General features: G+C 43.8%; 1 protein-coding gene across 1 annotated transcript; it reads right to left on the bottom strand.

Annotated features, from left to right (window-relative positions):
* Positions 1 to 32739: 32739 nt before the first annotated feature.
* On the bottom strand, positions 32740 to 52529 carry pmp22b (peripheral myelin protein 22b). Its single transcript, XM_080746974.1, has 5 exons — positions 52390 to 52529; positions 51444 to 51534; positions 49498 to 49591; positions 36849 to 36989; positions 32740 to 34726 (listed from the first exon to the last, which is right to left on the bottom strand). Exons 2-5 carry the CDS (start codon positions 51519 to 51521, stop codon positions 34566 to 34568), a joined length of 474 nt encoding a protein of 157 aa, XP_080603100.1. The 5' UTR covers positions 51522 to 51534; positions 52390 to 52529; the 3' UTR covers positions 32740 to 34565.
* Positions 52530 to 65000: the final 12471 nt, after the last annotated feature.

The raw sequence follows: 65000 nt of genomic DNA, 5'->3' as shown, positions 1-65000 counted from the left end.
CATTGGCCATTTGAAGCGCCCTAACGTCTCTCCTAGACGGCCCCCACAATACACTTTTGTTTCTGGATATGGTTGGCACCTCGAGAGCCCGCCACTCGTGGCTGCGCATGAGTCAGCGCGTTATGCATTGGTTGTCATTTGGAGTCAATGCTGCTCGCACTTTAAAGGAAAGTGGCAGATGTTTTTTAAGAGAAACAAGGTGTTGGGCCCATATATCTAGATAGATGATGTATTCACCATGCTTGTCATCTTTCCCCACGAAAGCCACAGACACAGACTTGACGTCAAGGAACCGCGCTTTGGAAATCACACCGAGTTTGAATGCTTTTAGAGCCCCATCAATCCTCGCTACGCCGTGCACAAACAAGTCTGTCAAAACACTGGAAACTTGGCACGGCCCACGACAAAAAAAATGCACGACCAATTTGCACTTATCAGAAATTAGAGGGCACGGCTATAAACGTCACAGAATGTCGGCACGGCTGCGGTTGACGGGGGCAGGGACGGGAACCAAATGAGCGTCATTAACTGGAAATAAAACTCCAGCATGCAGGTACACGCCGGCGACGTACAAAGGAAGCACTTCATTTGGGGCTTGTTCGACTGCCGTGCTGGCTCGAACCCTTAAAACGAGAGGCCAAGAGCACCCCAGAACGCACACTCTAGATGGGACTCTTGATGCATCGACTAGGGAGACCCTCAATTATTCTGTCTCAACTTTGCCCAAAACAGTCACCGGCGCGCACTAGTTGCCCTGTGTCAGTAATGATTTGTAGTTGCCAAATTAGGTCCCTATTAGAAGTAATGGGCCTTGCAGTGTAAAATTTATTGCCACGCGGATTTGATTAAGCACCCCGGGAGTTGGAGTGTGATTGTTATTTCTGAGGGCAAGCCTTGATGCCATTAATGGTCTCAAAGCTTTTCAGAGATGGAGCAGCACTTACTTCATAGGTCCTAATGAGATGAGGCATTGGAAATCATCGTGATTCTAATGAATACAAAAAGAAGAAAGCTAAGAAATAAATTTAATCCAAGCATGGTTTTGTTCTACCATTATGAGTTGTTCTATTCCAGGGGTGGGCAACCTTTTCAGGCCACATGGCAGGATCACCTATAGCTGTTTCCAAGACCAGCGTGATCAGAGTTGCCATGTCCGTGTCTTATAAGCCACTTTTGGCTTGTTTTTCTGTAAAGTTGCTGGTAAATATTGGTGGTTGTGGTTTCTTGGGACATCACAACACATTGTGAGCTTGTAGATCGTCTATTTTCAAATATCCGATGCTCATGTGGCCTATTGACTTCTTTTTGGCTTGTTTTCATAGACCTAGTTGTTTATTTCTCTTGCAAAATCTGGCAACACTGAGCACGATCACCCAGAGCCAGATACTGGAAAGTTTATCGGAGTACAAGCGTTTAACAATAAAACCTACTGAAGAATGAGTGGATAATTTAACATGACTAATAAAGGTGAGGTTTCTGACTGTCTGGGGAGAAATGTTTCATGCACATCAAACAATAATGGATAATGATGGTTCCAACTCAGTTGATCACCACAATTACAGCCCTATGTAATCACCTGGTAGATAAAATAGAGGTAGTTACCCTTTCCTGCTGTAACCGTTTAACCACAAAAGCGCTATTTCATACTTTGTCGCGCGGAGAAAATAACCAATCTACAAACTCACAACATTTCGCACTGTGGCCCGTTGTGACCCTTAAAGGAGACTTTTCAACCTATCTTCATATAATTGGTCCTCACTAAAAAATTGCTTTTTTTAGGGTTTAGGAGGGTTGTGGGCAGGTCAGAAACCCATTGTCTTGTGACATCATCGTTTCTAAGCTAATAGAAAATGCAGGCTTTCTACTCCTGAAAAGTTGCAGTGTTAAAGTGGAAGCCATTGTTCTCGCGATAATAAAAATCTAAATATTTGTTTTCAAAAATATTGATTATTATTTTATTTTTGGGGGGGAAATGATGATGTCACAAGACGATAGATTTCTGAACTTCCCACAGCTCTCCTAAGAGACTTGGACCGAGTAGAAAAAACTTGTTCTATTTTATTATTAACATTAGTGAGGACCTATTATATGAAGATGGGTTGAAAAGTGGCAAAGTCCTCCTTTAAGATAGGCCATGTTCACTATTTTGTTTTATAGAACTTTGACATTTTTTTTTAATACTTTTTACTTTTACTTTTAATACGACATGCCCAAAATAGAGACACCAGGTTGAACGTGGTATAAGGCTAAAAGACAATTAACGACATGCCCAAAAATAGGGACACTAGGTTGAAAGTGGTTATAATAAGACTAAAAAAGGCAGGACTCCCAAGTCCCAAATCAGTCTTACTCAACAATAGCTCCATTGATGTGAACTCTGGACCCCAAAAGTCTGTTGTTGAAGTCACCTTTTGTGCCTTAAAGCTTGCGGAAAGCTGCCGCTGACAGGCGGAGGGGACAGTAGTGGCACGGGGGTTAATGAATGAGCATGATGAAATGAGTTAACCCCTCGTGTTGAGGGCTGAATGGAGGCGGGACAGCATCCGCGTGATCCACTGTCAAAGAGTTCTGCCGGCGTTGCCAGGTGCGACAGAAATAAGCGACAACCAGGTCTAGCCCAAAATAAGCGACTTACTATAGGCCACATTAGCACTCTAAACCTATTTGAAAATAGCTGATCTACAAGAAGGATCTTGAATAATCAAAAAAGGGCAAAATGTGGAATATCTTTCAAACATTTTAACAACACAAAATATACATTTAGATGGGGGGTCTGTGGACAAATACATATTAGTTTGGGGTTCCATGACATGAAAATGAATGAGAATCACTGGGTTTTGAACAACCTCTACGAAGAAAGCCCAAATAAGCCTCTACACTATACATGTCCCCCAAAAAAACGCAGCCCGCAACTACCAATATTTACAAGCAACTTTGCAGAAAAACAAGCCCAAAGTCAATTGTAATAAGCTGACGTGGCGACACTGAGTTCTGCTGGGTTATCTGGGGTTAGTGATCGATGCCACGGTTTGGCACCCGTACCTTCTGTCCCCCCACGTCCCCCCCACCCGTCCCCTCCCACAGACACTCACTCTCTCTTTCTCCTGTTCATTGTCCCCCCCCCACCCCGCCCCTCAAAGAACACTATTAAAGAGGGGGCATTGAACAGACTTGCTGTGCCAATGCACCTCGGCGCACGTGAAAAGAAAAAACAAAAGCCCTCAATGCGGTCGCCTTCTTTCTTAAGAGGTAGAGCCGTGCAGCTTTGAGGTCCGCCATTGTTTCAGTGCACTCTCGCCACAAAGGCCACAATGAGAGCGCTCCACCATCTCCACCTTTTATGAAGCAGGGCTAGGGTTTAAAGGGGGCAGGGCAGCAGCTCCATTCAAGCCCACCGTTAACCTCTCAGCTTTTTTGGGCCCTTTGAGAGCCTAAAAGAATGGTGCGGTTCCACCGTATAGCAGCTCCCTGCCCCATACACACACCTCTACCACCACCACACTGCCCTACAGCGGGACAGCCCCCATCACCCTCCCCCCTTTTTGTGTCCTATTGTCCCTCGAGTGATGGATTCTGCATGGCGGAGTCCTCGAGGATACAAAAAGAAATAAGGGCCACCGAGACTTCCAGAGGCTTGATTGGCGACCTCAGCCCCCCGAAACCTGTCACGAGAGAGAGAGAGAGGGGGACGCATGAATAACAAGGGGTGTCCCCAAAATACGCTGTCCCAGCAAAGGGGGCAACGACGGGGGCAGAGCGCTGATACATAAACATAACGACGAAGAAAAGGAGAGAGGGTCCCGGTAGAGATGGGAGCGCTTATATGTCATAGTGCCGGGGCCTTGTCTCTGGTGGGTTAAACTTGATCTCCTGTGAATGCTGATGGAGGATGGCTTGTTAATACCTACCAGGCCCCCTGTGTGTGAGATCATGCAGATCTTTCCGGGGAGGGGTGGGAGGTACGGGGGGAGGGCTGATAGTTATTTTCGGAGACTTCCTTTTGAAGCACTGAGGAAGGGGTGCATTATAAATGCTAAATACCAAGCCCCAGACCCACAGCTGATGATCACCATAGCCTGCGGCGATCAATAAGTGAATGGAGACCAGGTGGTCACGGCGCCATTTAAAAAAAAAAAAAAGGAAAGGTGGGGGGGCTCTCACTTCGCCGAGAGGCAGTGGAAAATACTCACATTTCTTACTTGAGTAAAAGTATCAATACTGCAATGTAGAAATACTCTGTTACGTAAAAGTCCAGAATTTTAAAAAAAAAGTACAAAAGTATTGGCATCAAAATGTACTTGAAGTACCAAAAGTAAAAGTACGAAATGTTTGAAAATAGGAGATCTACAAGCTTGCAACGCGTCACGATGGAACACGTTGTGAGCTTGTAGATCGGCTATTTTCAAATAGCCAAGGTATAAAATAGGGCTAAAGTGGTTAATGTATGTTTTATAATTGTATAATTTATATCTGCAAAGTTACTGGTAACTAAAGTTTTCAAATAAATGTAGTGGAGTAAAAGTACAATATTTGGATCCAATATGTATAGTGGAGTAGAAGCAAAAGTATTGGAAATTGGAAATACTGAAGTAAAGTACAAATACCTCCAAATTGTACTTAAGTACAGTACTTAAGTAAATGTACTTAGTTACTTTACCCCACTGCCGAGAGGAGATGGACTGAATGCACAATGGAGGTTAACAGAGGGGGAGATCATAAAAACGATTGGACGCTCTCTCTCCCCACACCACACGGCGGCTAGCGAGGCTTTGATTAAGCGCGCTGCGCGCCGGGGCTGTGCAAGATCAATGGAGGCAGGGGAGGAGGATCTCAGTAGCACCCCGAGGGCGGACACATGTACACAGAGTAATACAACCTGGGAACCATGGGCTGCAGCGCTGATAGCATCAGTGTTCTCCTCCATAGAAAGGAGCTGGTTGTTGACCATGCAGCAGCGGCCCAAATCTCCCCATGTATCAGTGTGACAATGAGAGATACGCAGAGCCCCCCTCCCCACATACACACATTCTCTTATCTGTTTGGTCCTATAGTCCTTTCACTTGATGTTCCTGTTATCTTCTGCTTCCATTAGCCTGCGTTTTGCACACGTCTGTCTGTGTTCCCAATATGCACGGACACTGGCACAGGTCATGTTGCAGCTTTTGCATAAACACACGCACAAATACAATAGGTTTAGATGTGTTAGGAGTACAGGGAACTTGCACACAGTAACTTCAATTATGTTAAATGAAGACCCGAGACAGATTATACAAATGCCTTCTAAATCAGTAGTTCTCACACTTTCAAGATGTTTTGAAAATGTAGCCAACACAAAAACATAAAATGACGCGGCTAGATGGTTTACCGGTTTTACCCGTCACCTCTTTAATCATCCCTTTTTCATTGTTCCGTTGTTATTGTTCATACTGTAATTTTATTATTGCTGCTACAACGTCTGAGGAGCAAGAACGAAAGCATTTCACTCTCTTGCGTGAAATTCTTACACGAGATCCAACAATAAATCTTGATTCTTGACCCTGACCCATCCTTTGGAATATGGGCTACTGTTAGAGCATGTGAACACCCCAAAACCATTCCACCTGTTCCCCTGCGCTTTTGAAGAGCCCCAACGTATTAATGGCTCTGCTATGCGGGCCATGAGCTCTCCAGCTGCCTCTCTCTCTGTGCCTAATGTGATCCAGGTATGGCTTATAAAAGCCCCCGCAGTTAACGCTAATCCTGCTCTTTTAACGTGGATCCTCTCTCGTATGAGTGACGGTAATGCAAACATCGTGTAGGGGCTCGCGGCGACGCTTAGCGTGATTGTTGGCATTTGACTCTTTGTGCCTGAGAGGGGGAGTGGGAGAGAGGCGAACATTAAAAGATAAGCTTCGCCCCGTAAACCATTACGTGATATAATATGGATCGGCAACCCTCCCTCCCCTCCCTCCCTTTTATTCCCCGCGCTCGACGAAGCTGCATCCTGTACAGGCACGTGCACACATAGACATCAAAGGGGGCTTGAGTCTGTGAAAAGTGCCCTCTCCAGACCATGAATGCAGTTTTTACTTTGGTGAAAGAAATGCAAATGCCCCCCTTTCCATGCCATACCTGAAGGCAGCATTCAAGAGAATGAATGTCCTTAATTGTCCAAACTCTCCTGAACTTGAATGCAGCATCTTATGTTGAAAGAATTGCCCTCTCTGGGTAGAAATCTATGTCGTACGCCACATCTCATCGACTTGATTATGCTTAGTTCAGTGTGGTATCAAGCACCGAAAATAGCGGACCTCCAAGCTCACAAGAGCTTGGAGGTTTGCTATTTTTGATATTTTCATAAAAAATCCCTTTTAGAAATTTCAGCACCTGCCTCTCTAACATTCTCTGCATGTCCCTGATCCTGTAAAAGAGAAGACGGCGGGATGATTAAACCCCAACTCCCCCCACCCACCACCGCCACATGTTGTCTTTGACGGGAGGAGAAAATAAAAACGATAAAAGCGCACGTTTCTTATTTACTGTCCTTGTTTTAATGCCTTTTTAAGTATCCGAGAGCCGTCTCTCCTCCGCCATACGCTGCGTGGACTGCGTTGTGCCGCTTTTTAATCAAATGATAAATCACTACTGCCCACAAACTGCCGTACAGCAGCGGAACCACAAACTATATACGCTCATCTGGCTTGATTTACAAGAAAGAAACAATAAGAGCGGCATGCACTGTGTACAGCATTGGTTCCCAAACACTGGGTCGGGACCCATTTGTGGGACATGGAACGAAACTGTTACTTTTCAGGAGTAAAAAAAATAAAATAAAAAAATAGCACAAGTAGCAGATCTACAAGCTCGAATCTCGCTCTTTCGACGAGTCATTCTTTCGACTATGAGCGTCGGCAGGTTAGCTACTCACCCGCGTCACGGTGAGGTTAGTGTTTGAGTTAGGTTTAGGCATAGAGGTTAACATTCACCCGCGTCAGCTGGTTAGCTTTTCACCAGGTTAAAAGCTGGTCCATTCAAGATTTGACCTTCAAACAGAGCAATATCGACACGCTCCCGAAACCCGGCACATATCGGCTACTTATGATGTTTTTGTGTGACGCTGTATGATCAAGTAGGGCGTTCATTTACGAAAAAAACGAAACAAAAAGTTTGAATAAATTATGGAGATAAGAGGTTTCTGCCCGACTGCAACGATGTATGCAATGCATGTGTGCACTATGAAAAAGAGGAAGAGAAAAGGAGCATGAGAGAGAGAAAGAAAAGACACGCACGCACACACGTACACACACACACTCTCGTGTAAACACACAAAGGATACCTCTGTTACGTTGAACACAATCCTATTAATCAAGTGTCTCAATTACTTAACTTCTCCAAGAGGGTGTCATTACAAAGTGCTCTGTTAAATGTTCACAATGACATTATGTGTACCAACGCCTTAACTCACTTTACACACAAATCACTACATGATTGCGTGTGTGTGTGTGTGTGTGTGTGTGTGGGGGGGGGGGGGGGGGGGGGTGTGTGTGTGTGTGTGTGTGTGTGTGTGTGTGCGTGTGCGTGTGCGTGTGCGTGTGTGCGTGCGTGCGTGCGTGTGTGTGAGCGAGCAGAATTCCACTAATTTCATTTGCATCTCTATCACACCCAATATTGAGATTCCCCACGGATTACATGTTTTTTTAATGAACTCAACATCGGTGGCAAAATATTCAGAGTCGTTTTCATAAACTGAACGTTAATCATATTTTCCCTCGCTTTGACTTTAATTACCACCATGCTGCAAAGCCTGCTGCATCTGCTAATGTATCTAATTAGCATATTATACATATTTTGCCTTAGTTAGGCAGGGCTGGGAGTGGAGTGGAATCCCGGGGTGTCGGAAGGCTCACACATTATTAGGCGATTCAACTGTTGATTATGTGTTAATAAGCTGCGAATCAATACTGTTAACTGGGGGTGTCATGTATCTTAGTGTGGGCAGTTAGATGAGGCTAGATGAGGATACAGCACCCCTCGCATTCCTCATTAGGCTATAGTGATTATCTCGGCGAGGAGTTTAAACCAGGGGTCTTCAACGTTTTCAGGCCAAGGGCCCCTTAACTGAGAGAGAGATGAAGCAGGGACTCCCTCTACATATTGTATAAATGCGATATGCAGTTTGTCATCGACTTGTTTGACAGCACTGTCATCAGTCTATGTTGGATTCGTGTTCATGTTTTTTCAGACATTTAGCCACTTCAATCGTCGATACGTAGTAAACTTGACCTTTCGCTCTGTCTGCTCCTTTTGACCTCTATATACCAAACCTCTTTGCCGAAAACAGACGATCTACAAGCTCTCCAGGCCTCACAGCACGAGGCGTTGAGAGCTTGTAGATCTGCTATTTTTGGCTAAAGTTCTCCTCAGACTAGGGATGCGAGCATTCAACATTTTTAATTGAAAATAATTATTGTGTGTGTTTACCTTGCTTATATTGGGAGTCGCTCCGAATAAGAGCGTCTGCTAAAAGCCTAAATTGCAATTGTTTACTTTCTACATCTCATTTTCATTTTGACAAACGATGGCAGGGTCTAGCATGCTGTCTGGTGCCTTTGTGGACCCTAATGACTTTTTTAATTACAACTCGCTCGTTGAACAATGGCTCTCAGTTGGCGCTTCACCACCTCTGCGGGCGCGTCCTGCACTGTGAAACCCTGAGTGTCCGTTCGGGTCGGAGAGAGCGCACAAACGCACCCGTAAGAGAGTGTACTGGGAACCAAATGGGGGTTCGTTTGTACGAACTAAGCGAGTTAAACGGAGCACTCAGGAGTTTTACTGTGGCGGTGTCCCGCCACTCACACCTGAGCCTAACGACCGCTCTGCAATCTGTAATCAATTATCACCAGTGTTGCCAGATTCAGTGAGAGAAATAAGCATCCGGGTCTATGAAAACAAGCCCAAAAGAAGCGACTATAGGCCACGTGAGTGTACCTAAAGTATATAATATGTCAGATATTTGAAAATATACGATATACAAGCCCACAAGCCCGCATTGTGAGCTTGTAGTTCTGCTATTTTTTGGAAACATCTTGAAAGAAAATTTGATTTGTATTTGGAATATTTTTTGAAACACAAATCTTGTATCTGGGTACCTGCCAACACATGTTGTACAGTACTTTTTCTCAAGTAACACTTTGAAGTTTGAACACAGGCCTTTTACTGTACTTGTAAAGTTATTTTTTGTGTTATTGCTACTTTTACTTAAGTAAAATATCTGAGTAGGCTACTTCCACCACTGTTGGACTCAAGCTCTTTCCTTTGTTTCCACATGGTCTTGTTTCCTGCACCCAGAGACCCTGGGGCTGCATGCACGCACGCACGCACGCACGCACGCACGCACGCACGCACGCACGCACGCACGCACGCACACACGCACACACACACGCACACACACACACAGAGATTGTGTCAATCTGGCAACCCTGCTCATATACAGCCACAGTGTGAACACTGTGTGTGACTGCATCATTTCTTTGTCTGCCGGTCATTAATGTGAATCCACTCAGCGGCTGAAAACAAAGCGTGTCCTAGACCTCTGTAAAGGACGCCTTCGGATGAATATCCACTTGATTTATTTAAGGCGTGGAGAAGAGTGTTTTATAATACAGCCCCTTAATTATGAGATCACTCTCCGTCTGAAAAAGTGAGTCGAGCTAATAAGGAAAAAAAGAAGAGGGTGTTTGCTGATAAGAGAAAAATGACAGAGGCTTTCTGGTCCCAGAAAAGCAGAGAATGAATACACACTTTAGACCTTAAAGGCATAATGAGAGTGTGATTAGTAAACCCTAATTAGCAGAGCTACTTCCCTCTGCTGTTTGGATGCCCCTGAAAAAGAGAGGGAGAGACAGAGAAAGTCAATCACCATCGGTGTTGCCATGTCTGCTTATTATAAGCGCCTTTGAGCTTATTTTTCTGTGAAGTTGCACTTATCGATATAGTTGCGGGTTGAGGTTTTTTGGGCTTGTTTCCAAAGCCAGTGGTCCGCAAATATTTTCACGTCAAGGATCCCCAAATCTCAATTGTATTTGTCTTTGGAACCCCCATTCTCATCGATTTCATAGATAGATTTATAAACTTATTTGACACTTAACCACTTAAAATATTAAATCGTCGATACTTAGTAAACTTGACCTTTATCTGCTCTTTTTTTTACCTCTACACCAAACCTATTTGCCAAAAATAGCTGATCTACAAGCTCTCAACGCCTCACAGTGACAGCGTGAGGCGCTGAGAGCTTGTAGATCTGCTATTTTTGTCTAAAGTTCTCCTCAGAGTATAGGGATGCGAGGGTTCAAATTGTTAATTTAAAATAATTATCCTATATCACACAAGGATTTGGTGGCCCCCCTGTTGAAGACCCCTGGTTTAGAGTGCTCATGTTGCTCGGTCGCTTCTTTTTGGGCTGGCTTTCGTGGACCACGGTTGCTTATTTCTCTCGTAAAATCTGGCAACGCCGCAGAGAAAGTCAATCACCATTCATCCACAGCATGGCGTATAGAGACAGACTGATTAGTGGAACAAAGACCAGTGCTGTAATCTGCCTCTCTGTGGAGACCGTGCTGTGGTCTAGCAGGAGGAGATAGCTGTGCTGAGGGCTGATATGCATAGCATGTGGGTACTAGCCTAATGGATAATATGTCTGGGATAATCTAACTATGGCTGCATGCGCTGTCTGGTCGTCATGCTATAGCCGGTGTCCTGTGGAATTCACAGGACAAAGGAGACAACGCGTGGACCAGGGACGTGCAGAGAATGTTAGAGAGGCAGGGGCTGAAATTTACAAAAGGGCCTTTTGGTGAAAATATCGAAAATAGCAGACCTCCAGGCTCACAACGCGTAGCAGCGTGTGAGCTTGGAGGTCGGCTATTTTCTGTACTTGTTACCACACTAAAGCATAATCAAGTCAATACTGGCAATTCTTTCAACATAAGATGCTGCATTCAAGTTCAGGAGAGTTTGGACAAGGCAATTCTCTTGAAGCTGCCTTCAGGTATGGCATGGAAAGAGGACATTTGCATTTCTTTCACCATAGTAAAAACTGCATTCATGGTCTGGAGAAGGCACTTTTTACTGACAGATAAAAGGGCAGGGGCTCAAGCCCCCTTTGATGTCTAAGTGTGCACGTGCATGGCGTGGACACTCTGAGATCATGAGTAGCCAACTCATCATTTTTAAAGCCCTTCTCAAACATAACTCACCCTCTGTATTTACTAGGAAAGCCCATTTTATGTTCTTTATCCATTTTAACATTTCATTCTTTTCATTTTCTCATACATTTTGTCTCTTTTATTTCCATTGTATCATTTAAAAAATTAAAAAATAAGATATAAATAAAGGTCATTTGCTTTTAAGATTCATACATATAAATACATTTTATTACATTTCATTTTAACAATACTTGGAACTTCACTTTGGAATAAATTGCTGTCTACATAAGTCACTGCTATGTTAGGTTTCGTTTAACATCCTAACACTTTTGGTCCATTTCCTTTCAACTGTCTGTGACCCTTCTTCAACTGGGTCACAGACAAGGTCAGAGAGAAGAGAAGGATGAGGCTGGCAGGGCACTGCGTCAGGCTCCCGGAACTAGAGGCAAGCAAACTGACACTATATGGGAGCCAACCCAGGGTAAAGCCAGGAGGGGCAAGAAGCAAACCGCCTATACGTAGATGCACTGCTGCGCGACAGTTTAGCTAACACTGTAGAGCTCCAGACAGGGGTGTCGCACCAAATTCTGGGCCTTGGTTAAAAGATTCACTGTGGGGCCCCTGTGCTTTAACTATTGAAAAATAGCAGATATACAAGCTCACAGCGCGAGCTTGTAGATCTGCTATTTTTGAAAAATCGTGAAAAGTTGTCTTTGAAGGTTTCTAAATTATGTCTGTGGTGCTCAAACTTTTTCATGTGAAGGACCCCCAAAATTACATGTATTTGGCCGCGGACCTCCATCTCAAAACATGTTGTTCCAGGGACCACCTTGACAACCATTTTCATGACTTTTCAAAAATAGCAGATCTACAAGATTGCAGCGCGGCACATCGGTGCAGCGCTGTGAGCTTGTATATCTGCTATTTTTCAATAGCTAAAGTATAAAATAATTCCAGGCCCCTCCACCTTCGGCCCTAGTAACTCAGTCCCACTTTCCCCCCCTTGTGACGCCCCTGGCTCCAGAGACCCTGATGTTAGATAGGAGAGAGTCGAGGGCAGCGATCCAGGAGTCACGAGTTGGGGTCACTCTCACATCGCATTCGGTTGATCGCCTGACATCCATGTTATGAAGGCAGTATGGGCTAACTCAACGCCACGCAGTGTCACATTATATCAAGGCCTATACACGGCCGTTCTCTTGTGTGTTACTGCACACTGAGTGGAGAACACATGGCGTTGTACTGTATGTGGAGAAAGCAGCAGAAAAAAACACTTACACATTGAAAGGAGGATCAATTTCACACGTTTAATTTCACTTCAAAAAAAGAATACATTATGGTACATCGTCAGTCAAAAAGACATGTTGATTGGCGCAATGCAGACACACTGTGTGTGTGTGTGTGTGTGTGTGTGTGTGTGTGTGTGTGTGTGTGTGTGTGTGTGTGTGTGTGTGTGTGTGTGTGTGTGTGTGTGTGTGTGTGTGTGTGTGTGTGTGTGGGCTGCTATTGTAATGGACCCTGGGTTTGCGTAGCCCCCCATCGGACAGGCTCTCGGAGGCCACATAAAACCCCTCCCCTGACCGCGAGGAACACGGTTTCAGCTGCAGGTCACTGCTTTAAATCACACACACACACACACACACACACACACACACACACACACACACACACACACACACACACACACACACACACACACACACACACACACACACACTCACAGTGGTCTAAAGTAACTAAGTACATTTACTCAATAGGCTACTGTCCAGTTAAGCGCAATGTTGTGGTATTTTTGCATTACTGAAGTATTTCCAGTTTTCAGAAGGCCTACTTTTACTTCTACTCCACAGCATCACAGAGGCAAATATTGTACTTTTAGTCCTCTGCAACAATGAAACTTGCGTTAATTAGTTACTTTGTTCATTTGAATAATTCTGCCTAATGAGCACTTTTACTTCTACTTTTTCGAATACCAGACTTATAACAGAGTGCATTTCAGTATATACTTTTACTAAAGTAAAAACAGTACTTTTCTCACCACTGACGCACACACACACACACACACATACGGTCCACGGTCTGGACAGTGTTCACACCGCTAGACCTCGCCATGGCCCCCCTCTCCCATTGCAGCATCGGGGGGATATATTTGGGGGGACCCCCCCCCCATCCCCCCTCCATCCCCCCTACACACAGTCCCCTTTACGCTTTCTCGCTTTCTCCTTCCATTTCTCCGCCTAACAATCAAAGGCCATATGGCAAACATATTCCTGCGCTTCATTGGCTTTTATGGCTCTTGTCAAAAGAGCGAGCGGCGAGGTTGGTCCGGGAGGGGTGTGTGTGTTCCGGGGCCAGAGAGGGGGGGGGGCGCGGTGGGTTGGGTGTTTTGGGGGGGCGCAGTTTGAAGGGCGAAATAATATAGTCTGGCCTTGGTCCATTAAAAGGCCTTCATTTCTATTAGTGCAGTCACCGGCGGGCCACTCTGGGACCATTGAAACCACCCCGGTTAATTAAGAAAGAAAAACACTAGCATGTTACATGTGTTGAACAGGGAGCGGAGGAGAGGACGCTACGACCCTGTGGTACCTCTGTACCTCCTCCCTGCATGGCCTCAACCTCTTAAAGCACTGCTTTTTAACCTTTTTCATACTGCCACAGACCACCATTTGATGAGATTTAACCTCTCAGAACCAAAACAAATTATTAACTCTCCATCATTTCACTGGGGACCACTGGTTGAAAACCACTGAAGTGGTGGTCTGGGGACCCCCAGGGTTCCACGGGTGGGGTTTTCAAATGTGTCAATACCAGAAGCTCAGCCGCCCGAATTTGGGGATCGGCCTACGATGTAAATAGGGAATGAATGCCCAACCCTTTAATGCAAACCCCATTATACCTGTTGTCATAGGACCCGTTTAGGACCATCTGTTTGCCTGTGTCCATTTATGCCCATATGGAGATATCTGTCTGTCTGCGTCCATTTTATGCATACAGTATTTCAATAACGAGAGGTTTGCTGCAAGGCCCTCACACCTACATCGCACTGCCAATCTGACTGATATGGCCATATATGGAGATTCCTGATATCATTAGAAAATGCCCATACTGTATATGGGCTGCTGATATGCCCATATACACTGTATATAGATCTCCGTTTCTGTTTGTCTGTCCCTTTTATGCCCTCATATGGAGATCGATGTCACGACGGCACATTGAGGTTAGACACACTCCATATTTGGGCGTATTTGGAACTCCTTATATGGTTATGCAAATGAGACGATTTGAGACAATTTCAATATCAACCGTGATGATCTGCAGTCAAATACTGCAGTCAAATACATATTAATTTGGGGGTCCTTGACATACTGTAGTCACAAAATTATTCTTTTTTTTTGGAACGCCTAGTAGTACTTCAATGAAGAGTGACTTTGTGGCCGGTTTATTTTTACGTTAATAAAAATAAACCTTAACCTCGGTGACCTCGCTTCCTCGCCCCAACTGTGCTTTACCACAAGAACTTGGCAACCGTATCAAATTGATAGCCTAACCCAAAAAAAAGAGAGAGCGATCGCGTTCCGCTCGCGCGGGCCGCCTAGCTCGCAGATGAAAGTGACCTTGGGGAGCCCCGTTGAAGTCCAGATGAAACAGCGTTTTGAAATGGGTATTTGGGAGTGAAACGAGATAGGCAGCCGGGACATAAACTTGGGAGGGACTTTTATTTGAATGTTGGAAAGTGAGCATGGCATAACACAACATGGAGAGGATTACATGTTGAAGATTTGATTGATGGGCGGATGTTAGTGATTATTGCCCGGAGTTGGTTGGTTCAAGCCCTCACGTAATTTTGATGATTGGATTTTGACATTAGAATAAAAAAGAAACAGATTTTCTGTTGGCATGCATTGTTAAAGTTGCCATCGATAATGTTGCACTATACCCGAGATTCGATCTCCCACATGAGAGACCAATTATTTTTTTTAAATGTTATTTAGAGAAGCATTTTTTTTGTATAATACATCGTAGACCGGAATCCCTCAGGGTTCTATGCTAGTTACTTTTCTGTTTTCGCTCTAAATCCTATATTAAAATTGGCTAAATGTGCCGGCGGTCGGGCGGACCACCCGGTCACACTGTGCTAAATAAATCATATATTCACACAAAATAGCAGCTTTGTGAGCTTGTACAATTCTGCAATTTTCTGTGACGATTTCCCCCACAATACGGATGCTGGAGTTTTAGGTGTTTATATGCTCTGTAATCTAAAATGGCTCAATGTTAAAAAGAACATGTATACAGATCAATCTAAAAACAAAATATATATTGTGTAAAAAAGCATTGCAGATGCCCTAGCACCCCAAATCATAACTGACCTCGGAAACTTCCCACTGGACTGTGACTTCAAAAGGTTGACATTTCTCTATTATAAATCCTTGTTTTGAGTGTCTTGTGTAATATTGTAATATTTATTTCATGAGCTCTATGCCATAAAAATTCAAAATCTTAACAAAAAAAGGTTTGGAATAATTCACTGCATGTGCAATGTATCTAGAACATATTAAAGTTTCAAAAATATATATGAAAGTTTCAAGAAAATGTACTTTTACACAATATTCCATTTGTTTTAGATCTGTATATATACATTTTCTAGATGACACGCACGAGCCCCCACAAAGCTACACACACAGAGCGCTAACACACGGAAATTAACTTATGCCTCGTGTACATACTCGGCGTCCATGTTTTCCTAATACTGCCAGGGAGGTCATAACTCAAAGGGCCCTTTTTTAAGAAACCTTAGCCCTTTGGTTTTATATGCTTTCCACTGAGCCAGACCAGAACACGCTGCTGTGACACAGAGCCCCTTCAGACCGACGTGTCGACTTTACTGCCGAGCCGTGACACAAGAAACCCCAACTTTCCCTCGTGATCTCCTCGAGAGAAGAGGAAAAACCCAGAGGCGTGGAGAATGACGCCCCGGGTTGTACGTCGGCGTATGCCGGTGTCCCGTGGCAAAAAAAAAAGAGAACCCAAACCCTGCAGAAATGCAAGCTCACTGCGGGTCGGTTGCAATGTGTTGTGAGCTTGTAGATCTGCAAAAAAATAAAAAAGGAAAATCGTACGCGGACACCGTCGTACACCGGCAGTTGTGGAAGAAAGTGCTAACATATTTTAATTGATAAATAATACAATACTGCAATGCAGAAATACTCTGTTACAAGTAGAAGTCCTGTATTCAAAATGGACTTGAGAAGTATTGGCATCAAAATATACTTAAAGTACCAAAAGTTGAAGTTCTCATTGTGCATTATTTTCCCTTTTAGAGGTATTAAAAAGTCCATAAATTGTCACTTTAAAAATGTGCAAATACCTTACACTTAAACTTTATGTTGGTTTGTTTACTGTTGAGAGAGAAATCATACAGTATATTCATCTGGGGATCCCCCCAAAATAATGTGGGGTTCCCGACCCACAGGTTGAGAACCACTGACTTACTATGTGATAGGATGGATGGGTGGTGGAGGAGGTGGTCTGGGTTTCCCCCCTTTCTCTCTCTCTCTCCCGTTTTCTTCCCTAAGCAGTGGCTTTTTTACAGCACACTGTAAGTCACTGGGACAGCATCCTGCTCTCTGCCGCTGACCTGCATCTGGACAGCATCTGGGGTCGCGCGGGTCATCCTGACAAGTGTTAGACCATCTGGAAACGTCCTCCCGGCTCTCTGAGGGGTCACCGTGCATAGGAGTGGGAGTGGGAGTGGGATTATAAAGGGTGGGGGGGAGGCTACTACCAGAATGGTCTCTGGATAAAGTCGATCGTTTGTGAGCGCGGGGAGAAATTACTTTAAGATGAGATTAGAATGGTAATGACTAGAAATGTGAGTGTGGTTTCTATAGGGGTGAAATAAAGGTGGATGATGATGATGATGATGTGTGCAGAAGGCTTGCTGCTGTGCTGGTTGCAAGTGGCTGCTAGGGTTTACGCGGTGCTATGCAGTTGGGAAGATGGTGCTAGGGTTCACTTTGTGTTATTGTTGCTGTCACAATAACAATAACATTTTAAGTGTTTGAAAATTAATGGATGGTGGCTAGGGATAATACTTGTTGTTTGCTACAACATGCTAGACATGGTGATCGCTTGTTATTGCGTGGTTATTTAACTTTACTACCTGTTGGCTAGGTGTGTAATGTGGGTACCTGTAGGTGGTACTTTGGGTGTTCCTTGTTGGTTGCTATGATATGCTGTGGTTGCTATAGTGTACTAGGGCAGTGTTTCTCAAATGGGAGTATGTGTAACCCTAGGGGTACGCAGGGGCAGTGCATGAGGAAAACTAGACAATGGGAATATGTATTTTAGTGTTATGGTCAATGATAAAACATTGACATACTTTGTGTGAACCTGCTCATTTGTAAATTGTTAAAACAAATTACATCAATACCTTGACTAGTACACTGTTATTGAATAGAAAGCAATGTTTATTTAACAGCAACAAGTTGAGATGGCATCTGACAAATGGAACTGTGGATTGATTGATTGATTGATTGATTGATTGATTGATTGATTGATTGAATACTTTATTAGTCAAAATGGATGACACAAAAATGGCATCATTGAACTCACTAATAAAGCTGCTTTGATTTGTTTTCTAATTATCGATACCCTTGGCTGCTGAGATGGAAACAAACTGACACCAATCCCTGACGCTAAACCAGGCCACACAAAACACTAATCTATTATTCCATTCTCTCCTCCGCTGACAGACAGCAACTGAAAGGGTCTTTCTGTCAGCTTCTGGAGAGAGAGAGAGAAAGGGGTTCAGGAGGTCAAAACAAAACATCCCAGAGCCAAATGAAAAGCAAGTGTCCTTGAGAGAACACGGCGCTCCACTCTCGAGGATCTGTACTGAATGCACGACATGCTGGCAGCGCAAGGCCGAGAGCACTGAACATGAGGGGTGACGGAGCTACTCCAGACACTTCCAAAGGCTGTGTGTGTGTGTGTGTGCGTGCGCGCGTGCGTGCGTGCGTGCGTGTTCATGAATAAAAGAACGCTCGGCCTAAAACATGCTCGCCCGTGTCAAACCCGGCGACCCCCGGACAGATATTCCTAACGTAACCTCAGTAAAACTATGAATAAACCTAACCTTATTCCTAAAGCTAACCTCAGTTAAACTATGCCTAAAGCTAATCTTATTCCTAAACGTAACCTCAGTAAAACTGTCTAAACCTAACCTTATTCCTGGACGTAACCTCAGTAAAACTATGTCTAAACATAACCTTATTCTTGGACGTAACCTCAGTAAAACTAAGTCTGAACCAAAAGGTATTCCTAACCTTAACCCCAGTAAAAAAGAAACAAAGAACCACTGAGGGCGAGCGGTCAGCGGAAAAGAATGGGACAGAGTGTGTTTTGGGGGAGAGCCTTCCGGTTACCGTGTTCATCACTGCTGTTCACCTTGCAAGCCAGAAGAGGCTGTGTTGTCACCGTACTGGTGCAGTATAGATACTGTATGACAAGTGGGACTTGTACAACAGGGACACACAGATCCTCTTCTTGTGTGCAGTGGGGACGTGGGACGATGGTGACATGACGGCGCCCAGGCTTTCCGCTGACACCTTGCGGAGTCAGACAGACGCAGGGCATTATCGTGACCCTTTGCGGCACAAGAGCGTGCAGAATCCGGGGGAAAGGAATTTCTTCTTCCTATTTTTTGAGGGTCATCTCAGAACCTCATATTGATGTCTCCCCTTGCTCTGTCAGGCTGATTTAAAGCTCTGGCAGACAGGCAGACAGTACAGTACAGATCACTCACTGTGCCCTGACACTACAAGTCCAATGCATTAACATCATAATAGCCCTACAGTATCTCCCACTCTACAGGACTGTCCATGTACTGTACTCGCACACTTGTTTTTGCATCGCGTGTGTGTGTGTGTGTGTGTGTGCGTGTGTGTGTGTGTGTGTGTGTGTGTGTGTGTGTGTGTGTGTGTGTGTGTGTGTGTGTGTGTGTGTGTGCGTGTGCGTGTGTACGCACGTGTTGGTACATGTGCGGGAGGATTGTTGTCAATGTATGTGTGCATGTGTCTTGATTGCTGCGTGTGCGAGAATGAAATGGGATAGATCGTAAAAGAAGTATCTCCATTGCCCCCCCCCCCCCCCCCCCCTCTCCGCCAAATGCATGGGGGTGGGGGGGTCGCGCTCTCAATTCTTGCCTGTTTAAAATGCAGCCCGGTCCCAAATAACTTGGCGGGCTGCAGTATTCAGTATTCTCTTTCCCTGGGAGGAGGAGGAGATGTTATTGCCGGGGGGATTTACGAGGCTTCATAGAGAGCCATTCACTGAGCTTTTACTGCCGTCCATCCATGACATGCAGCTTTTTACTGGACCCATGAAGGAGAGCATTCTGGGAGCCTGCATGTCGGTCTGTCTGTCTGTCTGTTTGTCCGATTTTTCTGTGGACGACTGGGTGCTAAGCCGACTGAGTGGACTGGTTCAACTGGTTGCACGGAGCTTCCAGCGCCGCAGCCGAGTGTGATCTACAAGCTCACAACGGTTGCATCTGCACGCAAATGTTTGATTTCAGCCAATACCGCCGGTTGTTTTACAGTAACGGCGTCTATGTGTCTGTTTGTCTGTCATTTTACTGGTTCTCTCTCTCTCACCATGTATAGGGGTCTTTAGAGTTACTAGTGGGGCCGCCAAATCTTTGTGTGATATGATTTTTTTTTTTTTTTTCTTTTTTTTTCTTAAACCACTTCAACCGTAGCATTCCTGTTCTGGTGGGAACATTAGCCGAAAATAGCAGATCTTTCTGTATATCCTTGCTGTCAGGTGGAAACCTTGCATGTCCAAAACCGTTTCTTTTAAATTGTTATTATTGTTATTGACATGTAACCACAATACTGTAGTAAACTTGACCTTTGGCTCTGACCTTTGGTCTGCTCTTTTCCCGCCCTCTACGCTCCCCTCTTTGACTTCCACGTCCACCCCCTGTTGAAGACCCTTGCACTATGGCCATCGGCGACCCGCCCGCCTCTCTTTCCTCTGACCGCTTCCTATAAAAAATAGCACAGCATAAGTACAGTCAAACACCCTGCCTAAAATGAACACCCCAAAAAAGCCCTTGCGTTCTCGTTTCCGTTGGATGTTCTTGGTATTCAATTCATCGATATATAAAATAGCAACAAAAAACATTCAATATCATCGCAAGTATAAAACACTATATGTACTGAGTAGGGGGGAAAGGTGGGTGATAACTACCTCCGCCTCTACCCTGAGCCATCCTAGGCTAGCAAAATCTGTGGGGGGAAAAAGGTGGGTCATGGGCCCAAGGTCGAGAAGCAGTCAAATCAGTTTGTTTTTGGGAGGTTTGGAGCTTAGTGTTTAGTGACATTTTGATGTTGGAGTACCAGGAGGTGCTAGCATAGTCAAAGAGGGGCTGGATGAGGGCACTGGCAAGAGTCCTGAGGGGAAATCCTGCCCAAATATCTTGTTCTTCAATTTACTTTGTATCACCTTTTTTGCCATGCTATCACCAGACAGGTATTTGTCAATATAGAGACAGACAGAGACAGATAGACACTGAGACAGAGAAATCTTATGTCCATGCATGTGTGCGTGCATGCACGGAGCCAAGGACACGTGCACGTGTGCAAACAGGTGTGTAATTTGGGACATCAGGGCTTGGCAATTGCCACCCCCTGGAGTTCCCGTCGCTTGGCGACACGTTGAGAGCTTGTAGATCCACAATCTTTGCTATAGTTTAGGAATGAAGTTATGGTTTTGCCACCCCCCATTTATTTCTGAAATTACGCCTCTGCGTGCAAACACACATACACACACCATTGACAAGTGGCGTTCAGGACAACTCTCCAGGGCAGGCTATACTTATACAGCAGGGCTCAGTGCATGCCATGGCGTCATGCAGCTCCATATAGAACCGAGAGATTCCTCTCGCGGCCTTCAGAAAGCTGTGTACTGCAACGGGAATCAAAAGCAGCCGTTTATGGCGAGCGGGCGGGCCGGGCGGGCAAACGCTTTGACCGTCTTGTGTGGCGGCCGTGCCTCCACCTCTCCACGGTGTGATTCACCGGCCGTTTACACCGCGACACGTACGAGCCACGCGGGACCCCCAGCTATAAGCTGCAGATGTTGTCCACCGTCAAAGGCTTTACAAGTCATTGATCTCTTTTATGTTTTTCTTCTTTTAACGATCCCTTTGCGGTCCGAGTCAAAGTGGCGGCCGAGCGTGAAGCGCAGCTCCACTTCAACTATGTCACTGTTAGCGAGAGATCGAGACCCCTCGGATTTCACAAGCGTTTTGTTAGATACTGTCCGTCCGTCCGCACGTCCGTACGTCTGCTGATGTTCCCCAGCTGTCAGAGGTGCATTCCGTGACTTCTGAGTCACCGGGCGATGTCGTTCATCGAGTGATGAGCGAGAGAGAGGGTCGATTTTCCGCCCCGCTCACAGGGGTCTTCAGCAGGGAGTCCGGGACCACTAGGGGATCCTCAGATGTACAACGGGTGTTCCACCGAGTCTTGCGCGTGATGGGGAACATTAGCCGAAAATAGCCGATCCACAAACTCACAATGCCTCGCAGTGTTGTGAGCAAGATGTGGTGTAGAGGGGAAAAGAGCAGATCAAGTAGGCCTACAGGGCCAACGGTCAAACTGACTAAATATTGAGGGTTTAAAAGGTAATCTGAAAATATCCAACTGAACTAATGTAGGCCTATCTATGAAATCTATGAAAAAGTTTAATCTGCAACAGTATTGGTATGAAATATGTAGTGGAGGGAGGGGGCTCTTCTTCTTGTCAGACAAGGGGTCCTTGGCCTAAAAAAAAAAAAAAAGAAGAAAATAAAGTTGAAGACCCCTGCTCTAAATCAGTCACAAAAGCCACTGTCGGCCCCCGATTGGGCCGTGTCCGCTACGCTACGGTGCGCGCCTCCCCTCCCCTCCGCTCTTTCACTGGCAATAAAATGATTAGGACCCTCGCTTTGAGTGCGCGTCAGTCGGCTGTAAGTGATCTTGATGTATATGGCGGAGTGACTGAAGTTGATTTAGTCGGCGACTACATCAGCTGCCAGCGCTCCCCTTTATATCCTGGACATGATGGACGCACGTGAGGTCAGGGGTGAGGTGTGTGTGGTGATGACCTTGGCCCTCCCCCGCATTGACCTTGGGGAAGTGGGGGAGAAGGGAGGCCTATACAAGCCTGTGTGGTGATGCATTCAATAAGGGCCTCTTCTGTTGCACATGAGGACTGAATGGATTGCCAGTGGTGGAAAAAGGTACTAAAATGCTTTACTTAAGTAAAAGTATCAATACTGCAACTAAGAAACACTTTTACTTACAAAAGTATTTGTTTCAAAAGGTTCTTAAAGTAGGCTGCCAAAAGTAAAAAGTACTCATTATGCAGAATGTCCCATTTCACAAGATTTCAAATGTATAACATGTATGAAAATCCTTTGAAAATAGTAGATCTACAAGCTTGTAGGTCGGCCGTTTTCAAATGCCCGAATTGTATACAGGGCTGAAGTGGTTAATTAACCTGTGTTTTGTAACTAAAGTTTTCAAATAGTAGTAGTGAAGTACAATATTTGCCTCAGAGATGTAGTGGAGTAGAAGTAAATTATTTAGAAAATTGGAAGTACTCCATAAAGTAAAAGTACCTCAAAATGGTACTCAAGTATTGTACTTCCCACTGGGGGAGGGGGGGGGGGGGGGGCTATACAAGCCGGTGCGGCGGTGCGTTCAATAAGGGCCTCTTCTGTTGCACGTGACGAATGAATGGCTATATGGCCGTCCGGGAGAAAAACACCCGTCTTGTCCACTTTGACCCCCTTGAAACGGCGCTCCGGCGGGAGGGGAAAGGCGGGGACCCCGAACGTGTCCCCCGGGTGGCGGCCCGGCCCCGCATGGGGCCCTCAGCAAGCAGGGATCATGTTCCTAGAGCAACCCCAGACACCCGCTGGGATTTATGGACCTGCTGGGGCGCGAGTGCACCGCGGACCTGGGTCACCTTATGGGTGATTTATACTCACGGTGGTGTGCAAGCGGTGTCCTGCACTGAGAATGAGCCTGGTCTTATAGCTGCTGCGATGCCTTGTGAGCTTGAGCTTGAAGACCGGCTATTCTCTGTGTGTGCCACAGCTAGCATAAATCAGGCTATTGTGTAAGTGGGATTGCGTGTGTGTGTGTGTGTGTGTGTGTGTGTGTGTGTGTGTGTGTGTGTGTGTGTGTGTGTGCGTGTGCGTGTGCGTGTGCATGTGCGTGCGTGTGTGTGTTTGTGTTTTTGAGAGAGAGAGAGAGAGAGAGAGAGATACGATAAAGATGGGCTCGGTCAAAACGTTTAATAGTAGTATAAATGTGTATTCGCGAGCGCGTGCGTGCGTGCGTGCGTGTGTGTGTGCGCGCGCATGTTCTCGCACGTGCATGCATGCCTGTGTCTTTGTCTGTGTTCGTGTCTTCTTATTACTCCGCATTAACTTGCGCGATCGCGGTCGCAAGCGCGCGAGCTAGCGTATATCTGTGGCAGTGCCGAAGTGTGTGAGCGTTCTTAATGTCCGCCAGCTGCATAACGTCCTCCTCGGACCCTCCCTCCCTCCCTCCCGCGGTCTTCGCCTGGGCACCCTTTTTTTTTAATTGAGAGAGAAACTGATTAAGGGCTACAAATTACCCCCCGGACCCCGAGGTTCCTCCACTACCGACTGGGTGATCACAAGCAGATGGCAGCAGGGGCCTTGTAGAGAGAGAGAGAGAGAGGGTCTCTCTCTCCCCTACACACACACACACACACACACACACACACACACACACACACACACACACACACACACACACGCACTGTAGCCAGATTTTGTGAGAGAAACAAGCACATAGGTCTATGAAAACAAGCCTCAAAATTTGCGACAATACTTTAGGTCACATGCTCACACACACACAAACACACACACACACACACACACACACACACACACACACACACACACACACACGGGGTCCCCAGCAAAAGGACTTAATTTAACATCAAAATCAGTTGAACCTCTTTCATCGTATATACTGTACTGTAAGCTACATCACCTATTCGAAAATAGCAGTTAACATGTTGCTATTTAAAGTAAATTCAATTTAAAACAGGGGGTGGTCCCTATAGCCAACACTATAGCTGGCACAATATAACAATATAGTTTCATATTAATACATATTAATTTGGGGGTCCTTGACATGAAAATGTTTGAGAGACACTGTTTTAAACAACACTAGACAGAAAGCCCCCTTATAGCACTCACCCAGCCCACGGCCCACCACAGGGCCATTTGCATTTCATGCACGAGACTTAATTGCATCTGTTGGCCTCCCTCCCTCCATCCTTCCATCCCTCCCTCCATCCCTCTCTCGCTCGCTCGCCGATGTAGTGGCTGTCAGTCGAAGAGGAGGAGGAGGAGGGGGGACCCCCATCCCTGAAAGAGCCGTGATAGATTAAGGTGGACCTTCTGTTTGCGTCTTCCCCCCTTCATTGTGTTCCAGAAATTAGAAATGATTATCTCCCCGTAGACTCCGAGCAAAGACAAGAGAGAGAGAGTGCTAGGGGTGGGCAGGGGTGTCGCACCAAATTCTGGGCCCTGGGTACAAGGATTCACTCACATTGAGTGCTTTAACTATTGAAAAATAGCAGATATACAAGCTCACAGCGCGGCACCGAGTGCCGCGCTGCGAGCTTGTAGATCTGCTATTTTTGAAAAATCTTGTTGTTTTTTTCAATATTTCAAATCCTTCTATGGTTTTTTGAAAAACCAGTGTTTCTATGTCAGTGGTGCTCAAAAGTGTTCATGTCAAGGACCCCCAAAACGATATGTATTTGGCCACGGACCCCCCATCTCAAAATATTTAGTTCCAGGGATCCCCCATGAAGCAAAATTTGAGTAACAAATGTCCGCTTAAAAATACATACAATATATTCAAAGATTTGCACACATTTTCACGACTTTTTTCACGACTCAAAAATAGCAGATCTACAAGCTCGCAGCGCTCTGAGCTTGTATATCTGCTATTTTTCAATAGCTAAAGTATAAAATAATTAAGGCCCCTCCACCTTGGGCCCTAACTCAGTCCCACTTCCCCCCCTTGTGACGCCTGTGGGGTTGGGGAGGTGATTATGACATTGGGGTGTGGATGGGACCAGATAGAGGAGAGGTTTTCGTGGGCGGACATTAATGGGAAACGCGATTATTTGACAACCCCCGCCCTTGACCCTGTGACGAGAGGGTGGGGGTGACCAACAGTAGTACTCCCTTGGTGGATCCATGAGGATCCCCCCCCTCCCAAACACCCTCCTGGTACCTATGTAGCGTTGATGAAATATTGGTCAATCAATAGCGGCGGTCAATTGTATATGACTCAATCAGGGTCGGACACGACACATTGACGTTGTGTTCGTTCCTTTAAACAAATCACTGGGTTGATGTGCTCCCTCGCTCGCTGGTTAAAGCCCAGCACTGTGGAAGATTTATGTATGTGGCACTTTGTTCCAGAAGTGGTCAAAATGATGTAGGCCAGGGGTCTTCAATGTTTTCAGGCCAGGGACCCCTTAGAGAGAGATGAAGCAGGGACCACAACCCATATAGTTTAATCGTTTGACAGCACAATCATCAGTGTATTTTGGATTCATGTTAATTTGTGTTTTCAGATATTCAACCACTTGAACCGTCAATACTTAATAAACATTTCACTCTGTACTTAATCTGCTCTTTCTCCCCTCTACACCACAACAAACCTCTTTGCCGGAAATAGCCAATCTGCGAGGCGTTGTGAGATCTGCTATTTTTGGCTAAAGTTCTCAGAATATGAACTCTAGGGTTCAAGTGATTAACCCCCTGTAGTAACTCTGAGGACCCCCTAACTCTGAGGACCCCCTAGACCCCTGAAGACCCCCTTGAAAATACATTTTCCAATCTATTTGTATAATTTTTATTTATTTTTCTCTGCAAAATATGCCTTCTGTGTAGTGTTTTGGGCCATTCAATATACTGTATGTGATACAGAAATATCTATATTTGTTTGCCAGTTTTCAACCACTTAAGCCCTATTTTAAAAAAGAAAAACAGGCCTATAATTTATATATTCTTCAAGTATTTAAAAGATATACAAGCTGCCGATATACAAGCTCACAATGTGTGGCATCGCTGCGCGTTGTGATCTTGTACATCGGCTGAAATGTATGAAAATGTAGCCTAAAATCACAACATGCCCAAAACAGGGACACCAGACTTAAAGTGGTCGATCCTGTTTAGATTTGTATTTCCAGTTGCCTGAGGATAAGAGTTGATGATGTCCACACCAAATCACAAATTGCCGATGCGACACATTTGTGAGCTTGTGTAGATCTGCTGTTCTTTTTGGGGGCTAATGGGGTTCAAGTGGGTTAAAAAACATCCCGCGGTTGCCCTGAGGGTAAGAGTTGATGAAGTTTCAGTGGAACGGTGTTGTTAAAGACCAGGTGGTGAGCGTGGATCACTGTTAATGTGACAGCGACGCTGGACAAACACACTGCTGATGTGATCAGTCAGTCTGGTGTCTGTCTGGCTGTGGCCCTATATGGGTCCCCACGCACTCATCTGTAGCCCCGCAAACCTCCTCTTGTCCTGGGGCTGGAACTGATGGAACGAGCTGCCATGGGGCTGGAGGGTGTCTGTCTGTGTGTGTGTGTGTGTGTGTGTGTGTGTGTGTGTGTGTGTGTGTGTGTGTGTGTGTGTGTGTGTGTGTGTGCGCGCGCGTGCGCGCATGTGTGTGTGTGTGTGTGTGTGTGTGTGTGTGTGTGTGTGTGTGTGTGTGTGTGTGTGTGTGTGTGTGTGTGTGTGTGTGTGTGTGTGTGTGTGTGTGTGTGTGTGTGCGCGCGCACACTTGCAATACTATACATGAGAGGTGCAACTGTCCCTACAAGTATATCAGTTTAGTAGAACTTGAGAAATAGACATTGTGTTGTATGGTTTTTAGTGCTGTTGGCCATATATTGGGAAAAGATTCAAGTGGGGTTCAGTGTTACGATTATTCATCTAGAGGTTAGGGTTAGAGTTTGGTACAGGATTCAGAGTTTTACCTATTTTATACTTACCTGAAAAATTGCTGATCTAGGGAGGTTGTAGATGTGTAACTTTTCAGCTATTTGCAGCTATTACCAATGCTGTCCTAAAATGTTGTGTGTGTGCGTGTGCACTCCAGCATGCGTGCCGTGCACTGGGTTTCAGTGCTTGCGTACATTTTCGTTCATGTGACTTGCGGTGGGCTTTCCCCTGATCAAAGCGCTAGAAGAGGTATAGAGAGAGAGAGAGAGAGGAGGGGTGAGAGAGAAAAATAGCAAAAGAAATAGCACATCTACAAGCTCACGGTATAGTTCCCTGCCACTTCTGTAGTTCCCTGACACGTTTTCACGAACCTTTCTGTGTGTTGTATGCCCAGGGTCACATTGGCCAAGCTTCGCTTGAACTCATGAACACATAAATAGCACCACTGACTTCACACTAGGTGTGATTTTTGTTTAAATGAAGGATCTTGTTTATTACTGTGATGTTTATTTGCTTATTGTAAGTCGCTTTGGATTAAAAGCGTCTGCTAAATGCCTAAACTGTAAACTGTAAACTGTAATGAAGGCATGAATAAATGCATGAAAGAATGAATGAATCACTCAATAAATCAATCCATGGATGCATGAATGAATGAATGCATTTTTTAACAGATCGAGAATTATATATATTTTTTCTTACACATGTACCCACCCCAGAGTGGCTGACTTGCCTGTTTTGATCAAGAGTAGAAGTCATTTGTCTTGTGTTATTACCTCTAATGATGTCTGCTGCTCAGGGCGGGAAGGAGGGGGCGTGGCAACTCATTAGCTTGATGGAAGGCTAATAAATGGATGGCAAAGCAGACACACGGGAGAGACTGTCCCCAGCGTTGCCATGTCTGATTATTATAAGCGACTCTCGGCTTGTTTTTCTATAAAGTCGTTTAGGCCTATATGTCTTTTTTTGGGTATTGTTTCTAAAGTGTGGTTGCTTATTTGGAGCTTGCTGTCTAATGTGGTTTGAACCAGTGGTTCTCAAACATTGTTCATGTCAAGGACCCCCCAAATTAATGATTTACGTTTGTCCGCAGAGCCCCCATCTGAAAATATGACGTGCCCAGGGTTAGGATACAAGATTGGTGTTGTTCAAACGATTCAAAGATTCTTTTGAAAATATCTTCCTGCTGGCAGCTGCGGCGCGTTGTGAGCTTGTATATCGGCTATTTTAAATAACCGATACGTAATGGGCAACTGGTGAAACTGATGATGCCATATTAATTTTTAGCATGGGGATAGCATGCAGGGGACCCCCCGTGTTTTTGATCATGCAGCCTATCAGTCGTGGACCCTTATCGTCAAATATCTTTGTGCCAGTGACACCCCCCTCCCCCTAAGATTTGTAGTGTTAAAACGATTACCGTCCGCTTGTTTCTCACACAAAACCTGGCAACACATTAGACATTATATTCATGCATGCATGCTAATGTCAGAGTGGATCCACCCGTGCATAGACAAGCTGAGCTCCAGTCCAGACAGTAGGCTACATAATGATCGCACAGGGTGGGTAATGAACTACAACATACTTCAGTGAAACAAAATGAACTGGAAACCCCCAAGGGAGAGATTAAAAGGATCCGTCCCCTCCCTCTGTCCCCTGGCCGTGGGAGATTTCTAAAGCTGATGGGGTTTGGGTGGAGTGCTTCATTTCCCCCACATGAGGGCAGTGTTTGCTTACAACAGATAATGTGGACTGAAGCACTGTCTGTGTGCTGCTGCTGCTGCTCCTGCTGCTGTAGTTGTTACCTTCCTCCACCAGATGGCGGTGTTAAACAGGTTCTGGTCAGTCAGGCTCTATGAGGCCAAAAAAAAAGAACCATGTCTGTCTGTGTCTGGGAGTTGGAAATAATTGCTGATGTGAACATGGCAGGCTGGAGAATGGTCACATGCACGCAAAGCAGCATGCACACGCGCGCGTGCGCGCGCGCACACACACACACACACACACACACACACACACACACACACACACACACACAGGCACGTGCACACACACACAGGCACGTGCACACATAAAGGGGGCTTGAGCCCCTGCCCTTTGATCTGTTAAAAGTGCCCTCTCAAGACCATGAATGCAGTTTTTACTATGGAAAAAGAAATGTAATTGCCCTCTTCCCATGCCATACCTGAAGCAGCATTCAAAAGTTAGTTCAGTGTGGTATCAAGTACCGAAAATAGCCAACCTCCAAGCTCACAACGCGCGTTGCGCTGTTTTCGATATTTTCATCAAAAGGGCCTTTTAGACATTTCAGCCACTGCCTCTCTCCATTCTTGCAGGTCCCTGGCCTGCGCACACACACACACACACACACGCACACATGCACACACACCCTTATAATCTCTTTTCCTCACGTCTGTCTGTCTGCCTGTCTCACACACGCGCGGTGCAGTGACCCTGTTTTACCCTGCAGCTATTCCAAGTATGTTAGAAGGAGAGGCAGTGGGTGACTGTGACCTCCCAGGCCTGCAACAAATATCCTCTCTCCCTGCCTCCCTCTCTCTCTCTCTCTCCCTCTTGCTCTCCCTGCCTCCCTCTCTCTTGCTTTCTCTCCCCTATCTATCTCTCTCTCATCCTCTCTGCTCTCTCACTGCCTCTCTCTCTCTTTCTTGCATTCTCTCCCCCTATCTAGCTCTCTCATCCTCCCTCCTCTCTCACCCCCCTCCCTCTCTCTTTTTCTCACACACATACTGGTAGAGAGTGTCTCTTTCATATGGGAGTTTTAGATATCCATCACCAGTTTCCCAGTAGCACAGACGATGATGGTTTCTTTCAAATGATAATTTCGTCCCTTTTTAAAGGAGTAGCTTCAGAAGAAGTGAAGATAAGGGGTTTCACTCAGTCACTCAGTGTCAGATGTCTCGTGCACGGCGCTGACAGCTAGCATAAGAACTCAATCCCCAAATATTTTGCTCAAATCTGTCAATGAACGCTATGTTGTTGTTGTTCTTATGTTGGCGAATGCATAACCTCAGACCCGCTTGAGCCATATTACATTGGCTATTTTAAAATAGCTGTTGAACATGTTTTCTTTTCCGGGGGTCCCTGGCATAAACATTATCAGATGGAGGTTGGTCCGCAGCCACATAAAAGTTGGTCGGCAGTCACATAAATAACTAGAAGCAGTGCTCTTCGAGCATAGTTCTCCGTCAGGTCATGCATCCGGGTGGTGCTCTAATAGGCCAATGCGAAAAGGGTGGCATGTCTTCTTCACCAATCTTAGGCCTTTCACAGCAATCGGAGGCTGCATGCATGATTTGAGGCATTGTGTTCCAAAAATGTGTTTTGCAAAAGTCTGCCTGCCAGTGGCGCTATAACAGGCCAACCGCTATATCATTTGTTCCTTGACCTAGTGGGGATATGAGTAGCAAATCTCATGGTAATCACAAGCTGCTTTCATGATTTGAGGCATTTTGTTCAAAAATGGAGCAATCCTGCAATCTTTGGAGGCCAATTGTAGCCAATCAGGATGAAATATGGAGAATCGGACAGATCCATGTTGATCACATGACTGTGTAGAGATACTGTCTACTGATTTGCATGATTCGTGGACAAAATCTGTCGGAGTAGTGTACAGAAATGTGTTTTGAAAACATGGGCCTCATGGTGGCGCTAGAACAGGGCCATGTGAGAAATGTGGGGCAGAGGTTCTGAATTGGCATCCAGGGAGTGTGTCTGCACAGTTTGGCCGCGACCGGGCCAACGGCCCGGGGCCCGGATATTAGCTGTTAACAAACTAATCGGACACATGGACACACGGACTGACAGACACCCAGACGGACACACAGAGGGACAGGCGCGAAAACATATTCTCCTGGCAGAGACAACTATTGAATTTAGAAGGCATTTGTAGAATTGGCCTCAGGTCTTGGGTTAAGTCATGTGATTTCTTTTTTTACCTAATGGTGAGCTGACATTGAAATCCTATAGCCAGCATGCCAAGGATGACTGGCATCGGGTGCCAACGTGGAGCCTTGACTTCTACATACATACAGTATACATGTATACGTCTGTGGCCTCGCACCAGCCTCACATTACCATTGCCAGCACTGGTATGAAGAGCAGCAGGTGACAGGTTCATGAGTACAGTACAGTACAGTACAGTAACAGTACAGCAGTGGTTCTCAACCTTTTCAGGCCGCGACCCCCAAGCCTGCCATATACCAAAGGGTCAAGAGTTCTATAACTAAGGGTCCATTTGGTTACCAACTCTCCATCATTTAACTGGGGACCACCACATCAAGGACCACTGGTTGGTCCACGGAGCACTGGTTGAAAACCACTGCTATAGGGGGTTTCTGAATGGACCCTAGAAGTCTGTGGGCTGTATTTTGATTGTCTTAAGTACAAGCTCACTGTCACTGACCACCACACTTTTCGTTTGGAGAGTTCTGACTTTCCGATGTGCAGCTTTCCAAACCCTAATTCAGGGTAATGCTTTGCAGGAGATGCGAGTGACCACATTTTGTAGTTGAACCGGACATTTCCGATGAACAGTTTGGTGGTCAGAGACAGTATGAACAGGCCTTTAAGTTAAGGCATAAGAGCTGGTACTTAAGACAATCAAAATAGAGCCCTTTAACTCTGAGAGTGTACAAATGAGCGTCCATTTGTTTCCATTCTTTTCGCAACCTCTCAGAGTTATGGTGGTCCTTGAAATTGAGAAGTTTGAGAACCACCTGTATTGTAATTGTATAGCAGTCCACACTATACCTGCTCTGACGACATACCATACCTGTTGTGCTCGAAATTATTCAACCCCCTCTGAAAATTTGGTTTATTAGTGTAGCCACTGTTCTTTTAACTTAGAACTTGTGAACTATGCTCAAAACCGTACTTTTTGGAACATTCAGTGCCTTTACAATTGTTTTAGCCAATATCCTTTTCCTTTTTTGTACAAAGCAATCTCTTCTCTGAACTTTTCTTACCGTTACTTAGACTTAGCCATGTTTATAACTGCTCTAATCACAGTCGACAGTCACCAAACTTCTAGTCAGGCCAGGTTGCACATCTGATGTAACTATTTAAGCCCTTGATTAGTCGATTGCAGTTGATTACAGATGTTTTCAGGTGTGCTTAAGAGTTGAAAAATTGAAAGTGAAAGTGGCATTGAAAGTGGCATTTAGCATTGAATAATAATAATAAAAAAAAGAAAAAATTACTTTTGTTGAGCTATTTACATTGTTCTTGTATGATTTATTTATTTCATTCAGTTGACAGTTTGTGAATGTAGCCAATAAACCAGATTTGCAGGGGGGTGGTTGAATCATTTTGAGCACAACGGTAGAACCAATTCCTGAAACGGTTACAATTGTGATGGAACAGATTCCGGGTTTCTCAAATGTTGGATTCCCTTCCGGTTCCGGATCCCAACCCTAATTGTTATGTGCGTCTGTGTTTATCCATGTAAAACAGATCCATGGCCACAAAAAAACATAGTTTAGAATTTGCATTCATCTTTAATAATAACACACTGTTACCAGTTATTCAGCAGAGCTAAGGGGTTCAACATGATGCCCTCTGCAGCTCGCATCTTGCGATTTGAGTAGTTTATGGCAAAAGATTTATCGGTAAACATTCAACCACAACAGCTTATGTTAAACCTAGCAAGGAAGTCAGTTTAAAGCTCTACCTTTAAAATGCAAGTGTTAGCATCAGTCCAGTCCCCTTGTAACAGCGGAATAACACCATGTTAGATCATGTGAGAATAGTAAACTATAGTTTCATTCTTTATTTGTATTTATTTTAATGGTTTCTATATTGGTTGAGTGAGTGTTCGGGACAGATTTGTCATTGACATTTTGTTATGCACAGGATATAAACAACGTATTATACAGTAAAACATGATAATCCCGATAAACTTAGGTGGGTCCGAAAGAGCGTGTTCAAACTTCAAGTACGCGAAACGTGTCAACCACCGCAACAAACCCCCTGCCAAGTCCTTTGCTCTGACAAACAGTTACTACTAGATAAGCTTTCCTTCCCGTCCTCTTATTTTTGCGATATGGCTTGACATTTTCGTTTTGATAGAATGTTCCTTTTATTTTATTGTAAAGTACAGCAATTTTCCCTAAGAATGCTGAATGGCATTTAGAGAGTTTAACTGAAATAATCAACCCCAACAGAAAGAGAGGCGAGGCGGGGAAAAAAATATGTGTATCATTTAAGTGTACTGAAAGTCTTCTCGTAATGAAACTGATTGTCACAGCATAATACTGTAAATGACATAATATTGCATTCACCAATGCGCTACAATCCCAGACCCCATTCCGTTCTTAGTTACAGTAACTGATCAAAAAAAAAAAAAAAAAAAAAAAAAACGCAGTGTGAAATGGGCTGTTCCCTAAAGAAGCAATTAGGCACATTAACGCACAAGTGTACCTCTCTCCGACTCGCAACTCGCGCCGACAGGCAAAGTCGTTAGTCTCTCCAGACAAAATGGCAAAGTAACTCGATCGTAAATGACTGCTATCAGTTATAGGAATGGTAATTACATAGCACCATCTTTGTTGAAAATAAGAAATGGACAAAAACAAATTGTAACGAAAATAAAAACACTGACACTTGCAAATTTCACAAAATAGAAAAGGACCCAACGTGCGCTTCGATGGCTGTCCTACACACATCTTATTGGGATGTTACCACGCTCTTTTATAAAGCAAGCTGATCATTTAAAAAGTCTAACTTTTCTATTTTTTTATACATGCACTTTGGTTAAAATACTTCAAAAAACTGTTTTTAACTAACTCTTTGGCAATGACAAAAGAAAAACAGGACAAAAATAGCATCTAATCTTTTCAATCATTACAAACAAACATTTAGGCACTTAATCAGCTAAACAAAGCCCATACAAGTATCCTTGTTGACGTAGCAACACTCACACACACACACACAAAAAAAACTATGTACATATATGTAAAAAGTGTTATAAATAGGTTTTAAACCATAGATACTATATACATCTTCAGACAGGATTGGTTGTTTCCATGTCGGTTTTCGCGTGTTGTTATTGATGGTGGTGGCAGTATTTTTATTTGGGTTTTTTTCTTAGCCCCCCCCCTTGTAGTGATGTAGACGCATTAGCCTCTTCTTGGCTCACATGGCCAGCAGTTGGTTCTAGGGTGCCAAAGCTTCTTCTCCTAAAGGTGTCGGGTGGGGGGGAAGGGACTGATGTCACCAGAGCCGGGGGCTAAGGGTGTTACTGGGAACACAAGGTTTTGGACTGGTAGGGCCAGAGAGGTTGTGGGAGCGGTGGGAGGGGGGTCTCATTCTCGCTTTCTCAAGATGACGTAGATGAGACCGCTGATCAGCGCCAGGGGGAACGCCACCCACGCCAGGATGTAGGAGAAGCCAAACGTGTCCGTGGCCGGAGTCCACGCCGGGCTCATCACTGTGTAGATGATGGCTCCGCTCATAACAAACAGACCTGGAGAGGAATGGAAGAGGAAAGCATTAGCCCATGAGATCTGAAAAATACCTAAAGATGTCTTCTAAATCCTAATTCTGAAAAAAGTATGTTTCTTTATCTGTGGTGCTCAAAGTTTTTAATGTCAAGGACCCCTAGAATTATATGTATTTGACCGCGGACCCCCAGCCCCCACAGAAGCAAATATTTTAGTCATAGATGTTCATTTTTCAAAGATGTTCTTCTCTCAAAAGTAGCAGATCTACAAGCTCATAGCGTGGCACTTGGTGGAAACAAAGGGGTTCCACTGCATCAGCCTTAAGCCAAGTGCAGGCTGCAAGGGTCCGGTCCAGTAGCATCTCAGGAGCGGGACTGAAGAAGGAAAGGCTGATTCTGCAAAATTCGTTTCAGAAGATCTCCCGCCATGTCACATCACAAGGTGTGTTGTGTGTTTATCACATTGTGCGTAGGCCTGCGTCGCTGGATTAGTCCATTCTTTCTCTCTCATCGGCGCCATAGCACAGTGCCCCATCACCACCCCTATCCTCACGATGTCACATGGCGTGATCTGTTTGTTATTCAGAACACTCCCCGCCCCCAAGTTGACATTTCAACTTGGGACAGCGCCCAACATCATCTCCCCCCCCCCCCTCCTTTCAGTGGGTGAGTGGGCACCTGTGCGCCTCACATTGTGCTGTGCCCGCCCCCAGGTCTCCGCTGGCTCAGTGTGCCAGTGTGTGTGTGACTGGGATGTTGTAAAGGGCTGCCAAGCGGGCAGCACAATAGACTGGCACAGCAGGCCTATCTCTGGCCAAAAGGGCACCGAATGCAGAAGACAAGCGGAGCATTATGCTTTTTATTCACTGACGCTGCCCTCGATCGTCTCTGTCCTCTGCTGCTGGGCAACACGGCGCACATCATCCACCGCCATTCTGGTTGTGTGTGTGTTTTCATCAGTGGTAGAAAAGTACATTTACTGGAGTACTCAGTAAATGTACTTTTATTCACCATAAAAAAGGCGGAACCAGGGTGGGACAAGGCAGATAGAGCCTGCTGATTGGTCAGTCATGTACCAACCAGAAGGCTAACAAAGGGTGAATTGAACAGACGAAAGGATTGTGTTTCACTGGTCAGCCAAATGGGTTATCGGCATATAAGTGATATTACACTATTTGTATCATAATTGTTTCATGACGGCTTACCTTTGGGATACACAAGTAAGTCACTGTGTCCAAAAACATAGTTACTGCACTTTGGCTTTGTAGGGCAGTGTACTCAAGTAACATTTTCAGGTGCCTGTTCTTTACTTTATTACCTTTTTTTAAATACTTTATACCTCTACATTTTAGAAGCAAATATTGTACACTACTTTTTAATCCACTACAATAATAGAAATCTCAGTTTGGCAGAGCACTTGCCTTTTGAACTTGCAAGGTCCGTGGTTCAATCTCGGGCACCGCCAACTCAGCGTACTGTATGAGTTGCACGGGTTGCATTGGCCGGTTTTCCTAGATGTGTGGGTGCTTGGCTCTTCGAGGCACTGAACTACAATAGGCTCTATGCACAGCAGCCATAATTTGTAAATAAATTGGGCCTCTTCTTTACTTCCTTCACAGGTGTTAGTTACCAATGATTCTTCTGATTTAGGCTCCGTTCCATTTGGTGTAGCACAGTGGTTCTTAAACGTTTTGATTTCAAGGATCCCCATAACTCTGAGAGTGTACAAACGGAACCAATGGACCCGTACAGGTCCATTTGGTTCCATTTGTACACTCTCAAAGTTACACACCTGTAAGGGACCATTTGGAACCCCCTCAAGGACACTTTGAGACCTACTGGTGTGACAGCAGTGGATGTTTCCAGTGAGCCAACATGCAAAATATCACCAGCATCCTGACTCTGTTAGACCAGAATGGACCAGCGCCTTAATCAATATCATTGGTAACACCTGTGAAGGGAGTAAAGAAGGGGCACAACATCTTTACAACATGGCTTAGCGCCTATACCTCCTGAATACACCAGCACTCTGTTTTTGGGTCCATAAACTACCGGTAGCTACAGGTTAGGGTCTTTTTGATGTGTGGGTCAAAGGCCACATGCATAACGCAGAGGGGAGGAGGAGGAAGAGAAGAGGAGAACTCACTGGCAAGGATCTGGAAGGTTCCCGTGAGGAAGAATCGTCCGCCCTTCTGCAGGGTGAAGAGCTGGCAGAAGAAGAGGAACAGGGAGATGATGCTGAAGATGATGGAGAGGATCATCAACGCCTGGACGGACTGGATCCACTCTGTAGAGGGAGGAGAGGAGAGAGGAGACCTTGTCAAAACAAGCAACACACCAGCATGAAAATATATATATCTAAGGCCAGAAGAACGAGTAGAATTAGGTTTAATGTGTATACTCTCAGAGTTACAGACTTCTAAGGGTGCGTTTGGCCTATGGCAGTGTTTCTCAAACTTTCACTTTAACTCTGACAGTGTACAAATGGAACCAAATGCGGTTACATTTGTACACTGTCAGAGTTACAGACTTGTATGGGACGTTTACCCCCCCTAAAGGAACCCACAGAGTCCCTGGAATCCACTTTGAGAACCACTGCCCTATGGGAACCATTAAGATCCCAGCCCTATTCCCATTGTGTGCAATAGTCTTTGTGAACTTGTCGTATGATACTGCCTTGGTGTCATCTTGTTCTCCTGGGCTCACTGCTCGCTTATAGAAGAGTACTTCAAACAGAGCCATCACTCACCGCCCCCAGGAAACGATCACTATTAGGACCACACAGAGGTTCTTCTAAAATCACAACACATGGTGCGTATTAGGTTTTTAAGCAGCCAATGACAGGGAAGAGAACCCAAGAGGAACTAGTGTACCATTAGTGGCGACGGTCACAACCACAAATAATAATCTAGACAAGTAATTAAGAATTAATGTAATTAATACTCTGCAGAAGGAGAAAACTGTGCACCACAGCATTCTGACAATCTTTCAGAGTTAAATTAAAACTCAGTCATCGCCCCTCCGAATCCCACAGAAGTCTTCCATAGCCCTGGAACCTCTCAAACTTGCATATAAAGTCCAAAATATTGACTCACACTTTGCTAATCTTATTGAGTTCAAGCTAAGCATCCCCTCTTAAAAAAAAATTAAGCTAATGACCCTGGTCTATACATCCCTACTTCCCGGAATGTTTAATGGATCAGCGTGCAGTGATGTTACCTGGACCTCCTCCTCCTAAAAGCTCCCAGCCTTCCCAGACAACAACATCAAGGTTCCCACATCAGTCAGCGCATGATGAGCGTAATGTATAATATTGATCCACCTTCCGAGGCCATTAACTCATTAGTCACCTGGATTGATGGGGGTTTAAGTACATTCTACCAACCCTATCTCTCTCTCTCTCTCTCTCCCGTGTGTGTGTGCGTGCGTGCGTGCGTGCGTGCGTGCGTGCGTGCGTGCGTGTGCGTGCGTGCGTGCGTGCGTGCGTGCGTGCGTGCGTGCGTGCGTGCGTGCGTGCGTGCGTGTGTGTGTGTGTGTAGGGCTGTCACAATTATTCCATAATCGTCTAATCGCAATTATCTGACATAATCGCAATTATTTTGTGATATTCATCATAAACGTTTCCATGTTGAAAAATGTTTATGTATGTTCAAACATTCAGTGAATGCCACCCTTTATTCAAAATCTACAAAACTGGTGCCAGCCATTTTGCTTAATTTTGCCTTTTTATGGGGGCCAAAATCATATTTTGTACTTAAATTACATATATAAATCTATGCTTCTATCGAAAGCCACACTACCCCTCTTACAAAGGAAAACATGTATATTTATATATATATATCCTATCATTAGATTTGGGCTTCAATAGAACATGTGTAAGATGTCTTGATCATCATCATATGTGTGTGCTGTGATGGGCCCTGTGTGCAATCTGGAGTGCAATACCATTTGAAAACCACCAGAGGGTGGTCTCCTACTATCTGATCAACTAACAGAAGAAGGAAGAAGACGTCCATCTTTTTTTTGGTTTGGGCCTGTTGTTTACATTTTGGCCAGGCCTTTTAGCTAGCATGCTACTTCACTTCGGAACCCTGGCGATCGCGATCAAGGATAGGTAGAGAAGAATGGATGGCACCGCTGGAATCCTGAGAATTTTCTGCGTTTTTTGAGTACTTATAGTTCGTCAGGGATGCACGGGAAAGTGTATAAACGAACGTTTTAGATAACATTTAAACGGCCGGAACCAATCTTCGGCTATACCGATTTTCCGCCGGACTGTGTTACACTGGTGCTACAGTCAAATCGGCCGTATCGCTCAGGTCACGGAGGCATATGGCCAACTTCTAGAGCGATTTTTTTGAAATTACAATTATGAAAAAATGATAAAACTTTTGATTAATTAAAAAGACGTAAAAGACGTTTATGGCACCGAGGTCCAAAGACGTATAAGACGTTTATGGCGTTCAGTGAGTTAAAAGAAATAGTGGAAATAGCAGATCTACAAGCTCACAACGCGTGGCATCGCGAAGTGTTGTGAGCTTGTAGATCAGCTATTTCCACTATCAACGTTCTTTTTAAAGTGTAAAGTTGTCAATTATGTCGGTCATTTCTTTTTTTATATTTAGGTTATGTGTCATATCTGCCATGTGCAACTTCAAAGCCTACAAACAGTAATGTAATTGTCAACGACAAAAACAACAATTAAATCGTTAATCGCAATTATTTGAGTGACAATTAATCGTCATGCAAAATGTCATAATCGTGACAGCCCTATGTGTGCGTGCGTGTGCGTGCGTTCTCCGGCTGTGGCACCTTGCCAGGAATCTCAGACCTTCCAGGCAGGTTCTATTTCTTGTTGGAGGGTTATGTATGCAGACCTCCAGTACTCTCAGGTTTCCTATAAAGCCATCTCTCTCTCTCTCTCCACGTATCTATCCATCTCTCTCTCTCTCTTTCTCTCTCTAACTCACTCACTCTTTATCTCTCTCTCGTCATCTCAAATATTTGCTCTCTTTCTGTCTCTTCCATTTTCTCACACCCGCTATATCTCCCTCTCCCTCTCCCTCTTCACCTTACTCTCCCCCACATACTCTCTCTCATATTCTCTGCCACTCCTATCATCTCATGTTTAGCTGTGTCTGCTGCTGCCCTGTTTTAGTGTCTGTCCGACCCGCTACGCCATGACATTCTACCAGTGGAGTTCATGCCTCAGGGTCCCTGCTGCACCAGGATTCACATTCACAACCACACCTCTGATAGCACTCCTCCTGCATTAAACCTGATTTATACATCATCGTACAACGCTGTTATGCTCTGAATATAGACTCTTCTGAGCTTGTAGATCAGCTGCTGTATTTATGGCGTGCACAGTCTGCAGCACGTGACCGGTGGTGGAAAAAGTACTCCATTTCTTTTATATAGTAAAAATATCAATACTGCAATGTAGAAATCCTCTGTTACAAGTAAATGTCCCAATTTCGAAATGTACTTGAGTGTAGTTGAGTAAAAGTACAAAAGTATTGGCATCAAAATGTGCTTGAAGTAAGGAAAGTAAAATTCATTGTGCAGAATTTCACACGTTCAAAATGTAAATCAATGTGTCACAACGCATCGTGAGCTTTGTAGATCGTCTATTTTCAAATGGCCGAGATACCGATGTTTCTGGTTGACATTGGCACATTTGTCTGCTGACCTCACTCAGCAACAAAATAAAAATAAAATAAACAAAAATTTTAATAAAGCAATTCACTGGAGGCAAGTAGTGATCACCCCATGATGTGCACTGCAAAGTAGTTTCAAATGCACTACATTGCAGGCGCTTTTTGAGAGTAAAAAATAAATAAAAAGAAGAAGAAGACATGTGTGACATGTATGATCTGGACAGATTGCCCCAGGAAATGTGCCAATCTCAACCCAAAACAACGGTATATACAGGGCTGAAGTGGTTAATGTATTTTTTCTGATAATAATCTAAATCTGCAAAGTAAGTCATTTTAGTGGAGTAAAAAGAACAACATTTGCCTCTGAGATGTAGTGGAGTGGAAGTTTTGAAAATTGGAAACTTGCAGAGTACTACGATCGCTTCATCTACACACAAGCATATTGTTTTCATTTCAATCTCCCATAACTTTCCCTCCTCCAGCACATGTTTCTTGCTTGTGAAATCAAAGTCATGTGGCTTAATGGAGGGTTCACAGTTCGCTTCATGCCATGAAAAGCCACGATGGAGAATTCATCGGCGGTCATAAAGAGAAACGGCTACATCGCGAGACAGCTTACTTAGTGCCGCAGACATCGATGAACCACATCACAACGCTGAAGACTAAAGTAAAAGCACTCCACAGCCATCATCTCTTATTCATGACTTCTATTGTAATGTTCCATCATTCATCCGCTGTTACGTCTGGAGACTACCGTACAGGACGGGTCTCAGACGTGCCTCCTGGCTTTAGGACTCGTTGAGATCGCATGCCCTTGTTGACGCCGACCCCGAGTAGGGTTCTAACCCACAACCTTCCACATGAAAGGCCTATGGTCTAAAACCGCTATCGTCGTTGTCGGGTGAAAACCCTGTATGTCCAAAACCGTTCGATTTCCATTTATCATTTTAAAAATGATTTAAACTAGTGAAAACAGCCGATCTACAAGCACACAACGCCTCGCACCGCGAGGCGTTGTGTGCTTGTAGATCTGCTGTTTTCACTACTTTTGTGCGACCGCCTTGTATGATGAAGCAGGGCTTTACTTTACGAAAGAACGTACAAATTTGAGACTTGGAGATACAAGGTTTCTGCTCGACAACGACACTATACTAGGGCGGCCCCATCACCACCTCTATGTCTTCTGCTATAACATGTAGCTTTGCCCCCCCCCCCCCACACCTGGACAACTATTGTTCGCAAATAAAGTTACAAAAGGGAAAACCAACATAAAGTGGTCTTAATGAGGTTTTCTAATGATTAAACATGCTTTATAGGTTGAATGCTTGATTCTGAGTGGTTTTATTTCTTGCTAACAGACCGCTCCGCTCTATAACAGACGCGATGCCTAATCAAAGGCTCAGAGCACCTGCTGAACTCAGGCTGCACTGCGTGAGTGTTGTGCCGTATCCAACGTGAGAGCCATGTAAACAAACACAGTGTCATTTACATCTTAACGAGGCGTTGTCCCTTATGTAATCTATAAATACATAATATTTCATTATATGACATGTGACATGTGTGACATGTGTGAGCAACCAAAGTGAATTGCATTCAAAATATCTTGTAATGTACATGTACTATACACAATAATGTCGACCTTAAAGGGCAGGCGTACACAGTAATGTAAGCAACACAGCTGCAGCTAATCAAATTATATTTTAGGTGTGTTAGTACTGTCCATCATGCTTGCACATTGGCATGGCCATGAATCTGGACACACCTATGAAAATCTAACACACTCATTATTAATGTGTTTGGTGAAGCTGTGTTGCTTACTACCTGTAGTCTGCCATGTTTTTAAACTGCTGTAACCTTTTTACTGGAAAAGTTAACAAACTACAAAATCAGCAATCGTATGTCCCAGGTGCTCCAGGTCCTTTAGCATTTGATTTCATATTCAAACAAAAGTAAAGACCACCTAATATATATTTCAAAGTTGGAATATTAGGCCTATATACGCATGCTGTCTAATTCCTACTTGTGTTGCATCCTTCCACCCTCCATTGGAATCATAAAGTACAGCATTTGATTGATGTTTTGTAGAGTTTATGCTGGCTTTACCTTTAATCTTTCACCCATATATATACAACTCTATTACAGATCTCGAGAAGAAAACAACAGCTTGATAGATTGTGTCGGTCACCAATAGAGTCAAGTTACCCAGAACGACAATGCTTGTCTTCTGAAGACCGATGGGTGTGCTTTCAGAAACCCGGGGAGGAAAGAAACACGACACGCTCGCTCTGCCCCCCGAAAAAATAAATAAACAATGCATGCTATCTGTGTCCTGAAAAAGCCTTCTGTGCCATTTGGAAATGCAATCATATTTCACCCCAATAATTGCATTGTCTGATGTTAGTATAACGCAATTACGCTGTGAGCTACGGGCCAAATGTTCCATTCCCCGGGTCTATGAATAGCGTTCGGTTTATAAATACTCAGCAGTATATCACTGTTTTCAGATAAACAGACATCTTGTCTTCCTTCCTCGACGGGGCTGGTACCCAGAGGAGCCGAGACAAGGGGCCGCTTCCTGCCGTGCGCTTGCAGTTAACAACTAGGGCCTCCCGATGGTGACGGATAAGTGCTTCACTTTCAGCTGGTTAAAACCAGTGGTTCTCAAACCTTTTCAAGTCAAGGACCCCCCAAATTGATATGCATTTGGCCGTGTACCCCTCCATCTGAAAATGTTTTGTGTCAGGGACCCCCAGAAGAGAAGATTTATGTTGAGAAATTCTAAATTATTAAACATTTTCCAAACATTTGAGACTTTAAAAAAAGGGTAATATCGTGTGGAAACTCCCCTGGACCACACTTTGAGAACCAATGGGTTAAACTGAATGGGACGGTAATAAGAAACCAAACCGAAACTTTTGTTTCCGGAATGTCAAACAGGAAAAGGACTGTTGTGTGGAGTGGTTGGTTGTTGTGGTTCTTTCTGAGATGAGGCCCACCACCCTACTATGTCAGCTATCCAAGTAAACACGCTGACGCAAAGTGAAATATCTTTCAACCACTACAGCATTCATCTTGGTTATATTTACGTCCTGTGGATGGGTGGGCGGCTGGGGGAAGAGAGTCATTCTTCTTGAATGGCTAAATATGGAGGGGAGTAACATTTTTCATCCTGCTCCACTACTACCACTATAACGTGTGATATAACTAGGGAAATGGATATCCAGGGTTGGAGGGATGATGGAAATCCATGCCTCTATTTATGATAACACCCCCCCTCGGTAATTCCTTTTTATGGGGGATATACGTTTTAGCCCTGCATAAGATCAGATGATTCTACCAATGCCTTCTAAGTCAGTGGTTCTCAAACTTTTGTGTGCCAAGGACCCCCAAAATTATATGTAATTTATTAAATAAAATAAAAAGACACTTTCAAGATTTTTCAAAAATCTCGGAAGCCTCGCACCGCCTCGCACAGCGAGTCGTTGTGCGCTTGTAGATCTGCTGTTTTCACTACTTTTGCGTGACAGCCTTGTATGATGAAGCAGGGCTTTGCTTTGCGAAACTTGGAGATACGAGGTTTCTGCCCGACAGTGACGATATATAGCTTAAATAAAAGATTATACAGATGCTTTCCCGGATTTATTGGGTTAAATACATGCCCTTTCTTTTGAAAATCATAGACTGTCTGATGATAACAATAACACGACCAAAACGATTTAAAAAAAAGGTTAGATATCCATCTACATCCATCCAGCTCTGATGGACCGCAGGTTCTAACGAGGCGAGTCAGAGCAGCAACACTGCATGCCATCCACGGCCACTTGCATGTGAGGGCCGACACAGGCAGGCAGGCGGGCAGCGCAATCTCCCCACCATCTCTACCGCCGTCAGAGAGCATGCACATCAGAAACCGGGGGCCTGGGTTGAACAAACAGTGTGCGTCAGTGCACTAATGAAAGCAAAGTCAAACAAACCGAGTGTACCATGAAACCACCTGGCAGCGGAGCACACTGCTGGCTGCTGGCCCCCGTCGACAAAACACACACACGCACACACACACACACACACACACACACACACACACACACACACACACACACACACACACACACACACACACACACACACACACACACACACACAGGCTGAGCGCGGCTCATTCTAGACACATGACATCACCAGCTGCGGTACCCGGGCCAGCTAGGCCCTCTGTGTGCTGCTACCGCACCACTTTCTGACAGTGGTGTAAAGTAACTGAGTACAGTACATTTACTTAAGTACTGTACCTAAGTACACTTTTGAGGTATTAGTAGTTTACTTGAGTATTTCCAATTTCCAATACTTTTACTTCTACTCCACTACATCTCGGATCCAAATATTGAACTTTTACTCCACTACAATTATTTGAAAACTTGAGTTACTAGTTACTTTGCAGAAATAATTATAATATTATAAAACATAAATTAATAACTTTAGCCCTATTCTATACCTTGGATATTTGAAAATATTTTCAAACATATGTGTACTTTTAATTTTGGTACTTTTAGTACATTTTGATGGCAATACCTTTGTACTTTTACTCAAGTACATTTTGAATTCTGGATTTTTACTTGTAACGGAGTATTTAAACATTGCAGTATTGATACTTTTACTCAAATAAAAAATGTGAGTACTTTATCCACCACTGCTTTCTGGCAGCCACATCTTTTAGCAGCAGTAAAACGTAAACTACAGTACAAAATCATCCATTCTTGTTCCTCCTCCATCGATGATTCTCGAAAAAAAACTCCTGAGGGAGTTTTTTAATAATGTTTGGTCTTGGGGGTTTCGTGTTGCCACGCCAGGCAAGGCAGGGGGCGGCTTTGAGATAGATTTGTACTTCGCGTGGAAGTCGAAAACGACAGTCGCGTGTTGGAAAATAGCCGATCTATAAGCTCACAACGCATCACGGATGCATCGCATTGTGAGCCACAGCACGCTGAACTTGAACTATGTTTTAAATGCTCAGACTGATCTGATCTGTGTTTTAAATGGACTCTCCTGTACATACATTTGTGACTCTTAAATTACTATACACATTATTTAAAGTTATACTATGTAACTTTTTTTATAAAACATATCTTAAAATTGTCCTAACTATTAAATCGCTAAAGTTTTAGAACCCCCACTCCGTTAATTTCAGCCCCAAAAGCCTTTTCTTTATATGTTTTCTACTTAGCCGTGACAGGGGCGGGATTTCGCGGGAAAATGACGTCATCTGCATCATCCGTATACGTTGTGTATACGTTGGCCAATCACATTGCAGATCATACACACATGATACACTACCGGCCAATGACAGTGCATTTTGAGGTCTCTTCAGGAAATAGCTTGCTTCAACAGCTTTGTTTACACTGGTCTAGAAGTCTAGCCTGTAAACCTCCCCAACGCCGGTCCGCAGAGGGACACTACGGATGCGTGGCGACTTGGCGAGGCGGGCGAGGCGGACGCGGAGGTCTGAAGGCCCGGTCCGCGGCGAAAAACGGCCGAAAAAAGCAGACGCGACCGCGGTTTGCTATAGCGCTACTGACCACTAGTTGAGCAACTTACACAGTATAGCTTTAATGCACTTTATTCTACTTCTGTGCTCCAACTCAGTGGTTCTCAACCTTTTCAGGCCGTGAACCCTCCCAAATAATCACATTTGAACTGTGTGGGGATCCCCCAAAATGTCCCCCCTCCCCCACCTTGACAAGCACTTGGAATTGTAGGAGTTGAGGCATTACCTTCCATTTGCCTTGGTTCCACTAAAATAGCAGATCTACAAGCACACAACGCCACATGCTGTGAGATGTTGTGAGCTTGTAGATCGATTGTTATTCACAATATTTGCATATTTCTTACATTATTTGACAATTTGGCCAACATAGTTCGTTGATTACCTTAATATCGTAATAAGGCCGTTAAAGGAGTAGTTCACCCCCAAAATGACTTATTCTCTATTGATTACTCATGCCATGGAAACTTGAATTCAATACTATTTTTTGATAATTTTCGCATTCCTAAGACAAAAATGTGATTATACTATATTTACACCCATTGATTCCGGATGGGGCCCCGAAAGCATTGGGTCCTCATCCGGAAAAAATATATTATTGAACTCAAGTCTTCATAAGTAATCAATAGAAAACAAGTCATTTTGGGGGTGAACTACTCCTTTAAGGCCGTTAAAAACATCTTAAAAGGTCATAAATCTTCACTTCACTGTGATTTGGTGAAGTCATGTGGGGACCCCTTTGGGGGTTCCGACCCACAGGTTGAGAACCACGGCAACTCTCTATCTATCTTTGAACTGCATCTATGGGCCGTGCACAATCAAGAATTTCACCCGTGTTACTTGTAATGTGATGCGACTATAACGTTGATTCGTATAGATATTTTCAGTCCTGACAGCCGCCCTACGATGGAGTATAAATGGAGCATTCAGTCTAAATATGTACTCTAAACGCTGCAGCTGCTGCATTACCCCATTTAGGCCTAGAATTATTGAATGCTTTAACCAGTGAAAAATAGCAGATATACAAGCTCACAGCGCGGCACCGAGTGCCGCGCTGCGAGCTTGTAGATCTGCTATTTTTGAAAAAGTCGTGAAAATGTGTGCAAATCTTTGAATAATATATGCATTTTCAAAGCGAACGTTTGCAACTCAAATTTTGCTTCTGGGTGGTCCCTGGAACTAGATATTTTGAAATGGGAGTCCGTGGCCAAGTACATATCATCTTGGGGGTCCTTGACAAAGGTTTCTTGCACACACACATGTTCACGATTTAAAAAAAATAGCAGATATACAAGCTTGCTGTGAGCTTGTATATCTGCTATTTTTCAATAGTTAACATTCATGGGGGGCCCGCAGTGAATCCTTGTACCCAGGGCCCAGAATTTGGTGTGACACCCCTGAATGGAGCATTTAGTCTAAATGTGTACTCTAAACGCTGCAGCTGCTGCATTAACTTTGTTATTAATGATCCGCTAGTGAGTAGCGGCACATGTTGTTATATCTGACAGTGGTGGGGAGTGACAGTGTCAGCACGCGATGTACTGCAACTGAGGCCTTGAGAACGCACGTGCATGTACACACACATACAAACACACGAGCGCACGCAGTGGTGGAAAGTGACTAAGTACTGTATATGTACTCAAGTACTGTACTTAAATGTGAGAAATGTTTGCTTTACTGGGATATTTTAAAATGTTTAAAACTCTACACTACTCTCAGAGGCAAATATTGTACTTTTTACTCCAGTGCAATGATTTTAAAACTTCAGTTAATAGTTTACTTTGTAGATCTTTATTATCATTACGAAAAATGCTTTAACCAATTGATCACAATGGGACGCTTTTTTTACTCAAGTCAATTTAGCATACTGGACTTTTTCTTGTAAGGGCACGGTCAAACCGCACTTTTATTCTACCTATGAGGGCGGATTCTGCCAATGCATTTCAATGGGAATGAAATGTTTTTTTATTTATTTATTTTTTATTTCCCAAATCTGCAAATGGCACCAAACTGCTCCGTTCCCATTGAAATCATCATAGGTAGATTAAAAGTGCAGTGTGACCTTGCCCTAACAGACTATTCCTACATTGTGGTAAAAAGTGTGAGTACTTCGTCCACCACACACACACACACACACACACACACACACACACACACACACACACACACACACACACACACACACACACACACATATTTACATCACTTGTGGGGACATTACATAGACTTCCATTCATTTTATGCAAGTCCTGTGGCCTTACCCTAACCTCTATCCCTAAACCTAACCTTAAACCTAACCCTAACCCTAACCTTAACCTTAACCCTAACCCTAACCCTAACCATTGTGGGGACCTACTATTTTGTCCCCACACTGTCAGAGGTCCCCTGCAGGTGACTGTGTGAACATGCGTTTAGTCCCCATAAGTATAGCTAGACAAACTCACACATACATACACGCACACGCCAGCACTTTAAATATTCCCTGCCCCACCCTGGAACACACCTCCCTGAAGCCTCCTATCCTCTCACTACGCTCTCCCAAACATGGGGGTTGAATATGGACATCATCACACCATGACTATTTATACAGTGGCAGCCTATGGGCAGCTGGGGAGCGCCCAGGCTGCACTTTCACATTCTCTCCCCTAGATGGCGCCTGGGTCCCCCCTGAGTGAGGAGCCCCCGACATACGCCCACCTCTAGGCATGTCACACAGGCCAGCAAAGCCAAGCTGATTTAAACCGAGTCACCTTAAACAGAGAATGTACAAGAGCAGTGGTTCCCAAACTTGTGGGTCGGGACCCAGTTGTGGCTCGCAGATTCATTATTGTTTCCTACATTTTGGCGTAAATATTTTTTTCTTTCTTTTTTAAGATTTTCCTAACATTTCCACACAAATGTACACATTTTCATTGGTTGAAAATGTTTTTTTTTTTCATGAAAAAATTAAAATAAATAAATAAATTTCCTGAAATAGAAAACAAATGTTTAAGAAGTAGTGAAAATAACAGATCTGCAAGCTTTTAGAATTGCTATTTTCACCAGTTTGAGTCCCAGGCAAACATCTGTCTCTTTTGGGTCTTGAGCTAAAAGGTTTGAGAACCACAGCACTAGAGTCCCCACTCAAAACATAATGTTGTTATATTAGCTACCTAACTGTACGTACGTATGTTGCACATAATCCAACTTGTCTGCTGAAATCCAAACACTTATCCACAAGTTTCCAACGTCCCATCGTGCATTGCGCAGAAGTTGTGCGGCAGTTTCCGGTGTCGCAGCCGCTGGGATCTACAAGCTCACAACGGTTGCATCTGCGACGCGACGTGAGCTTGTATGTCTGCTGTTCTCCGGAAGTGTCCCGCAAATAATTCTACAGTAAATTATCGCGGAAACGGGTGGATAAACCCGACGAATAGCTGGCTGTGAGCCATTTACAGTAGAGCAACTAGGCAAACTTAGGCCACGCTGAAAAGCCGTTGCATGTGATTGTAGAGGTTTGTCCACGGTGCATGTTACCTCCAACGGTGGTAATCTCCATTGATTGACTGATTGATAGATTGAATGATTGATTGATTGACTGATTAGTTGATTGATCTTACCTCCCATGGAGGCGGGGTCACAGTGGTAACCTCCATTGGACGTAGAGCAGTTTGTCCACAGGTCTGAGGTTCCGAACTCGCCCGTCGTCCATACCTGATGATGTCAACAACATGAAAACTATTAGCAAAGACTGTTAATATAGGAAGTTACACCATCCCAATTGAAGCCTCTAGAGGCGACATGGTACACAAATCCTATACAAAATATGGCCTCTTAAGTGGGCGCCGGTGTCTGACAGCAAATGTGGAGAACGTCCTATGTTTACTGGTGCTAGATCCCGCGAGATTGTGTTGCTGGGACAGAGAAAGGACTATAATAACGTTTATTTTCTTTTTTGAAAGCCATTTTATTTTGATAATGTTGGGAATAATGTGTGGCTTGGGACAACGGCGTCCAATATTTAGTTCAGCGACCTTGGGGCAAAAGAATGGTTCAGAAGCTGTGTTCACGTTCACTCTCCCATTGGAATGAGTAGACTCCAACCTGCTTCCTGCCTCCTGAAAAGGAGTCTGCCCAGTGCCCACTTCACACAGATACGGGATGAAGTAAATCGGAGATGGCATGTCTTTCTATTTCCGTCTTGGGTATTATCAACATATACCCACGATGTCAACAACATGACAACTATTATCATCAACATATACCTGACGAAGGTGCTCTGGAAGTCCTAAATCCCAGGCGTTGCTGTACGCTTGAGGGATATTACTGTTTTTTTTTTTCCCCGTTGCGAAAGCAGAAATAATCAATAATTAATAGGCAAATATAATGCATATCTTACCATTTTGGGAGAAAGGTCACAGCTCAAATGTAAACAACGGCAGTCTAGAGTGCGTAACTAACAGCAGGTGTCGTGCACAACACGTTGCTGGGGGGGATGGGAAGGGGGGGCCTCACAGTGCGTCACGTAAACATCTTGAAAGTGAGGTATAGGCCTACTTTTACTTTTATACTGAGGAATTTCCAATTTTCAGTATACTTTTATTTCTACTCCACTACATCTCAGAGGCAAATATTATAATTTTACTCCACAAGTATTAGAAACTTTTAGTTATTAATTACATTGTAGCCTACATTTGGAATTCTGGACTTTTGAAAACAGAGTATTTCTATTGATTGCAGTATTGGTACTTTTACTCAAATAGCTAAAACATGCGAGTAGACCTATAGAGCATCGCAGTGAGGTGTCGGAAGCAAGCTCGCCATTCATTCTTACCATAGGGTTTTTCATTATCAGCCACAAAGTCGTAGCAATTCAATGTACACTAAAAACACGTTTTAATCAAGATCGCACGGAGAAGAACTGCTAAACATATACATCCGGTGAAATCGACGTCTGTGATTGGTCTAGCTTCTTCTTCTTTCACATATCTTGCGGTTACCGCGGAAGTAGCTACTGCCCCTGTCTTCCCGGCGGATTATTGCACTTCAGCAGAACTCCGTGAGCAATCGTCTTTCTTTTACAAATATGATGCACTATGTTAAGGATGACGATAAGAGCGTCCACAGAGATGACAATCACTACATTTCAGTCCATATGCTGGCCTGGATAACTAAACTGAGCGTGATTTAAGGGCTATATTTCAGGAAACAACAACAACATTCGCAATGCATTCTGGGAGTGTAGTTTCCGCAATTTTAAAAATAATTATGTACACAGTCTTGTACCCTGCCCTTTTTTTCAGCTTTCTAATTAATCTTTGCATTCAAAAAAATTTGAATATTGTCATGATTCCTCTCCAGCCGAGGTGGCTTTGTCCAATGCTTAAAAACGTTTAAATAAATACTTTATGAAATGTCTATGGAAGAAATGAATGCGGAAAACGCTTCCGACACCAGAGTGAGGACGGGGTGGGGCTTCAACTGCGATGCTCTATACTTCTTCCACCACTGTTGTTAATGGGTGTGTGGGTGTGTGCGTGTGCATGTGTGTGTTATTGTTACTCACGCTGACAATAGTGGAAACAAACAGGAGGACCAGGGCAGCGACGTGCAGGAGGATGATCCCAAGCAGCAGGAGAAGCATCTTTGCAGAGAGTCTGGACAGTAACACAAGAGCAGAGCACCCTGTCACTGACAGCTTGTGTGTGTGTGTGTGTGTGTGTGTGTGTGTGTGTGTGTGTGTGTGTGTGTGTGTGTGTGTGTGTGTGTGTGTGTGTGTGTGTGTGTGTGTGTGTGTGTGTGTGTGTGTGTGCGTGCGCGCGTGAATACCTCAGATTGGTGGGACATGGGTGTGTCGTCGCGGTCGCACTAAAACAGGACACCGGTCTGCGTGTTTTTTCCCCCCGACTTTATTTATTGCCCACCTAGAGTAGCCTACAGCATGCCTGCCTGCCTGCCTAGGCAGCTTATTGCCCCAACAATAAACAAAATATAAAGTCTTTATAGATAATTAACCAGAGCTGTGATTTCATTACAGCTGCTGTTTGCTCTGTTTTATTTGGAAAGGGAAGGGTGTTACAATTAAGTAGACGACAGTTTTAGAACAGCGCATCGCATTGTTCCGAGTCTAGCTCTGGTACAAATCAAATCCATCGCAAAGATCGCCAAATTTGATCGGCTGTCCTTTACGATGGCTCAATGTCATATCAACTATAGCCCATTTGCTAATTTGTTGCAAACTGCGCGTCCATATTCTCACTTTTCATATCCAAAATAAAGGTCGAACATCTCCATCATCGCATGTTAAAAGTGCAACTTCACAAAATAAGTTAATAAACCATCAGATAAGAAGACACTGATGCACTTTCAGGTCGAGCGCGTCATTTCAGCGGCACACAATCCACAGGAAAACGCATTTCATTTTAATATATCACACTAGACTTGGGGAGCGCAGCAGCGGCGCTCCAAAAAGTTAACCAAAAGCAAAACCAGAAGAAAAATGCTCCACTTACTTCGAACGGAAAGGTATTCCCACAAAACAAGAGGAAACAAAAATAGTTCAAATTCGCAAAGAAGGCAGCAAAAAGCTAAAAGTTTCCCAAAAGAGTCCAACAGCAACAGCGGCAGCAGCAGTAGTCCTTCAGTCAGCGAGTCCCTCACACTAGATTGATGCCAGCCTTTACTCCGCTGTTATAAAGTGTCTCATAATGGATGAACAACGCCCTGTGTGCGTCCCTACGTCACGGAGAGGAGAGGACACCCCTGTATGACAGCTACAAGGGTTCCCAGTACAAACGCACTGTGCGTAATAGCGCAGGAAAACCACAAGTTACCCACAGTGTGTCTGTGTCTGCGAGCTTTGGAGCGGTTTCTGGACCATTGTTTGGTTCTCATGGATACCAAAAGAATCATAGCTTTGCATTTTAGGAATTTGGCCTTTTTTTTTATACAGTAGAAAAATGGCAGGGTAAAGGAATTCCATCTTCCTCTTTATTCTAAATCTAAAGCTACCTTCTCAGCTTTTGGATAATATGCTATTATGCCACATATATAGCATATATATATATATATATATATATATATATATACACACACACACACACACACACACACACACACACACACACACACACACACACACACACACACTCACACACACGTGTGTGCCACACACACACACACACACACACACACACACACACACACACACACACACACACACACACACACACACACACTTATATGCTATTCTTCTATAGATATGTAACATAAAATAAAATACAAAATAAAGCAAAAAACAGAAATGACACAAAATCAAGTAGCTGCAGACCTAATTTTCTTAACATCTTATTAAGATGTTAAGAAAATGAGGTCTGCAGCTACTTGATACAGATTTTATTCCTAAAGTTTACTTAAAGTAAACTTTAAAAATCTGTATCTTCAGGATTACTTGGGAATGTTTGGCGTGACAATGTGACAGAAAGTTGATTCATACAGGGACTGTGTGGCTCAACCTCAGCCAAGTCAAACAAACACACAGCTGTCAATGACATGACCTGCCTTGGATTTATATAGTCGAGTCAGACTTTTTTCGATGAATTCAGCTGCTATTTGTGGCTTCACGCAGAGAGCGTAACAACGGAGTGATGTCTTTTTGGGCTCTCTCTGTCTGTGTTGTCTGGGTGATGGGGAGCAACAAACAGTGTGGTGGTCTTTCCCCCCACTGAGCCCACTCTCTCTCTCTCTCTCTCTCTCTCTCTCTCTCTCTCTCTCTCTCTCTCTCTCTGCGAGGAGTCATGTGCAGGGGCGTCACAAGGGGGGGGGGGGGGAAGTGGGACTGAGTTACTAGGGCCCAAGGTGGAGGGGGCCCTAGTAACTTTAGCTATTGAAAAATAGCAGATATACAAGCTCACAGCGCGGCACCGCTGCGAGCTTGTAAATCTGCTATTTTTTAAAAGTCGTGAAAATGTGTGCAATTTTTTTTTAATATAACTATGTATTTTTTAAGCGAACATTTGTAATTCAAATTTTGCTTCTGGGGGGTCCCTGGAACTAAATATTTTGAGATGGGGGTCAAATACATATCATCTTGGGGTTCAAATACATATCATCTTGGGGTTCCTTGACATGAAAAGGTTTGAGCACCACTGACATGGAAACATAGGTTTCTTGCACACATTTTCACAATTTTTCAGATCTACAAGCTCGCAGCGCGGCACTCGGTGCCGCGCTGTGAGCTTGTATATCTGCTATTTTTCAATAGTTAACATTCATGGGGGGCCCGCAGTGAATCCTTGTACCCGGGGCCCAGAATTTGTTGTGACGCCCGTGGTCATGTGTGTGTACACTGTACACAGAGTACAGTACAACCCTGTGACTCACAGCACGTGTGAATGCGTCGACGGGTATGCCCAGCGAGGCCTGGCGGTGCCACTGACAGATTGCATCTGGGGTTCTCCTCCGTCCGTTTGCCTCAGTGTGACTCATTTCCAGTGGGAGAGACAGAGGGCGGTGGGCATGCCATTTAGCAGAGACGGTATCCCACCACCACCACTGTAGGCTATATAGCCTACTCTCAGGCAGAAAACTCTCCATATTTTAACTTGTAAATGAACGTCACGCAAAATATTAGATCGACAAGCTCGAAACGTGGCATGAAGCGACACGTTTTGAGTTTGTCGATCTGATGCTTTTGATGCTTTTGAATTTGTATCCTGAAAGTAACAGTTTTGGACATATGAGGTTTCCACCTGACGATTTACTCCATGCTATACCACCGTCTGTAAAGATCAAAAGGTCAAATCATGGCTACTAGATAGTGTTGCAGTTTAGCACGACTGTCTGTCTATTTATCTATGCTGTGAATAAGCTCTCAGTCTCAGTAGTTAATGTAGTTGTATAGTTTTTAGACATCATTTACACATCCTACCTGGTCCCAGTATGTTTCTCTATTCTGAATTCCCATAGACTTTCTTCATATCGTGTCATATTCTTTGAGACACACACGCGCGTATGTTGGTGCTTTGTTGAATGTGCCAATGCTTCTCTGGTACAACACACAGCTTTCCCCATTGGAATTGCATTACGGAACGTACACGTTGTTACAATTCATGGATTTATTTTGTAGTGCAGGTAATTGAAACAACCACCAAGATACATTTTCACCAGAAACAGAATGTATCAAATATGAATGACTGATTATATCATAAACGATACAGAGCCACCTCCTGACAATATCGCAGGGACAGTTTGTTTATTTTTTGACCACGATTCTTATATGATTCTTTTAAGATGACCCAAATGACCTCCAGGAACCAGGGGATGAACGGGTGATGCCAGACTACTCTATGTCTGTCTGCACTAGACCAAGGACCACAATGTAAATAAGTCTTTGACTTTATTGTCTTTTTTAGCCTTGACGTGTTATTCCTCTCTACATCCAAATCAATCAATTTAACTCTAAGAGTGTAAACGGGTCCATTTGGTTGCAGTTTTACATTCTCTGAGTTACAGACCTGTAATTGGTCTGTTGGATACATTAGTATTATCTCAGAGTTGGAATGTACTGTGTAATAGGCTTACAAATACAGAATTTACAAGCACACGCTGAGATAGCGCAGTCCTTTTAAAACGTGGGCGAAGCAAAGGTCAGAATCCAAGAATATTAGATTTACAGTGAGAGTACACTGGTACCGCACAATAGTTGAAACTGTTTCTTATCTTTTCCACCTCACTGGAATCCAGTCTGCAACGCAAGCCCCCCTGACCTGTACAGTGTAAACCTGACGCATGTTGAGCAACAGACATGTGGGACAATCACGTCTCAGCCATTCCTGTGATTGACACATTTATGCCACACAGAAAGTCCTAGGGTTTCCCAAGCCGTGTTCATTTCGTCAACTAAAACTAACTAAAACTATGACGAAAAATGTTTGACTACCCTTTTCCACTGACGAAAACGAAATAAGAACAAAGCTATGATGACTAAGACTAAGATTAAATATATTAATTTATTATTCATAAATGCTGCCTTGTTTGTCGTAAAATATAGCTTTTTGACGGCATTATAGCTATTATTTTGCATTGTACTCGTCTCCACTCTCAGTTGTTTATGTATTGGCATATTTATGAAATCAAATCATTCCCTGAGTGCCGCAGCTTTTTTGCTGTTGCGCCTCCGTGCATGATCAATATTTGCTACTAAATGGTAAATGGTGCATTATAGAGCCCTTTTATCCAAAGCGCTTTACAGAGATACATAGAAAAATATATACAGGCACGTGGCTTCACTTGTACTGTAGATAGAAAACAACGGAATTGATTTGAAGCCGTGCAAGGAATGCTTGTTGGATGACTGTCACTGCGTCCCTCCCTCCTATCCAGTGTAAAACTCCCAGGACCCCCCCCCCCCCACCCACCCCCACCGACCTCAGATAACCCCTATTATGTGTGTACTCCCTCTGTCCTGTGCACATATCACGTATGGCTCTCACTTCCTACAGGTGCCACTTGACCCGTGTCTCCACACCCACAGTGAAAATGCCTTTTCACTGTGCTAATCTCCGTGCACACACACACACACACACACACACACACACACACACACACACACACACACACACACACACACACACACACACACAAACACACATCCGCGCGCGCACGACAACAAGGCCAGAACACTATCATTGAAGGGTAGCGCTGAGTGGCCTCTCAGTGACAAGAGGGTGCCTCTGTTGGTCGCCATGGACTCCTCCGCTGAATTACTTAACATCATAGTTGATCGATCCATTGTTTTGGGGCTGATATCTATCAAACCCTGCTCTAAAGATTTGTCTCTCCAGATAAATACTGACATTTCTGTGGAGAAGATAGCGGGAAAACAATCCTAACATACCAACACCCACTGCTTTTGACTCATTAAAACCGGGAAGGCATCTGTGTCGTTTTAGATTTACCGGTAACTGAATGAAACGGTATTATTTTAGCGTTGGCTATTCAAAAATCTACACCCAAAAAAATTATCTCTCAGTTGAACACATTTTAAATGTGTGAAACTTTTCCACCCATTTTATATGAGTAAATTTATATATGGGATATATGTAGTCCCAAGTCAAATCTACATTCAATGCAATGCATGTTGTTCAATTAGTCCAACTCATTTTCATTAACTTAAGCCAAGTTAATTATATGAACTTAATTAATTTACGTTTGTCCAACTCAAACAAATGTTAACGTAAATGTGTTGGTTCAACTCATTTTTATGGAATTAAGCTAAGATAAATAAAATACTTTTACATTTACATAAGAAGAGTTCGGTTTCAGGTTTTCTTCTGGATGATTTGTTTCAAGTTTTACAATATCAACATACAGATGCATAATGGATATATGCAATAGCAGTGATTATTGAATAATCAGAACATTTAAGAGAAAACCAACGCAATAACCTCAAAGTTACCATGAGTTCTTCTCTTTTAGCCTAGCATGGGGAGGGAGCTCAAGCTTAAACTAGCAGCCTAGCAGTTAGGGTTAGGGTTTAGGCTCAAATACTGACAAATCAAATTCTGACATATGACAGTCATCTTGCCAAGGCAGACACATTGATATGATACATTTAGCATTTTTAGCTCCCGAAAGCTTAAACATTTCCCTGAAAACCTAGAAAAATGCTGTTCCCAGCATGCTTTGCATAACATGTGACCAACTTATTTGACCAATCAAGGGAAAGGGCTGGAGTCACTTCTCAGATCTGTAAAATGTACTTAATAAAATTGAGTTGGATTCAAACAATATTCTCAGAATGATTTCAGCCTTAAAAACTACTCAATAAAATTGGTGAGAGGCGTGGTTTATGGGACTCTGGGAGTTTTCATTGGAACTCATTTTCAATGTGTTTTTAAATTCCATTACTAAGATTTGAGTTACATGAATGTAATATAAATGCATAATGTTAAATGAATAGATTTTGTATAAGCACTATTAATTACATTTGAGTTGGAACAATTTAATAAAAATGCATATATTGTAAATGTATATATTTAAGGTAAGCACGATTAATATTTGTTCAGTTACATCAATTCAATACATTTGCATATATTATAATTAAATACATTTAAATAAAGCCAACATAATGTAAATGTATCACATCTGGCACTATTAATAATATTTGAGTTATATCAATTAAATGTATATGCTTATGCCTTGAAGTGAAGTAATTAAATAAAGCAAACATAATTTATATGTGTCACATTTATAGGGGGGTTGAATCAGTTTTTTGGGTGTAGAAGCTCACAGCGTGTCGACTTTTTTGAAAAATCTTGAAAGTGTGGGAACTGCTGATTTAGAAGGCATTTGTAGAATCGGACCCTGGTCTTAATCGACTTAATGGGTTAAAGCCAATCTTGAAACACAGAGCACAAGAGCTAGCCCCGAATGACCATAACAGGTCTACAAATAAGGTTCCATTTGAACTCTCTCAGAGTTAAGTGCGTCCTAGTAAATAAAACATTTGAGAACCACTAGTCATTCCTATTCTGAAGACAACCTGGAGACTTGACATTCAGTGTATTATAATCAAAATAAGAACATTATAATGGTGGGTAGAAAAGAGAATAAAAAAACATTTGCCACCAAGTCATGCCACAGACACATTTGTCCAATTGGGAGACATATTGTATTGATGAACATTGAACACTGGTCACGAGACATATCAGTATGTGAATATCTCAGATAAGAAGTAGCTTAGTCCAGTGTTTGCAACCCCGGGAGTCTGAGCTTCAGCCTCCCTGTATCCAACCCACCCCCCAATTCCTTATATGTCAATGTTTGTAAAAGCTTGCCGTTCCGTGGTGCTGGGGGTGAACCTGCCAGGCACATGGGAGTGTCAAGTTTACTCCGTCGGTGAAGCTCACGGCGGACCGGGGCCAGACTATGTTGGGCAGCCTCTCCACGCACACATTCTGCCCTGAGATTATACGGTGTAACGTTGCATCTGGTCCCGAGGTGTAACGTTACCGGACCCTCCGTCATTAGCGCACTGAGATTTATGCGAGCAGCGGAGCCCGCATGCTATGCCGGGGGGCCATTATGGATAGATAGGAGCCCGGGCAGGAGGAGCTATGTAGTAGGAGTGAATGAATTGCCGTAGTTCCAATCCACAAGTCAACGCACGCAGGAGAGAGTGTTAAAACAGATGCGCCTCTGTCTCTATCTCTCTCAGACTCACACACATCGAAAGTGAAGCCTCTCAATTTAGACAACCCCTAGGGAATAATCTGTGTGTGTGGTGAAAAATAAATGCTCGTTGATAGAACATTATGGCCTTGCTTAGAGACAAGCCTTTTTGTTCCCTTCTCAGTCGCACATCCACCTCGACATAAGCACACAACACTAACCCTCTTTGTCGATATATTAATCCAATCACACACACAGACAAAGCCACACTCTATCTTGGTTTCCTAGACTGCCTTCAGTGCCACCACTCTCGGGTCGGGACAGTCCCCAGACCACATTCCATGTGCTAGGTGGAGTGAACACACTCTTAAAGCGCACAATGAGCCGTCTGTGGACCGACTTTGAGGCCGGGCCGGCCGGCCCAGCTGATGATCCTTGCAGGTCAGGCGTGTGCGCGCACATGTGTGTGAGTGTGTGTAATGTGTGTGTGTGTAATGTGTTTGGGGGAGGGGGTCCCTTGCCGCCGTGCCGGCCACTTGTGTTTGAGCTTGTGGCAGCTGCTGGTCAACAGTGTGTTGTCCCTGTCTGCTGTCATCAGCCTGTGAAGTTGTTCTTATCCATGGGGTCAGTCGGGCAGCTCCCTTCCTACCATGATCCTCAGCACACGTGCCCGTCTCTTTAAGAAGCTAACCGCCCAGATGTGTCACAGAACAAGCATTCCGCCAATTATTTGCACAGACGGCGGCTAGTTGTAGTCGAGCTGAAGTCAAACTTTGCTCACGCTATATGCGCCAGTGAGCTGCCGTTGCTGTCGTACGCATGCACGTTATAAACACAGACACTCACGGTTCCGTGCGGTGCACATGTGAGCAAACGCGTGTACAGTGTACTAAGTACAAACATAAACACACAATAGTGATGCGATGGCAGTTCTGAAGCGCCCAGACAGGAAGCACGTGTTGATTGTTGCTTGTCTGCCAGCATGGAAATTTGTCTATGAAATGTCCACACAGCAGTCTTCAGTTAACTCTCGCGCAAATGTAAATTAAAGTTAAATGGTGTGGATGTGGAAATGCTGGACATTTAGTGACCGGGAGGGTGTGGGAAAATAAACAATAGGGCGGAGGGAAGCAAGAGGGAGGGAGAGAGATGACAGGTTAATGCTAGCCTGTTTGTCTGTTTACCGATGGGTTTCAAACCACGTGGACCTCTTAGTCTTGTCATCAGCTTTTAATCAAACAAAGCGCAAAGCGTTGACAAATAGAGCGACCTGGCGAGTAAATGCCTTCTCCCCATGAGTCATGGATGTGACATCCATGCTAATTGATCACTGCCTGCTCTCCTGTCCACCATCTGTTCACGTTTACCAGGGAGCGCTTGGAATATCATAGCCATTTATATTGAATTTTTATATTTTTAATTGTAGCTTTATTTTACCAGGTAGTCACTTTGCCTAAGACCTGGTCAAAACAGCAGCTGTTAAAAGACATATCGTCGATGTCAGGTGGAAACCTTGAACGTCCAAAACTGTTACTTTTTATTAATATTTATAGCGAGTATGAACTTTATTGTCCTACTACAGTACATTCTGTCCTTCAGAATATACTCAGGGTGGCAGTGGCTCAGGGGTAGAGAAACCGTCATTAGAACATGGAGGGTTCCCGAAGGGTTCCCAGTTCGATCCTGGGCTCCCCCAGAGTTGGTGTCAAAGAGTCCTTGAGCAAGAACCACTAATTGCTCCCGATGAGCAGTGTGGTGCCTTGATGGTTTCCTCTGCCATCGGTGTATGAATGTGTGTGTGTGAATGGGTGAATGTAATGCACAATCTCTGTAAAGCACCTTGAATAAAGGTGCTATATAAATGCACCATTTACCGTTTTCCACTCAGACATGCACCAGAGACAGTTTGCTTCCACTAACAGTACAGTACAGAGAGCCTCCGCCTGCGTGAGTCAGACGGTACAAAGGTTCAAATGTACAGCAGAAGCCAATCTCTTCAAGACTGAAAAGCAGCTCTGCCCTAAACATGAAGTGTTGTTGTATAGTAGGAGTGAACACAAAAACACCCGGGGGGAGGTGGACTAAGAAAGGGGAGGAGCCAAACTGAGTTCCTGTTTCTACACCCAAAAAAAGGAGGTGCATGGTTCCCCCCAAGAGGGCAAATTGAGCAGAAACAAACCAAACAAAAGGAACACGTGGTGGCTGGATGTGATAGTTCACCCAAAACAATTACTTTTCTTCTAATCACCCCAAGGAGACTAGCCTAGTTCCAGACCCTGAATCGCTAGCCACACCCCTTTAAAAAAATTTTTTTGTCAATTCAGGCTGAATGTCAGGCTACAAGGAGACTTGAATTCATGGATATTATTTTGTTTTTGTCACATTCCTAAAACCAATAATTTGACCAGCAGTGGTCCCTATATGGGAAAAAAACACAAAGAGTCTCCTGAAATGATTGGCTTAGGAATGAGACAAACACAAAAAAATGAATTCAGGTCTCCATGGGGTGAGTAATGGATAGAAAAAATACATTTTGGGGTGGATTCCCATTCTCGTTGTACTGGTCTTCAAAAGAGTCCAAATGGGTGTGATTCAGACATTAACCCGGTGTAATTTCACGTGAAAGGGCGATAGATGCGAAGGTTGTCATGGAAACCGAGGAGAGAAAAAAAAAATGCAAACTGGATGACGTAGATTTAGAAGCTAATCTGTAACAATGATCAATTACATAATGTGTGTGTGTGTGTGTGTGTGTGTGTGTGTGTGTGTGTGTGTGTGTGTGTGTTACGACGCATTGAGTCTCTTCCCTTTTCTTTCTCATAAGCACCCCGTTTCCTGTCTCTTCCCTGGTGACCATAGCTAGGAGTATATAAATAAACAACAGGCCTCAAGGAAAGAAAAGAAAAGAGTGCAGCGCAATAAGTCACCATCGTCATCCCACGTGATGCGTCGTCCTATATCCTAAATAGTCCAGTTATGAGACGTTTACACAGGAGCACAGTTCAGCTATTAAAACTCAGCATTGTTTAATGATTACACAGGGTAGATTCCCCACATGAATATATAAACATATGAACAGCAAATGCATGAAAGTAAACAGAATACAAGCCTGATATTTCACAACATAAAGTTGCATCCACAGCAAGCTAGAAGACAGCGTCCACCCGAAACCAACAAGTTTCAGCTGCACTCCGGAGAGATCTCTGAAGGACCCCTTATCTGCAACTCTATATATCATTCTGCCAGCAGCGGCCCTCCTTTCTCTGATTGGCCAGCAGTGCTCAAGGAACACTCTAAAGAAAGATAGTTGTTTTAGCTTAAAGGAATAGTTCACACATTTTCACATTAATCCCTCCTTGATCACTCTTTAGTGATCACTCAGTTAAAGAAATGTTGAACACAATTTTTAATCATTTCATGTAACATGCTGAGTTTTGAACAACAACAAATCAAGGTCCAGTATTTATGAGCTAGGTGAGCAGAGGAAACCATTTTAGGCGAAACTCTTACACTAGGGGTTTTTCGTTTGTTTTTTTCTTTTCCCCCTACCATTCGGACGCTGCTCACAGTATTTGGACCATTATTGACATTCATGGAAATTCATACAACAAGCTTTACTGAATACAATGGCATAAAAATGTGTAACATTGAATATATTTCTTTATTGCAATTCTTCTGAGAGACGGGTCTTTTGCTGCGTCCCAGGAATTGATTCCGTACCCCGACAATCCAAATTTCACCCACCGCCAATTGATAGTTCACATGGCAATGAGATAAAAGGACTATCGGGAGGTTACTCTTCCAAGACACAGCCAGACTCGCCCCTCCTAATTGTATCCTTCACCCTCCATCGGACTTGATGGAGTGGTGATGCATGCGATCTTGAGGTCAAGTTGTGGGTCAAGGAATGCTCTAAAGGGGCCTTCTGTGTATAGCTATTCATTTAATCACATTCTGTGTGCCAAGGGAGTGTTGGGCGTACTGTGCCAAAAAATGTCTAAGGAGATAAGGATATCCCTGGGAAAATATCAGTTGTTTCTTGACATACATCTATCCCATAAAAATGTTGCATCTGTTTATTATACATAATTGTGTTATGCCCCTCCTAGATAAAAATAAACATGTGTAGAATTGTAAAGAGTGTTCGATCCCAAGTTTTGTTCAGTGAAATCTGAACTAAATGTCATGTGATGAGTGAGGGGTGTCACCATGTTAAACTACGGCAGTAGACTGTGCACTTGAACTATGAATATTTAATTCCAAAAAGCCTGTGTGTGAACATAGGGACACAGCTGTCTCTACTATCTACTGAGAATCGGGAGTAGAGATTTGACAGGAAAGAAGAACGTTAACCCCCTCCTTTTATGACTCACATAAAAGCGAATAACTAGACTTGTTATTCTTTACCCCAATTAAAATCTTATAGCTGGGGAATATACATATAATATATTTATACCTCCCTCCTTGACATGCCAGTAATGGCATGGCACATGTATAAATATAGTACTTAGTTTAAACCATAGGGCACACAGTTTTGTTCCTCTTGGCATCGAATAAACAACAACGGGGAAACACAGCAGCATATAACACTAAAGTACCGGGAGACACCGCACCATGGGTAAAATTACTGACAGGGTCACGAACACACCCATCAATAACAACATTATCAATTATTGTCCCCAATGTGAAAATAGTACAAATCCAAGTTTACTATAGGCAACCGTCACAATGTTGTACCACAAACCTGAGACCCTTCAGGATTTATCCGTAAGCTGGAGGTCTTTTTATGATTAGACCTGTAGGGCCGTTGTATTCTCAGAGAGCCCCACCTCACACCCACACAACCAAGGCGTATATTCCTTATCAAATTGCACTGAAGCACTTTAATTTAATCTGTACACTTGAGTCCTCAGAGCGTATGTTACGCCTCAAACAGTTGTTGGGACTTTTTTGGCTCCCAGAAATAAGAATGGCACGGTGACCATAGCCAGACAACAGCAACCCCCACCAGCTTTTCTCCGCTCAACCAGAATAACGGCAGCATCAAACAGCCTGATAATTTGAATAATAGTTGGCTGCCAAGTGAAACTACAATTTGTACTGTTACACCTATCGGACAAAATACTAACAATAATTTAGAATAACCCAACATGGTGTGCGCCCACGTAATCCTTCAGATCTGCCTACAACTAAATTACTACAACTAGAATTATACCAGAGGTAGGCAACCTTAGAGCATGCTTTCATTACAGTTCCAGAATTGTTTTCTGAAAAAATAACTAACATAACTTACAGGAAATGGGTGTTGTCACTTGCCCTCATTGGCATCAACAACACAAGTATAAAAGACAGTTTCCCTAGACCCATTCTAGTGGCAAGCAATACAGTAAAGACCAGTGTTGCCAGATTCTGAGCGAAATAAGTAACAATGTGTACAAAAATAACACTAACGGGAAAAATCTCGGAGGTGTCAAAAGATAAACTGGAAATAAATATCACTCAAAGAACACAATAAAGTAACACTGGCATGGCAACGTTTTGACCGGTACACTATACAAATCAGCGTATACAACACCCTTTCTTTCTTATAGAAATGCGTACAACAAAATACCGCACTTAAAACCTAGCAGATCACATAAATTTCTCAATACACAACCCTCCTTGACAAGCAAAGTAAAATCAAACAATAAAAAATAACAAAGACCTTTCTAACTGTGGATCATGACATTTCAGTTATATACAAAATAAACTTCCCCATTCAAACATCTTATTTTTTCCTCAGTATTGTTCATGTAACCTGGTGTGGTTCGGCTTATCCATTATAATTATAAATTCAAAATGATTTATCACACATTTTCCACCGCGGATCACTTCCTCATTTACTCAAAGCAGACCTGCAGAGGACTGGAGATGAGATTTATGGGTCTTTAAGTGAGCCAGCGCTCTGGGA

The sequence above is a fragment of the Nannobrachium achirus genome (assembly GCF_963921795.1).
Source record: "Nannobrachium achirus genome assembly, chromosome: 18".
Taxonomy (NCBI): Eukaryota; Metazoa; Chordata; class Actinopteri; order Myctophiformes; family Myctophidae; genus Nannobrachium; species Nannobrachium achirus.
The sequence above is the reverse complement of the archived record's forward strand: the minus strand, read 5'-3'. Positions and strand labels throughout refer to the sequence as shown.

Bases quoted from the DNA above. Each gene is read 5' to 3' on its own strand.
- pmp22b (XM_080746974.1), bottom strand. From the start codon at position 51,521: ATGCTTCTCCTGCTGCTTGGGATCATCCTCCTGCACGTCGCTGCCCTG. The intron at 36,990-49,497 runs GTAAGATCAATC...CTCCCTCTACAG, and splicing joins TGACCCCGCCTCCATGGGAG to AGTGGATCCAGTCCGTCCAG. The intron at 34,727-36,848 runs GTGAGTTCTCCT...ATTCCTCTCCAG, and splicing joins AACCTTCCAGATCCTTGCCA to GTCTGTTTGTTATGAGCGGA.